The following is a 72,089-nucleotide window of genomic DNA, read 5'->3' on the forward strand; positions in this document are numbered from 1 at the left end:
TCCAATACATGCATAGTTACATCCTTGGCTTCCATTGTTGGGTCAACATATGGAGCCTTCATACCCAAAAATTTGTTGTAAGTAGGGGAATGCACTTCATGCCTAACATGCAAGTGATGTATTTGCATATGCAATTTTATCACCTTCAAAAACTGTATTTGATTCTGCTAGCTAGGAACAACCGATTTTTCTTTTTATTGTACCTAATCTGATGATAGTTCTATAGGAATTTGTAACCAACCTAGCTAATTAGCAACTAGACCAATTTAACTGGTTTATGGCTTGTTTCTTTCTAAAATTATCTGCTATGATTTTTTTTGTAAAATTTATTGCGAACTCTTTCTATTTTTCATGGTTTGCATTATTTTTTTGTAGGATCTTGAGGTAAGTCACTTAGCATGGGTTGAGTGTGTTTTATTATTTTATTATTTTGATTCTGGAATATGTATGCAACTGGATCATTTTTGGTAAAGCTAATTGTTTTTTTTATTGTACCTAATCTCATGATAATTCTACAAGAATTTTTAATCAACCCAACTAATGAGCAACTAGACTTATTTAACTAGGTTATGGCTTGTTTCTTTCTAAATATCTGCTATGATATGTTTTTATAAAAAAATTTGTGAACTCTACCCATTTTTCATGGTCTGCATTATTTTTGTATAGGATCTTGAGGTAAGTCACTTAGCCTAGGTTGAGTTAGTTTTATTGCTTTATTATTTGGATTCTAGAATATGTATGGAGCTAGATCATTGTTGGTAAAGTTGATTGTTCATTTTATTGTACCTAATCTGATGATAGTTCTATAGGAATTTTTAATCAACCTAGTTAAACAACAACTAGACCAATTTAACTGGGTTATGGCTTGTTTCTTTGTAAAAATATCTACTATGATATATTTTTATAAAATTTCTTGTGAACTCTGCCCATTTTTTGTGGTCTGCATTATTTTTGTGCAAGATCTTGAGATAAGTCACTTAGCATGAGTTGAGTGAGTTTTATTGTTTTATTATTTGGATTTTGGAATATGTATGCAGCTCGATCATTTTTTCTGTTGTGAGATAATATGTAATAAGCACCTTAATAGAGATCTCTCTAACTATATAAAAAGATACATTTTTTTTAGAAGAAAATATAAAGACATACATGTTTACAAGGGAAAAAAAAAAATTTATATACGTACCTCTTCTCACCCCTTGAAGAAAATCGTAGAGCAAAGGCATGTAGATCACAATGGCATGACATGACAAAGAAATTGTAGAGCAAGGGCATAACACGACAATGAAATCACAGAGCAAGGGCATGGAAATGAAATGTAGATATCACAAGGGCACAAAAACCAAATGCATTGATCACAAGGGCACACATCGTTCATAGATCTCTAGCCTTGTTCAGAGCTCTCCACCTCTTTTGCGAGTATCTTTCCACAATTAGAACAAATGGAAAATGATTTATATTGTGTTTTATTTTTTTTTGTTTATGCTCATGGGGGCATCATAATTGTGAGACAAACATCAGTATTGAGATGACGTCAAGGAGAATTGCAAAAAAAAAAAATCAAAATCACCACAAATTACTCTGCCATCGCAAATTGTCATCGTAATTTGACCCCAAATGTTGTAGTGAACCATATCTGATGAGACTATAATAAGTAAGGTGTTGAGGACTTTACATCATATCTATGCAATTAGAGTATCTGCAATTGAAGAATTAATATGTACCTGGTAATGATATGATTTTAGATAGTCTAATTGGTGGACTTACTACATTTGAATTATCAAATTTTGATAATTATTCCCCTGCTAGTGTCAAATTTGCATTCAAAGAACAAATGACCCTTGATGGATCTAAGAAAAATGAGAAGGGCAAGTATGTATAAAGTGACATGGATATGATGATGATCTTGATTGGCTTGAAGAATTATTGGCTAGAAGACTTCCTAGAGGAAAATGCAAATAGAAAAGTAAAATTCCTATAATCTATTTTACATGGCAAAAAGTTGGTCATATTGTTGCTAGATGTCCTGAAAGAGATGAGAAGGAGAAAATGAAAAAATTCAAGTAAAAAGGAAGGAGAAATAATAGAGACAATAGAGGCAACAAAGATTACAAAGAATACAAGGACAAAGGAAAGAAATCATGCTATATTTTTGAAGAAGATGGTTCTAATAGTAATACTGATGATTGTGATGAAGAAGTTGTTTGTATTAAAATGAAAGATGATTTTGATGAAGATGAGAAAATTGCATTGATCTCACATGTGACTAAGAATGATAAATGGATAATTAACAGTGGTTTCTCACATCATATTGTTGGAATTACAATAGGAAAGGTAAACTTCTGAGAGGGCCGAGGGGGGGTGGTGAATCAGTGCTTTAAACTTTGACCCATAAAACATTCACTACACATCCATCTCATATATTGAACAAATAAACTAAAATACCATATAAAGCATATACATCTAAAACATGTAAACAATAAGAATTCACACATATATATGACACCAGATATGATTACCCAAAAACTCTCCAATGAGAAGGTAAAAATGGGGTGGGGATGACATCCATAAATCTTCACTACTGTAGTAATAAAGTGTATCCAATGAAGGTTACAATGTTTGATCATGAAACATGATCTACCTCATGAAAGGTATGCCTTGTTAAAGGCTTACAAATATTGTTAGCCTATTAAAGGATTTCAACACCCTATTAGAAGTGTGCCTTGTTAAAGGACTTCAACTCAAAATTAAGTAAGTACCTTGTTAGAGGATTTCAATACAATCTATTAGGACTACTTTGTTAAGAGATTTAACTAATTCACCTATTAGAATATCTCAGCAATGATCCTGCAATTAGCACTCTTATGCTTGATGACAGATCACCTCTATCTTGATGTGTACTTGATCCTTCTTGATCAAATGTCTCTCTGTTGTTCACTATTTCCTTCCTTTAATCTCCTTTAACTGATTCTGTAATGCAATTCAAATCATAATACCTTGGTCACCATGAATGTCCTAGTTTGCACATGCAAAAACCTCCTTGATATTCATTCCTTCCCTTTCACGCTCATAGAAAATTGAGGGTTTTATCCTCCTTAAGAGGACCTAGGTGACTTAGGGTTAGGTATGAATCAATGGTTGTGATTCATCCATATTTCCACTTAAACCTTCCCTTTACCTAATTGGGTGCATGTAATTCATATGGATTCCAACTTAAGATTCATTCTTATCACCAAAATATCATAATTTAATCTGTAAGTCGACTAAAAAATAATTTACATAGTAGTTTGTGCCAATACAAACAACTATGAAAAAATTGTTTTACTCAGCATCTAAAGTCCCTAATGCTCGGCACATACTGACTTCAATATTGTCACTCAACATCTAAATGACTCGGCATGCACTACTTGCTCGACTCCTAAATCACTCTGCACATTTGTCTACTCGGCACTTGAGTGACTCAACATTCACTATTTGCTCGGCATGCTCTAACTTATATGTTGTGCTTAGCATATGTTACCTATTCAGCATGAACTAAGTAAATGAATTAAGTCTATAGACACTCACTATTCAAAACCAATCTGAGATTGTAACACATATCACTAGTGATACAAGTAAGTTTGAGAAGTCAGAACATTATAATGGAAGTAGTGTTAAGTTTGGTAATGATGCACCGTGTTATGTGAAGGGTAAAGGATCAATTAAATTGAATGAAAAGATAAAATTTAACAATGCATATTGGGTTGATGGTTTGAAATATCTATGATTTCCAGAACAAGAAGGCAAATATCTATGATACTACTAGTGAACTAGTTGGAAGTGGAGAGAAAAAAAGAGGTAACTTGTTCTACCTAGACCTATATAAAGATACTTATCTATTTGTACAATTTAAATATGTTTGATTTATGGCATAAGAGACTATATAATGTGAACTTTGATAATTTGGTAAGGATTAGTAAGATGAAAAGAGTGAGAGGGATAGCAAGATAAAGAAAACATGATTAAAGGATGTGCAAATAATGTCAAATGGGTAAAATGAAAAAGTCTATTTTCAAGAGCAAGACCTATTCTTTTGATCATATTTTGGAGTTGGTTCATATTGACTTATATGGTCCTATTGAAGTGCAAATCTATTATGATGACAAATATTTCATTCTATTTGTTAATGAGTTTTCTAGAATGGCGATTGTGATATTTCTTAAAGAGAAATCTAATACATTTCAAATGTTTAAGTGATACTTGTCTAGAATTGAAAAAGAAATAAGAAATAGTCTGAAATCTTTGAGACTAGATAGAGGTGGTGAGTTCATCTCAAATAAGTTCAACATATTCTGAAATGACAAAGGAATCAAGAGGCAAATGAGTGCACCAGGGACTCCACAACATAATGGTATAGCTAAAAGAAGGAATAGATCAATTATAGATTGTGCAAGGACATTGATGATGGAGAAGAATGTTTTGTAGAAGTACTAGAGAGAAGTTGTAAGTACTAAAGTCTACACTCTAAACCGAGGTCAAGGAAGGAACAAAAAAACCACCTTTTGAACTTTGGTATTGTTATGCACCAAATGTAAATTATTTCAAAAAATTGGAAGCAAGTGTTACATAATGAAAGATGCAAGAAAAGATGAACTTGATGCAAAAAGTGATGAAGGAATATTCCTAGTTTATTCCACTAAAAGAAAAGATTTTAAGTGTTTGAATTATAATACTAAAAAAACTTAGGAAAGTGAAAATGTTAGACTTGATGAATTTGTAGAGAAAAATGAAGAATGCAAGAAAGAACTTGGAGACTATAGAAATATTATTTATATCTATGAAGGTGAACCTAGCATCTTATCTGAACTAGAAAAGGTCGTTGTTGTGCATCAACAGATAGGTGCAGTTGAGATTTTGTAGAAGGGCTTTGTCTTGCATCAAGAGACTACTGAGCATCAGGTTATAGGAGTTAAGTCATAGATAGAGACTACTGACTAGTAGACAGTGGAAGCAAAGTTGCAGCAAGAGATAATTGAAGAAGTGGAACATGTTGAATCTTGTGATCATCAACAAGAATAAAAAAGACTTGAACCTATATTGGAAAAGTATGTGAGAAGACATCATGCACAAGATCAAATCATTGGAGATAAATATTCAGGAGTCATGAAAAGAAGAAAATTGAAGAATGGTACATGCTTATTATGTGGGTTTGAGTCTATGTTTGTCAAAGATGCTTTAGAGAATGAAGATTGGGTCAAGGTAGTGAATGAATGAATTGAATAAATTGAGAAGAACAAGACTTGGACATTCGTTTCCAGACAAAAGGATAAGAATGTGATTGAAACTAATTGGAAGTTCATAAACAAGTTGAATGAGAAAAGTGAAGTCACAAGGAACATGGTTGTTGGAAATATAAGAGGAGTAATTGAGAGGGGAGGGGTGAATTAGTTATCACTAAAATAATTCCAAATCCCTTAGATGTCAAAATAAACTTATTAACTCAAATCATTGCACAACTCGGTTAGAACTAGATATTCATTGTAACTTGATTAACAAAGCAATCTTGAGATATTAATATGTATTAACCATTAGTAACTTAGTTGCAAAAAGATAAATATGTAATAAAATAACATGAACACATTAGACACCAATATTTAACATGGAAACCCAATTTGGGAAAACCACCAATGCAACTAGTTACAACTTTTCACTCTTCTGAAGTAAGCCCTGTTAGGAGCCAACCTTGTTAAAGGTTACAAAACACACTATTAGATGTGACCCTGTTAAAGGAGTGAATCAACCTATTAGGAGTCACCTGGTTAGAGGTCTTAAGACACTTCAATCAAGAAATTCCACCTTGCTAGAGGATTTACAAAATGACTGTTAAGTCAACTCTGTTAAGAGATTTCTTCACTACTACAATTATTAGAGAGTAACAATGATTGACCTGATTAATCAAGCAACAAATTTGTAGATTCAAATCATTGTTTTGGTTTATCCTTTAGATCCATCCTAATCAAAATATTCTTTATAGCTCTTTGGATGTTCTACTCTTAATTAAATATCATTCTTTATTCATATCTTATCTTCTTCCACAACTTTCATATTTTAATCCACAACTTGACCTTTCATATATATGAAACCAAATGTCAAGTTGGCTCAAACACCTTTACAAATAAGCAATTAAAATCCTCTAAGTCAGATTACATAAACAAAATAATAAACAAAACTATTATGTTGTAGGTCGGCTAAAACTGAAATTGGGTCACTCGGCTACCACTGATTTCCTTGGTAAGTAACCTGACTCCTCTTACATTGAACCCCTTTGGTAACTGTCCTGATTCAGTTAATACTTGATCACTAAACTTGGCTTCTTTTGAACTTCTGCTTGGCTGATACTAGAGTCTTCTAAGCTTGGTTACTATTAATCTTAGATTGGTTTTGACGTATGAGTGATAATACACTTAATTCATTTTCTTAGTTCATGTTGAACAAGTGATGTATGCCGAGTGTAAGTTGACAAATATACAGTATGTGCCAAGTAACTAGTAAGTGTCAATTCACTCAATTGTTGAGCAGATAGTGGATGCCAAGTCATTCAAATGCTAAGTGATCAATGGATGCCGAGTCTTCAGAAGCTGAGTTACAACATTGAAGATATAGTGAATGTCAAGCATCAGAGCCTACAAGTGCTGAGTAAAACAATTTTGGACATAGTTGTTTGTAATAGAACAAACTTCTATGTAAGCCATTTTTTAGTCGACTAAGGATTTTTTTGTGATTCTAGATGATAAGGACAAATATATATTGAGAATCCCTATGCAATACATGAAACTAATCAATTGAAGGGATGTGTTAAGCAGAAAAATGGGTGAATCACAATTGTTGACCCTAAGTCACCTAAGTCTTCTTAAGAAAGACAAACCCTAAAAGAAAATAGAGTGGAAATGTGCAAAGAGAGAATTTTGCATGCACAAATAGAGAATTCATGGTGGCTAAGGAGTTGTGAATTGTTATACATTGCAGAATCAATTAGAGGAGAATAGAGGAAAGGAATTAGAGGACATAAGTAATACATCTGATCAGAGAGGATCAAGTACACATCAAGAAAGAGATGATCTATTATCTAGCAGAAGAGTGCTAACTGTAGGATTATTGTTGAGACACTCTAGTAGGCGAATCAATTAAATCTCTTAACAGAGTAGTCCTAACAAGTTGTTGTAAATCCTTTAACAAGGTGCTTACTTTATTGTAAGTTTTAAGTCCTTTAATCAAGCACACTTCTAACAGGGTGTTGAAATCCTTTAACAAGGTAAGATATAACAATCTTGTAAGCCTTTAACATGGCAAACCTTTCACAGGGTAGATCATAGTTTATGATCAAACATTGTAGCATTCGTTGGATATACTTTATTATTGCAGTAGTGAAGATTTGTGGGTGTCATCCCCACCCCAGTTTTACCTTCTCATTGGAGGGTTTTTGGGTAACCAAATATCTTGTGTCATATATGTGTTGAATGTTATTTTCTTTCATGCTATGGATGAATATGTTTAGCTAGTTATTTCAGTTTACATGCAAATTTTGACATGGGTATGTGGTGAATGATTTTATGGTTAAAGTTTTGAAGGACTGATTCACCCCCCCCCCCATCCTGCCCCTCCACCACCCCCCCCCCCCCCCCCCCCCACCCCCCTCAGAGTTCATTTTCCCTATTGTATTTCCAAAAATTGGTATCATAGCATTGGCTCTCTGGAAAGGAAAGCTTTACAACTTTGAGGAAAGATCTTGAAGATGGAAGTCTACAAGTTGGGAAAGGTTATTGATAACCAAAGGATTGAAATCCAACTTTCCCTACATCAGTTGAATGAAGCAAGAGATGAGTTGAAGTGCTCATTGAAGAGAAGGAAAGAGGTAGCTATTGAAGAGAATAACACACATTACCAAGATATTGACACTACCAAATTGTTTATAGATGAAAACTCAAGTGAATTTGTTGCAGCATTTGCAAATCTGATGGAAAAGAATGGTGCCCTAATTGAAGAGGTTAGAAATCTTAAGATAGAACAAGAAGTCCAATCAGTATTGCTATGTGAGGTGACTGAGAAGAAAAATAAAGTTGAAGAAGACAAAGTCATGATTGAAGATGACAAAAGGATACTAACCAATAGACTGGAAGAGAAGACATCAGAGGTGAATAGGATTGTTCACATGCAACTGGAAACATTGAATCAAATGATGATTTCCAATCATGAATTGAATGGAAAGGATATTGAGATCACAACACTAAAGTTGTAGAATGAGCAACTGAGAAATTATCTGAAAAGAGAAAAAGAATTTGCTGAAAGTTTCAATAGAACTAGTGAAGCCATCAAGTATTTCTAGAAATTGATGAGAACTCCTAGATCTAACAGTGATACTATTGGATTAGGTTATATCAGTATTGAAGAAGAAGAATCATCCAAAAGTGGTGAACAAAGAAGCAATAAAGGTAAAAACTACAAACCCACTTGTCAGAATTGTGGAAAGATAGGTCATACAACAAATGTTTACAAGAGCAACAATGCAAGTTAGAACCCTAAGAAGAAATTCATGGGTAATTATCACAAGTGCAACAATCAAGGATATCAGGCACATGAATGAAAGACCAAGACATCAAGCACACAAAGATTTGAAGGTTACTACTAAAACTATAAGAAGTATGGACATAAAGTATATGAGTGTAGATCAAAGCCTAATTGTTCATCAAAAAAGCAAGCCAAGGTAAACAATACTAAAAAATCCTTCAATTGGGATTACAATACAAGGTATAGTTGTTACTATTGTCAAGAGTATAGACAAGTTTCTAAAAATTGCATTAGAACACATTTCAAAAGTGATTACAGTAGATGGTTGAGTCAAACTACATGTTTTAGCTATTTGAAGACTAGTCACATAAGAAGAAATTGTCCAACAAGGCCAAAGGCACCTGGAAGTGAATTCAATAAAGGAAAAGGAAAGGTTGATGTTGAAGAAGTCAGAGTGCAGATGAACAAAATATGGAAGAAGAAGGAAGATTACAACATATCAAGTTCAGATGAGATCACTTCATTCAATGGATCAGGTGATCACACCATCCCCAATTAGGAAATCAAGAGGTATGTGTGGGACTAATATTCAAAGTTCAATTATACATCAGTTCTAAGGATTTAGTTATGAAAATATCATATATACATGAAGTAAGATGCAAAGTATTGGTTAGAACTTAAAAGAAATCTATAAGTTTTCATGTTACTATCCAGCATGAAAAGTTTCACTGTTGTTGCCAAGTGAAAGTTTAGTTGTTTCTAAGCTACCAAAGGTGATAGTATTGGCTGAGCTCGATGTGGTTTCTGAGAGTGCTAGGAATTACATGGAATTTGAGTGAGTCAAAATTGCTATTAGATCTAAGCTTATAGTTGTGAAAGCACTGAGCATTTATTGTGAAGTTTCAAGGGCTATATGGTCAATTTTTGACTCACTTGCAATTATTTGAAACTGAAGAGAGAACAAAGAGCATAAGAAAAAATGGATAAATTGATGCAAGCATTTGCATACTAAATTCAACTGCTACTTGACACTAGGCATCAGATTTTTCAAGGTATTTATCATGTGTCAAGCTACATGTTTGAATTTATGCAAACCCTAGTTAGGTATTATGGCATCTAGCTATTCTATTGTTGTGGTTAAGGAAGAAAAGGAATTTTTAAATGTTCAAGTGATAAGAAATGAGATCAAACAACCAATTTTTAGAGTTATTCCTGATATTGCTTATAAAGGAGACCCATCTGGTGCGTTATCTACGATACCACCACAAGTTTTAATGATACAAGATGTAAGTTGTTTCTACACTTGTAAGATAGGAAGCATTAGAGACATGGAAATAAAGGACTTATATGGAAAATTGTGTGAAGCAGAGTATTGAAAGAGGAATACAAGGTTGTAGAGAGAAAAGGGTTGACCCGTGCCATAGATTTTCCTAACGTATTCAAGGAAAAGTGGATTAAGATTGTGCTTAGTAGAATACATGACAAATATGTATGGTTGCAGGATGGCCCTATCAAAATAACAAAGAGGATCATTCAAAGAGTGACAGGGTATCCAGCCCTAGACAAACCAAAGACTATGAGGAGTGATGCAAAAGAGGCAATTGAGAAGAATACAGGGGCGCTATGGAAAAAGAGAGAGATGACCATAGACACAATTATTGATCCCCTAATTTCATTTGTAGTGAGATTTATTGCACATAAATTCTTTCAATCTAGCAGGTTAAACAGTGTACCATGAATGGCTATGGATTTGGGTTAGAAGATAGTAAAGAAAGACCATTCTTATGACCTTGTTGAGTTACAACTCCAGTAGTTATGAAAAAACTTGCGAGCCATAAGAAAGACAAAAAGTACACAATGAAAATTTGAATCAATACTTGTTTGTATATTTTTCTATGTGCAAAACACTTTTCCCACATTTGCAAAAGTAGCTTGGAAGACTAATAGGTCAGTTGCGGTGCAGATTCGTAAATTCATAGAGCAACTTGGAGACAATTTTGAGTCTCTGATGACTAGTTATTTTGAAGACTCTATGAAGTCAATGAAACAAAGAAAGAGAATTTCAATGTCACTAGTAGAGAAGCATTTCAATGATGTTTGTTTTCTAATTGATGTTGATTTCACATATGTGCAAGCTATTGTTCCAAGGGTGAGATGGCTCAGACCATTGCCTCATGAGATTAATGTGGATAAGGAATCTATGGCCATCATTGCTTAATGGAAGAGGAAGTAGATAAGAATGCTACTACATTTGGAAGTTATGATGTAGAAAAGTCAAAGATCACAATGGATGAAGACAACTTTTGTGATAAGGAAGAAGAACAAAATTGTGAAGAAGCTCAAGGAACAACTTGGTGAAGAGGCAAAAGGAGATGAAGAAGAAGAGGATAGTAAAGATGATGAAGAAGATACACTTGCCCAAGCACTATTGGCTCTTACACAAGGTCAAGGCGATGACCAAGGAGAAAAAGAAGCAAAATTTGATGAAGGTGTGTAATGAGCCTTTTTGAAATGATTCTTTATTTATGACTTTTTCTTTTAAATTTTATCTCTTCCTTAAACTTTATACAACTGATCGCATTGTCGTCCTTCCTTCCTTATGTCTCCCTAGATTGACTTAGCTCAACTGTCATCTTATTCCACAACAATCAAAGGGATTGGTTGTTCCGGTACTCTTCATAGTTGTATTGCTTCATATCATGGTAGTTTAGACCTTTGATGTTGAATTCGTACAATAATTTATGAATTTGATCATTGTCCTTAACTACACAAATATAATCTGAAATGTTTATATATTGCAAATGATGGCCTTTGTGCTCAGTGAATGCTTTGGCTTAATTGCAGTTTGGTGCTTGACCATTGTTTTATTTCTATTTAAGGCCTTTGAGATTGTATCTTTCCATCTTATTCGTAAAGGTCTCTGAAATTAAGTCTCTGAAATTAATATAATCAACCTTGGATTATTAATGACTTTAAATGAGTGTGCTTATACAAATAATGTGCCTTGCTTACTTGCATGGAGGTGATGTGTTCGATCAGATAAGATCAATATTGTCCCAGACATGTTAAAGAATAATTTAGTATATTAGAATCCTTTCATGCTGGTGTGGAGTAGTCTTCTACTGATACCAGTTGTGTATACCATATTTGCAGTTGGTATTATCATAACAATATGCTCTAGTGATGTTATTTCTAATACTAATTATATGCTTCCACCAAATTCGATGCCAAAGGCAATATGCTCTATCATAGAAAAATCCTTACAGGATCCAAATAAATAAGTTTTTTCCTCCAATATTTATTTCTTTGTATTTCATAACTTAGATTGTTTTCATGTCTCCCTCCTCTATCTTGCATATAACGCTACCTCCACTACTGTTTCTATCCTTTCCTTTCGCTAAATATGAGTACTCCTTAACGGTGAAGATAATATTTATATCATCCTAACCATTGTATCTATATCTATATATATATGTAGTCCTTTGAGAGCTCAACTTTTATGTATGTTTCTCGAAGTGCGGTTAATAGACACGACCCTTAGGAGTTAATTAGTTGACTAGTTATGTTATAATATACATGGTCTCATATATTGCTAGTATTTACTTTTATATTTATATATCAGTATTGAAATATAATAATATTGTATCAATTAATATATTTAAATTTAGTAACAAATTCATTATCATTAGTTACTAATAGTATCTATATTCAAATGTGATAGTAGTTAGATATATTATCATTTTATTGTTTATAGTGTAATTGTAACATTTATTTATTCTTATATCTTAATCTTATTATTATGAATAATAATAATTTATATTATTACTATGAATAATACAAATGATTAAGTAAAATAGATAGATCATAAGTATTTATCAATATTATTTCTTTCTGAATGATCGATAATAGAATTATTATTATTATATTTTATCCAATAATAATCATAGGATTCTCTTTAGGAGGGTTCATGACAAGGTGTCAAGGGAGAAGAAGCCAATGAAGCACCTAGAGCCACAAAAGAGAAGAAGAGAAAAGAAAAGAAGCTAGCAGAAAGCACACCTAAAAAGGTTCTGAAACCTTCACAACAAAAGCCTACATTTCCTGTCACTACTGCTAGCACAAGAGCTACTACTAAGAAGACTCAGAAAGTTCAGAAGCCTAAAGGCAAGAGATCTAGCACAACTACAAAATAAGATGAACCTAAGCAAAAACAAAGAAGGAAATATATTGCCCTAGCTGAATCAGATGAGGAGAGGACCAATTCATATGACAACAACCAATTCAAAGTGGTAGGTCACATCCCCTCTTCTGATTTGGACAACTTGTGTGAAAATATCAAGAATAATGTTGACTTAAGTGGATTTACACATGTTGAGTTTGATAAACTTGGGAAGATAGAAATGGATAAAGTAGAAGAATCTATATATGCCATGATGGAAATTTTTAAGATGACTCTAATTGAAATTGCCAACTCTTTACCCAAGAGCCTATAGTCTATATGACAAAGTTGAGAAAAATGGAAATATAGTCTCACAACTGAGAGAAATATTAGAGAGACTACACTTGCAAGAGTGACGCCAAACTTGGACAAGTTTGAAATGACAAAGGCTATTACCAAGTATAAGGGGAGATTTGCTCCAAAATATCAAGCCTTTAATATTTTATAGGAAAAAAATTGAAGCGGTTGTTCAACAGAGCACACAAATATGGAAAGTGATCTATGGACTGACAACACAAAAGACTATTAAGCAGACACCTGTGAAGGTAGGTGAAGACAAAGAAGAACAAGAGGCAGTTGAAGTAACAAATGATGAATTTGTAAGGGAAGTACATGGGGAAGACACTACAAAGGCAACAACTAAGGAAGAGCAACAACAAGACCAGAATGTACCAGAAATACATATGTCAAGTGCTAGTCCACAAGCAGATACAATAAAGATTAAAGATGTCTCTAACGGCTCCATTCAGAACATCAATACCCCAATAGAGGAGGATATGTAGATGATATTGGTTGATTCCACCACCAAGGAACAACTATGCAACCATCATGTTTTGGTGAGTGTGGATGAGATTGAGAAGGCAGAATTAGCATCTATAGGGGAGAAAACACGAGCATTATCTAGTATCCCCCCTCAATCTACAAAGGTGCAACATACAATGTCTATGGTAGTATACCAAAGGAAGGACACAATTTCCTCACATATAAGCACTATGGTGTAAAATTTCTTAGTACCAATAGTTACAATAATTGAGCAAGAAGGGACACTAGTCCAAATAGGCTAGGAATCCAATCCTACACCTACAACACAAGCATAAGGTCGAGCAGAAACTAAAAAAAAATAAAAGGAGAAGATTAGGGCTAAAGATTCAGTCTTGAGTATGAAACTAGAGGAAGTAATATAAATTTAGACACTGGTTACCTTATCAGACATTGCTACTCTTATTCCTAGTGAAGCACTTCATAGGTCGAGTACAGAAGCTACACCATTGGAAGCATCAAGACCTAGTCCTAGCACATCTAAGGTTGATGAGATGACATCCTATGGTGATATCAACTTAGATGAGGTGATTGAATTACCAAAGTTTTATCTTACATCAATCACAATAGAGAAAATGAGCATATTGTTGGATGCTCTAGCAAGGAAGAAACACCAAGAATTGCTTAGAAGGGAGCATAGGCAGAAACAAGCACTTCATGACATCAAGTACATATTTCTTGATGCATTCAACCTACCTGCACCTAATGAAGCCAAGCTAATCATTGAGCAGTTGGCAAATATTGTGGAGAAGATCAATGATGAAGACCTAGATACTAATGTCAAATTAATGGAATGGTCTAAGTAGAAATTTCAACTAAAGGTGAATAAACGGATATCTAGTGTCATTACACTACACCAGGTTGAGCTAGCAACTAGAATTAATGGTTTAAAGAAGATGTTGGAGAATATTTTCTCTCTTTACACCAAGTTGTGTGATGTTCCCCTATTCGCACAAGAAGTGCAGAGATACATTGACCATATGGAGGGAGATTTGAAGAAAACAAGTAACATTCTACAACAATCTCCTGGTCAAAGTCAATCTCATTTTAGAAATTTTTTGTCAACACAAGGTCAGTTAGTAGCTTCACAAACTCAAGATGAAAATATTAGGGCTACACTAATCAACATCCAGTTCATGTCAACTCCTCACATGGAGGTGTTACACAAGGAACTAGCCTATGCAGAGATGTTGCTGACGAAAGATCCCCATATTTTACTCATGAAGGTCTTGTCACCCTTGCTGTCGAGTTGGACATTCAAATTAAATCTCTAGAGGTAGTGTGTGACAACTAGGATGCAACACTGAAAATTATGATGGAGGTCCATAAATCATTCTTAGAAAAAGCACATAGTTTGCGTACCACCCATGACATAAGGGTCAAATGGGGGAGAATGAAGAAAAAAGGAGAATGCATAAGTTTTGGGGGAGACCAAACAAAGGGGGAGACTACAGAATATAATCAACACAACAGATCTATTCAGGATGAGTATTCAGTTTCAGATTCATAATACAACAATCCACTCAGGGGGAGTTATAGAATTTCGAGGTATGACTAATAAGTCACAAGTTTTACAAAACTTTGAAGTTTTGAAATTTTGTATGTAAGCCAAGCACTAAATAGAGATTATATGGGTTACGCTCAAGATCTAAGGTTATTCATGCATGACCAAGTGTTTTTTCCACTCATGTCAAAGGGGTAGATTGTTAATCTCATATTGGTTTTGATATATGAGTGACAATACACTTAAGTCATTTTCTTAGTTCATTTCGAACAAGTAATGTATGTCGAGCATAAGTTGTCAGATATATAGTATGTGTCGAGTAACTAATAAGTGCTAAGTCACTCAAGTGTCAAGCAAATAGTGGATACCGAGTCATTCAAATTCCAAGTGATCAATGGATGCCAAGTCATTCAAAGGTTGAGTTACAGCATTGAAGATATAGTGGATGTCAAGCATTAGAGACTTCAAGTGCTGAGTAAAACATTTTTGGACATAATTGTTTGTAATGGCACAAACTTCTATGTAAACCATTTTTTAGCTAACTTAATAATTTTTTTATGATTCTAGATGATAAGGACGAATATATATTAAGAATCCCTATGCAATACATGCAACTAATTAGTTGAAGGTATGTTTCATACCTACCCTAAGTCACCTAAGTCTTCTTAAGGAAGACAAAACCTAAAAGAAAATAGAGTGGAAATGTACGGACAGAGAAGTTTGCATGCACAACTAGAGCATTCGTGGTGGCTAAGGAGTTGTGAATTGTTATACATTGTACAATCAGTTAGAGGAGAATAGAGAAAAAAAATTAGAGGATAAAAGTGATACATCTAATCAGAGAGGATCAAATACACATCAAGAAAGAGGTGATCTATTATCTAGTAGAAGAGTGCTAACTATAGGATCATTATTGAGACATTCTAGCAAGTGAATCGATTAAATCTCTTAACAGATTAGTCCTAATAGGTGGTTGTAAATCCTTTAACAGGGTGCTTACTTCATTGTAAGTTTTAAGTCCTTTAATTAGGCTAACTTCTAACAAGGTGTTGAAATCCTTTAACAGGGAAAGATCTAACAATCTTGTAAGCCTTTAACAAGGTAGACCTTTCATAGGGTAGATCATAGTTTATGATCAAACATCGTAGCCTTCATCGGATACACTTTGTTACTGTAGTAGTGAAGATTTATGGGTATCATCCCAACCCTAGGTTTACCTTTTCATTGGAGGGTTTCTGGGTAACCAAATATCTTGTGTCATATATGTGTTGAATGTTATTTGCTTTCATGCTATGGATGAATATGTTTAGCTAGCTATTTCAATTTACATGCAAATTGTGAGATGGATGTGTTGTGAATTATTTAATGGTTAATTTTTTGAAGGATTGATTCACCCCCCACCCCTGCCCCCCTCCCTCAGAGTTTACTTTCCCCATTGTATTTCCAACAGGTTACTATTGGTAGTGCTCAATTAGAGTGTAACATTTGTTTAACATCAATGACAATATACAATTAAGTATTCATGAATCAACAATTGTTTGAGAATTTAAAATAATTGCTAAAAGTTTAGGCTGCAAGATGCACTACAATAGTAGACATAACTTAGTATTTTTAGGGGTAATTCAATTTGCATACAAGATGGAAATTGAGAAGGAACACTTTAATGTGTGTGAGACCTTGAGAAAACAATTGTTTAAGAATCTCAAATTCCTTTTTCATTTCATGAGAAAAAGATTTTCTCAATGAGTCTTTTCCTTCAAATATGATATCATTGACTAAAATTTCAGCTAGAAATATCTTATTCTCAAATTCACTTTCAAGATACAAATTGATATTGTCATTAGTTCTTGCAAAACCAATTTTCACTAAATAATTGTGTAACCTTTCATACCATGCTCTAGGGGCTTGCTTCAAACCATATAAAACTTTGTGTAACTTACATACAATATTTTATTTGTTTGGATCAACAAATCCTTCAAATTGTTCAATGTAGACTACTTCCTCCAAAATTCCATTCAAAAATTCCAATTTTACATCCATTTGGTACATTTTAAATCCTTTGTAAGTAGCATATGCAAGTAAAATTCTCACTCCTTCCAACTTTGCAATTGGGGCACAAGTTTTACCATAGTCAACCCCTTCCTCTTATGCATATCCCTTACAAACTAGTCTTACCATTGTTAAAAATAATTATTCAATTGTATATTGTCATTGATGTTACAAAAAATTTACACTCTAACTGAGCACTACAAGTAGTAACCAAGCTCAGAAGAATCTAGTATCAATCGAGCAGACATTCAGAAGAAGCCAAGTTCAATGATCAACTATTAACCGAGTTAGGTTGGTTACCAAGGAACTCAGTAGTAACCGAGTGCCCAATTTCAATTTTAGCCGACCTACATCATAATAGTTTTGTTTATTTATTTTTATGTAAAATGACTTAGTGGATGTTAATTGCGTATTTGTAAAGGTATTCAAGCCAACTTGACATTAGGTTTCATTTATATGAAAGGTCAAGTTGTGGATTAAAATATGGAAGTTGTATAAGATGTGAATAGAGAAGGATATCTAATTAAGAGTAGAACATCCAAAGAGCTACAAAGAATATTTTGATCAGGGAGGATCTAGAGGATAAACCAAAACAATGCTCTAAATCTACAAATTTGTTTCTTGATTAATCAAGTCAATCCTTGTTACTCTCTAACAATTTTAGCAGCAAAGAAATCTCTTAATAGAGTTGACTTAATAGTCATTTTGTAAATCCTCTAGCAAGGTGGCATTTCTAGATTGAAGTATCTTAATATCTCTAACCAGGCCACTCCTTATAGGGTGATTCAAATCCTTTAATAGGGTCACACCTAACAATGTGCTTTGTAACCTTTTATAGGGTTGGATCCTAATAGGGCTCACTTCAAAAGAGTCAAAAGTTGTAATTAGTTGCATTAGCGGTTTTCCCAAATTGGTTTTCTATGTTAAATCTTGGTGTCTCATGTGTTCATTTTATTTGCTTATTGCTTTATCTTTCTGCAACTAAGTTACAAATGGTTAATACACATTAATATCTCAAGATTGATCTGTTAATTGACTTACAATAAATATCTAGTTCTAACTGAGTTGTGGAAGGATTTGAGTTAATAAATTTGTTTTGATATCTAAGGGATTTGGAGTTTTTTTAATGGTAACCGATTCAACCCTCCCCTTCAGTTACTCCTCTTATATTTCCAATAATTGGTATCAAAGTTTTTGGTGCTTGCAGAAAAGGTTTCAAGGACTTAAGCTAAAGATCAAGATGTCTCACAAAAGAGAGATTCCTAAGTTGAACAGAGACAACTTCAAAGCATGGTAGGAACTCATGAAGCTGCATTTGGGAACCATTAGAGATAAGACCTAAGCTTCTTGGAGAACTAGTATGTATCACCTCCTGATCCTTTGACTCTGGAGTAGATGGTAGACAAAAAGAATCACAATAGAATGATGGTTGACATTGCTTTTGCTCTCAATTGTGTTGAATTTGATGAAGTCAAAGATTTTCCTACTGCTCATGAAATGTGGAACAAGCTACAAAAGATCTATGAAGTAGATGACAATGTGAGGAGAGTCAAAGAAAAAAGGATCAAATAAAAATGAAAGAAGATGAAAACATTTCCAAATACAGTGAAAGAATCAAAGCAAGGTGTTGGTTCAACTAGTTTTTCTACCTTAACTTTGGGAGGAGTCCTTATGGACCTCCTAGTAGTTCTCTAAGGTTGAGGAGTAACATCTTCCTCTAATATGTCAACATTAGGTGTATTTGGAACCTCTACATTTTTTGCAATGTTGTCTCTGACTAGTTCTGCACTTTAGCTACCCAATTGTAGCTTTAAGGAAACTTTGCTTCCCTTTTTCATCATTGTGCATTCCTCTTTATTGATTCCTTCTTTTTCTGCTATATTTTTAACAAATTTCTCTATTTTCCTTTTCCTAGAGCCTCCATATAGCTCTTCTCTAACTTGGTTCAACTTCTCCTTGTAGGTTCCCAAATCTTTTTGCTTCCTTTTTTTAAGTGATGTCAACTAAAATTTTGCATATTGTTCAAGAATTTATTAACTGACATTAGTCCTTGCGATATTAGATCTATATAGAAAGTCATAGATCAAATACCAAAATAATGGTACTAATCTCTGTAATATGTTATTTTTTATTTTTATATCTCACATCTAGTTTTACCATCCAATAGTAGTTCGCATCTAACCATCAAAACATCATCATAGCATCATCAATAAAGCTCACATAACATGTACATTCCAATACTATACTTTGCATGACCAAAATATCTCTAGACACTTAATATTGTCCTTTGGACTCTAATATTAATTGTAATTAATATTTTTTCTTATTATTACAGCCAATTTTATTTAAATATTATCTCTTAAATCTATTAAAATTGTTTTATTATATGGTCCCTCCATCTCCTTTATTTGAAAAAAAAAAATTATTTAATTAAATTCCCCCCACTTGGCTAATATTATTCTAAACCCTTTTGGATTAAATTTATTTTAATTCAAATTTTGTCATATTCACCAATCCTTGTCTACATCTTGATCTTCTTCTTAATCTTGATTAAAGTACATTTAATTTTGTCTAATCCTTAATCATGTACACAATCACCTTTCCCAAGGTGGACCTATTTGGATTAAATTTGATTTAAATTTTGTCTTATTCACTAATTATTGTGTCCACCTTAATCCTCTGTTTAATCTTGATTAAAATGCAATTAATTTTATCTTATCTCTAATCATGTGGACAATCACCGTTTCCAAGTTGGCCACCTCTCCATCTTTTTTCTCCACCAATCATTTTAAATTCTTCTCTTTTCTCCATGAAAGTGAAATCTTTGACTTTTGCTTGTTTTTTCATCTTAATCCTAGCCACACATTCTACTTTTCCTCTTAATCTTAGCTTCTTCTCTTTTGCCTCTTAATTCTAACCACTCATTATTTTTGCCTCTTAATCTTGGTCTTTCTCATTTTGCCTCTTAATTGCAACTAGTCCTTTTCTTTCCATTTCTATAAAAAGAGGCCTCTCATTCATTTGTAGGCTAATAAGCAATAACCAATCAATAGGTCAATGGCATTTGCATACTAGATCAATTTGAGCGCTTCACCACCCACGTATGGCATTTACATGGCTTAGCATTTTCAATTCATAGAATAGTTGTTGCACTTGCATTCGTAACTTACATTCCAATTCTTACATTGTAGCTTAGATTTGATTCCATATCTTAGCTTGCATCATCTTTCCTACTCATCAGCTTTCTTGTGCATTGTCTTTTCTATAGATCTTACACTTGCATTCATCATTGCGACATTTGAAGCAAGCTCCCCATGTTTGTTCTAAAAACCCTCACATTTTGCATCTTGTAGTCTTTACATTTCTTTGCATATCATTGTGTTGGGAGAGCATACTCACAATTATTTTGAAGAGCAAATCAAACAAGGTTATTGGGTGCCCTTGATTTAGCTCGTTGAGGTTGTAGTAGAGATTACTTATTCTATTGTATTTTAGAATGGCTAACAGCTAATGTGATTTTTTTATGTTTTAGTGTTTTCATTTGCAACAAACAAGTGCATATTTTTACTACATACACTATCCTCTTTATATATCATTTTAGTTATCTTTTTCATTCAGTCTTGATGATGAAATGTGTAACACTAATCCAAAATTAATTACCAAAACTTGCTAACTGAGAGTTAATATCTAGGATGTTGTCCCTACATCACCAAGTAATTGAACTAACGAGGAAATTCAATTCCTTAGGCCAAAATGCATGATCTATGTCTCTTATCCTATACTTTGTGATATAAGCTTTCCTTCACATTTATCAACAAAAACATATGCTAATTGACATATTAACTCCAACGAGCATACTGACATCATATATAAACTTCATTCTATCATTATCCAAATTTGTGGCCAATAATAACAATCTTGCTAAGTTTGTTGATTAGAAAATTACGTCTGTTGACAACTTTCTAGAATTGTACTTTGGCAATTTTCTTATCAAACCAAAACCAAAACTGAAATCAATTCCAGGCAACCTTACCAACTAATATTGTTTCCATAAGTGACCACGTTGATGCCCTCATAACTTATTACTTGCCAACATGTTTCCCCTTTGCAACAGTTTTCATTTGCCTATATTCAACCCCTTGTCAATATAAGAGGGAAAAGTGTTGGAATGAACACTTTGTACACAAAAATATTGAATATATTGTGAAGTTGTTATCATAACAATAGATGTCATTTATGGTTAATTATATTATTGGATATATATTTAATGTGGGTAACATATTCGAGAAATGATTTCATGTATCTTGATGGGCATTTGATTTAGTATAGAAGGCACATTGGACAAATATACTTTACATAATATGAACACATTTAAATATTAAATGCATAACAAGCAATTGATGCGAGATCTCTTAAAACAAGTCAACTTGAGAAATTGTAATAGAGAAAGAATTTGGATTATCTTGGGGTTGTAACTTGATCTACTTGGTTTCTCACCTCATAGATGTACTTGGTTGCATTGATTATTGGTGCATGTGTGTATTGATTAAGGGTGACTAAAAACCTATACGTTTCCCACTCTCATTTCTCTCTTACCTATTAATAGAATGCTTGAGTAGGAGGTTTGACATCATCTTTTGATGAATCATCTCATTCGCACTATCATGAGTGAAGCTTAGTAAACACTTATAAAGGATTATGTTTCTTATTTAGGAGATCTCAAGGAGCATCTAATAACCATCTAACAAACCTATAACTTGTGTTTGTCCTTAATTGGTCTCATAAGGAACCCAACAATAATTGCCAATACTGCATTGTTTCATCCTTGATCAGATGTTAACCTTGTATTAAAACTATGTTAGCTTTGGCGCTTTAGAGATTAGTTCTTCTAAAATGGATTTGCTAGAGAATATTGGCATCTCCTTCCAATGTGTTTCTTTTATTTTTTCATTATTGATGTTTCTTCATTGTTGCTACTATGTTAGTATGCTTATAGAATTTATATAAATCATATAATGTATCACCTCTCCAATAAGATTTATGCTAGAAAATATTTCATATTTTCTTCAAATTCCATAGACATGTTTTAAGGGTCACTTTGAACTTTTCTATACTTAAAAATCCATCTCTAATATACCACATAGAGCAAACTGATCATTCCTATTAGTTGTGATTATATATCCAAACACTTTAAATGAGACACTTTCCAAAACCCTAAAACCTTGACTAAGTTTTCTTCCCTAAGAATATTTGCCTTAGGTGACTGGGTATATCCTTATTTCTACTTTCTCTATGTCGCTTTGGCTAACTACATAAAAACATGAAAGAGGCAAATATTCTAATTGAATTTAAAAGAAAATTTTGAATTTGTTTGCAAACAAAAAGACAAACTCTAAATAAGCACATCAAATGAAAACATAAAGTTACATTAGCACATCAATTGAAAACAAAGGATACATTAGTGAAAGGCTAATACTTTTATTTTAATATTTAAGCAATCTAAATGAGTTATTTAATTAGCTTTTATTTTTTTTAAAGGTAGTGTCTTTTTTTTTTTAAACTTAAATTTTTTTTAAAAGCTATATATAGTGAAGGCTAATACTTTTATTTTAATATTTAAGCAATCTTTATGAATTATCTAATTAGTTTTAGTTTTTATTTTTTAAGAAGGTAAAGTCTCTTTTTTAAACCTTATAAATTTTTTAAATCTTTATACACATATATAATTTAAAATGAAATTAAAGTTTTAAATTTTAAATAATTTATTACAAAGTTATAATTTTTAAATTAAGTTTCTTATGAAACATTTAAAATATTAGAATATCATTTTTATTTTTTAAATTCTTATGCTAAAAATGACTAAATTACATATAACATAAATCTTTACAAATATGTTTATATGACTTTACATTAAAGAAAAAATAACAAATAAAAAAATCTCAAAAATGAGTATATTTATAAATCTCAAAAATGGGTATTTTTATAAATCGCAATCAATTTAGTAACAAAAACATATTTTAAATAATAAATATTATCTTGCGTAATAATTGTTTTAAGCAAAATATACATTTTAAATGATAAAAATTTTACTTAATTTGATAATTGCAAATTCTGTTCCCCTCTCCGGCTTCAAAAATATTTCTGTGTTTTCTTTCCTTAATTAATTTCGTTGATGTCAGCACTAATAGTCTAATTAATGAGTTGTCATCTTATCTGTTCATTTTATTTTTTCCTATTTCTGTGTAAAATAAATTAATTTTACCCCAAGAAAATCGATACCGACCAATAAGAATTCAAAAATTGATATAAAAAATAAACTAAGTTTTTACTTTAGAATATTAAATTCAAACATTGAAAAAACTGATAAGGGTAGTTTACTCCAACATTACTCCAAGAGTTCAATGAAAACATTACTTCCTGACGGGGATTAATATACTTACCCAAATACAGACCGCGTGTCTTCTTTAGGGAACTCTCAATTTATATAGAAGCGTGTGAACAGATTTTTCACAAGAAGAGCAGATACTTCGGCATAGATATCCTTGATTCTTGACATCGGGGTTTCTTCACCGTGCATGGTTACACATTTATAAATCAGACATAAAGACCAAAGACTAGCAACTAGCTTCTCTATCTAAAAATATGAGTAATGTGTAGAGAATTTTGTACAAAATATTGTTTCAAAGTGCATTAAATTTTTCTTCGAAAGTTTGCGAGCTGAATAAACATCTGGTTTCTATTTTGCATCCTCACACTCTCATTCTGCTGATGGGTCATAGAATAAGATCCGAAACATTGATATTAAAAAGTTACACACAATCCCATCCCAGAAGCAGAACTACACATCCTTAATCCCATTAAAGCTATTGCAGAACATATTCTTCTCTCTTATTAATGTTCTGGGTATCTGGATCAAACAGGAATTAATTAACAAACAAGTGAATTGTTTTGCTTAGCAAGTAAAATTGTTTGCATGTCACACAATGTGTACTAAATTTGTGCCTCAATATTTTTAACAGTTAGTCTGGTTACAAAACACTCAAAATTTTATATTCGTTAACTGATGAAATATTGAAATCTTTAATCCCACTATTGCTATTGCAAAACAGTCTTCCCCCTTGTTAAAATTCTGGAAATCTGGATCAAGCAGAAATTAAAATTAACAAGTGAATTATTTTGCAGAAAATTATAAAACCATTTAAGACAATATTTCATGCTTAGACCAAACCAGGCAATCTGTGTTACTCTGTGAGAACTTGAAGATGTGCATTAATTTAAAATACTCAAAAATGGGTGCGAGATGGTAGATTGGCAGGCAATTGATTGATAATTTAAATCCTAATCTACCATCTATGAATGTAATCAGTTGTATCAATACAAAATAGGAGGCTGATAAAATTTGAGGCATCATCTCTCCTGATCAAATTAAGGCCCCTGCCAACAAACGTCCTTGTAGTTCAAATAATATACTTCATTTGTTTCCTCAAAAGCACATATCCAAGCAAAAATGGAGCCCACTGGCCATCTCCATCAATTATATCTCCTGGGCTACTCCCAAATAGAGTGAAAATAGGACATGCCATGCAAAATGAGGGTGCCTGCCCTCTGGTTAAACTGCCTAGAGAATTTTATAAAGCAAATCCCATCATATTTGAAAACATTTAAATTTCCAGTTTCCCCACCATGTTATTTGAAACGAAAATACCAGCAGCATAGATTGGCCCGCACCGATTAATTAATATTAAGTATGAAGTCAGTAAAGAAACTGCTCCAGTTTCAAGCAGTGAACAAACTTCCTGTATATCACATTGACATCAATCCATCAATATTTCACCAGGCGGTGCATTCGTGAAACAACAGAACAGATTCTGAGTCCAAAACTTTGGATTATTTTCATCATTTAATTTGCTTCTACTTGGTAGCATATATGCATGTTATCAGCAATAAGCAACCACAAGAATTTTTTCAAATTACCATGAATATTTTCACGCCTGCCTTAAGTTAATCTGATTTGGGATCCGACTTGCCAACCACATGAGCTGAAACATTCTCTTGTGACAAGGAATCAACTGAACTTGCTTCTGCAGATGTCTTAGACTCATCAAACTCCAACAACTGAGAAATATAATCCAGTTAGTCTCATTATTGTGTCAAACATCCAACTGAAAAATCTAATGAGAAATCAAACTCCAAATACTGAGAGATATAATGCACACTTACAGGCTTAATTTCCCCATTCCAAATGCAATGTACTGCTAAAAATCCAATCACGCCAGGAACAATATATAGAAGGGCAGGCTGCATATTAAAAACGACAATTTTGAAGAATATATAAAAATGAGAGGGACGACAAAAAGCTAGATTCTGTCGCAATGTGCAGGGTAAGACCCTCCAACACAGAATTTCTGGTACATTTCTAAATGAATTCTCCCCAACTTACTTGTGCTGCTTGAAACCAGTTCATCACAATGATTGTGACAATAAGACCTACTGAATAACCAGAGAACGCACTCCTAAAATATCGCTCTCCCTTTCCTCTTGAGACATCATAACGCAGAGCCAAAGCCACAAAAATGCCTGCAAACAGATAAATAAAAGCTGATTTTTTTGCAAGAGAAACGTAAATCTTAAAATTAAGTTTCATAGTTAGTTAATGGCTAGAAACTGTGATTCGGGTCCTAGGAACCTATGTCATACCCAGACTGGTCTGACCAAGGTTCTGCTCCCAGTCCCCAATCCTGACTATTTGGCCAAAATATGTCCTGGACAAGAACAAACAAGGTTTTGCTCCCAGTCCCCATGCCTGACCATTCAGCTGGATATGCCTGGGCCAAAAGGCCAGGCCTGGGTGCAGCTGCGGGCAAACCCAGGAAAGACCTAGGTCAAAATCAGGTTTTAAAAGAAAATGGAGCTTTGTAATGAAAAATCAAACAAAACCCTAGCCAAGTTTAAAAGTGCACCTTTTTAAAGAATTTGGAGCTTAATTAAAAGTAGCAAAATCAGTGCGACACGGGGACTCGTTACCCCTCCCAAAACTCGAAGTACACATCCCCAAGACATCCCCGCACCAGGTACTTGAGTACCCAACCCCCACCTCTGCCATTCCGCAACCACGCCGCCGCTGGAAGGGGTACTTGAATTTTGATTCTTTAATGTTACTATTGGGTACGTAATATGTTACTATATTGAATGTTCAATGGTTCTAGTTCATTTTGCAATTTTGCTATGTTCAAGTATTTTAATTTGGTACTAGCATTTCAATTTCTAAATGTATACTATGCAACACCCATCCCTGCCCCGTCCTCCCCTTGCCACTGTCCCGAAAATGAGGCCAATTTTCCCCGCATCCCAGAAACTCATCCCGACATACCCCAGTACTAGTGTTACACTGGAAATCATGGAAATGACATCGGCCATGAATGTCTCTATCGGCAGCAGTGGGCAATCCCAGGAAAGACCTGGGTCAAAATCAGGTTTTAAAGAAAATTTGAGTTCTGTAATGAAAAATCATATCATTATAGGGAATTTCTTTGGTCCATTCTATAGTGGGAAATATAAACATATAGTAGTATGGCCGAACCCACCCATACGGAACTCAGAAAATAATAAAGAAAACTGCCAAACCCAAACCTGAACCACCAACAAAGACTCAAAATTTAACAGATTTATTCCAAATTTACAAGGATATTTTTATTTCTGCATACTTATTTGCCAATATAATTGTGTTTACCACCATCTTACCAGGCTACTTGTATTAGAATATTTTGAATCTTAGAGTTATATTACAGTTTTACTCAATCGTCCGTGTAAAAAATGGAGATTTCCAAATCTTTCATATTTGATTTAGAAATTAAAAGACAAGGCACCTTATGCACTGACTGACCTGGAATAACAATATCACCAAGCCCAAGCATAGAATATGGTCGAGCCAAATCTGCTGTGGGAAACAGAAGCTGTGGAAAAGCAAAAAGAATGCAAATTAAAACCATTAATTGAAAGAATATATCAAGCCAAAAAAATTTACAAAATAGTTTTATCAATAAAATATTGTTGTCAAATAATTATTTGGCTGGGTTATTTATACAAACCAACCTTGATTGGAGCATCAAAGGACTTAGCAACGCTAACCATCACAGGAGTGAAGAAGACCCAAAAAATATCATATACAAAAAGTCCTGCCTGTTAAATCAATGCTTAAACAAAGGTAAGTTTCAACCAAAGAGCAAAATATAATGATTTCAATCAATCATCTGCTCACCTAATTTGAAATCTATCCTACAGGGATTTCATCCACAATGCTAGACACCATACATGCCACAAATATTGAAGGCCAAAATAAATCTTTAAAACAATCTAAACTGTTAATATTTATTGTCATTATTTTCCACAACATTTAAGCTAAAATTTCTTGTAACATTTTTCCCTCTACTTCCTGGTCTACTACTACAATTTTTACTAAACTTCACTCAAATGAATAAATTATGAATGTAAATTTTGAGGAACACCGTAACACAATAAGAAACAATGATGAAACGTGGAGATAACAATGTTACCAAGAGGATTGCACCAGTTTTGAAAGATCCAAGAGACAACATCTCAATTCCCTGCAAAATACATTGCATGAAACACAAAAATATTAAAAACTAATTTTTCAAGAGCTTAACCAATTGACATTTTTCCTTCTTATTTGTTAGTGGAGACAGTAGACATCCTCATACAAACTATCGGGTGCAGATGACAAAATATAAAAAGTTCAAAACTTTACAACCAAAACCAGAAGGTAATCAAAGGTGATGCAGTGCATAACAAGCATAATTGTGGTGGATCAATTAATGTGTTTATAGGAAGCAATGTAGACTTTTGGTACACATCTCAAAACACCATAAAACTAAAGACATCTGAAAATTGCTGTCATATGAATGACTACATAATTACTAGAATTGGCAAGCAATTGGCAAATGCTATAAGAAACAATAAAATGTTTAAAATAAAGTTTGGAACTATAAATATATATAGGTTCACAAATTAGAAACCTACACAGTTCAAGGTATACCCAGGAAGCTTGAAGAGATACCTCTGATAGCCTAGTAACAACAAATAACATCTAGGAAAAATGTAATTACAAAATCAAGAGACTGTAAAACAAAACAAAAAAACTAGAAACAGAAAACTAGTAACCAAGAGTACTAAGAACACTGCAGATATTGCTGTATGAAAGCATAGGGAGCTGGACTGATTTTGTAGATGCTATATTTAAATTCACTGCAATGATAATTCAAACCAACCAATGTGCTGTTACTAATTCATGAAAAAGAAATCTGTTCTGTTGTCAAACAAACACGCCCTATTGGAAATCATAGTTTAGTTTTAGTCTTGAAGGGCTGATAAGGTTGAAAATTTGGGCAAAGTCAGTTTGAGTTTCAAGTCAAGGTCTTGTAGCAAACAACAGTTTTTTTTCTGATAGCAAGTTGTTCTCCACACAGGTAAATTTAGAAGATGCCTTTGAACTTGATCTGATTGTGATGTCAAGTATGCAAATTTCCAATGTCTTTTATGCAAATTGCAGATTGAATAATGAAGATTTTCGTTAGAATGATGAACAGAAAAGAAATACTTGAAATCAATGGGATATTGGGCAAGATGCAAGTAAATGGTCTAGCACTTAGTAAACAGTTTGGAGATAAAATTGTAATAGAGCATTTCCACTACATTCCTGGGGCTCAGGCCAAGAGGAGGCTAATTTATGCACCATTTGTATTTGTGGGGATCACATGCTGAAAGTAAAAATCACTAAAACAAGCAAGGTGAAGAAGTAAATGCATTTCAATCACTTAGACTTTTGGAACCAAATCAAATTGGTTGAGGCCATAATAACCGTTGTTTCCACCCAGCATTGGTGACTGAGCCCAAAGACCAGCTAAATTCTACCCAAAAGAGGAGTTCAAGCCCAAGTAAAAGCTGAATTCTGCCCTCGAATTTGTCTACAATCAGAGATGTTAAGCCCAGATCTAATTTATTCAAGGTGGAAATCTGGGTATTTCATGATGCATTTTCATTACTTGCAATTTTTGGGAAGTCGAATTTAAGATGACAGCTCAAGAGAGGGCTATGTTCTACCCAGATTCTAGGGCTTGGAGTCAAGGGGTGCTCACATTTCTGCTCATGCTTTGACATGAAGCCCAAGCCAGGCGCAAATTCCACCCAATCTTTGCAAGATGTTATACTTGGTGAAGTTTTGACATTGGTACTGTGAAATTTAGAGCAAAGGAGGAACAATATTTACAGTACGTCTTGCAATACTTTAGAAAAAATTGAAGTCTATCCTGAAGGAGCCTTGACCATAGAGTCTCCACTTATGCATTTATATATATGTTGCTCTAGAGATATTACATGCTTTCACCATTGTTAGTGGTAAAAAATATGTTTGAAGGTTGTTTCACAAATTCCTTGAGTGATGCATATTGTTGTAGACATGTGAGATGAGCATTTTCCTTATTTGCAAATCACCCAAACCGACAATCTCTTCTTAGATTATCATCAACCTCCACTTGCCTTATATCTCCGAGCAACTCCCTTTGTATCCTCCCTCATTGACCCCTATATCTCTTTGCATATATCCACCCTGGCACTTTTTATGTCCCATCAATGAGTTTGGGCTAACAGCCACCACTTCTCTGTCAGTGGTAGAACATCAGTGCAGGCATCAGCTCCTCTGAACAAGAGCACTTACACCATTTCATTAGAGTTCTCATATACAATAGCATATCGCAGATTTTTAACTCGTTAAGATATATTGATGCAAAGTGTCATTTCTGGATGATGATATAATTGTGGCCTGGTCCGTTGGATTGAAAAATTGAACCTAGCTTACCTGAATTAGAAAGAAAAACACAGATTTTTAAAATTCATATACAGCAACATTAAAAATAAGAGACATAAGTCAAAATAAATCAGTGTTGGTCATGTTTGAAACCCTCAAACTGAAGCCCAATTTGTCCAGCGATGACATGTATTAAGTAATAATGATACTAGGACCTGTGACAAACAGACTCCTAATCATTCAACATACAGTTGTAACACGAAACTGCCATTAAAATGAAATGCAGCTATAAGTATACAACTAGCTTCGACTATGAACATGTTGACTTAGTATGAGACTATATGATCAAGTATATTCAACAGCAATGTAAATAAAATTCCAAGTTGTGAATAGATATCCTATATGTCTGCAATGTGCATCTGAGTGCCCCGGTTTTCCTCATTCTTCATGTAACAGCAAATTGTTTGGATATTACAATTCCTTAAACCAATCTTTTCTTACCACCACAAAAATATGATGCAATCTTCGAAGGTAAGGAAGGATTTTCATATTGTAAACATTCATGAAAATACCCAATATCAGTGCAATCTAAAATGACATCCACAATCTTTCTTGTGCTTCAGTGGGTTCAGGCTAAACATACATTGTAAAAGTATCTTCTCACTTCTCCATTAAAATCAATGATCTTCAATTAAAACTTGAGAAGTAGAAACCATGTAAAATGTTGAAATGGCACACAAAGATCCACCATATCTTCAATAAAAGTTGTATAGTGGCTTCAATAAAGTCTTGGCAACAATTTTTTATCTCCTCTAGTTGCTACCCTTAATCTATCCTTATAATATGACTCATCCTTTACAAATGCGAAGACCAAGCCTTTTATAAACTTCTCAATTATAATTAAGCGCCCAAACTGATTTGAAATCAATGACCAAGATTATTCCAAACAAATTCTAATTAGGGTTGGTTGCAACCACTACTTAAAAGATTTTGAATACATATTGTTTTGAGGATGAACTGATTAGAAATTCATTGTGATAATACATTAAATGATTTCCACATGTCCACTTGTGGATGAACTTGATTCAATGAACTTGGATATGGCAACTTGGAATTATCTGATTGAATGAAGATGAGTTGGCACCACCTTTAGCTTGCATGATCCTCAAAGTGTTCCTTCTTTATTTGTCTTTGTTCCAATTCCACTTCTTCATCTTCATTAATTAGTCTCTGCATCTCTAGCAATATCTCCTTATACTCAACATTATTCGGCCCTTAATTGATTGCGATGGCTCATGTTCCCAAATTGCTTCATCTTAATGAAGTTTGTTGATCCTTCATTGTTTTGGAAATCTTCTCCTTGAATTGGAGTTGCTCTTGTCTTGATCTTATGACCTTATGATATTTGGGTCGTTGATGTGCCATCTGAGTGCCGCTGAGCACTCCATGACAAAATGCTGCTCCGTCTCAATTGCCTCCGTGTCACAAGAATAAACACATCCTGTTTTCCCATTCCTCTTTGGCACCTGCCGTCTACCTGTTTCACTGTTCACACCTTGATGAGAGGCAGTTCTAAGTTGAGCTCACATCAACTTGATTCAAGGTGAATTCCACATCAGTTTCTTCTTTTGTTTTTAGATCTGAAAGCAGTAGTCTGGGGGCACAACCCTTCGTATGGCCAACAGGCAGCGCCCCAAGCATGGTCCTTGTTGCAAAGTACATTTTGCCCCTTGAGTGGCATTTTGATTCTTCATTTTTGAAGCATTTTTCTGCAAAATTTAATGTGTTTGAACACCTTGGAAATGTACTTCAAAACTGTTTCAAGTCGACCAAAATGCTTGCAAATGATCTTGCATAAGCCTCAGAGGTTTTTTTTGCTGGATTTTGCATCTTAATTGTGTAAGAATCTGAAAACAGTCACACAAAAAATCCTGTGCATAAACTGATGAAATCACAACAATTGGTAAACCTGACAGCAATCGCAAATATCATGGGTGAACTCATGAGTTTTATTTTTCGTGAGTTATACCTGCAAGTTTTAGCTGCCAAATGCACAAAAAGGGGTTGCAAAGGAGTTTTGTGCAGACACATGAACCAAATAATTCAAAATCGCCTTCGCATAAATCGCAGCCACAAAAAGAGAAAGAAGACACAAAAAATATCGTGACTGCAGAAAAAAATGATGCTGCTTTGAAAAGAACAAAATCAACAGCAAAATTCGTGCTTAAAACACTAGATCAGACTGCAGCTCCTAATTTTTGGTTGGACAACACAAACTCTGAATTTTACGGTAAACCCTAGCTTGGGTTTCTAGCAGACCGCAAAAATAGCAAAAAAACAAATGAAACTTTATGTTTGACATCAAAATCCTTGCATGCTGCTGTAGCCAAGCATTTGGCTCAGGCTCCCGAAGTATTTCATAAGTTTCCTGATTGTTTTTTTGGCAAGAAACACTTGTAAAAACTTGCTGAGCAGAAAAACTTGCAAGATTTTCTCTACTCAGCAAATTTTCTCCAAATATTTCATCAATGAGTAGTACCATATCAAATTAATGTCTTAGTTGCAAAGCATTGCCATTCATAAAACTAGAGGCTGAGTGTAAACCGCAAACGATACATTTTACACTTTACAAAAGAGAGATGCTATTCGAAATTACAAACCTGTATACAAAATGCCAATCCCAAAATGTTGTTTGCCAACCAATGCTTCTTCAATACATACCACGTACAAAAAAATGTTCCAGGTATAGCAGCTACAACCTGTGATTTTGTGAATTCTACCTCAACAGCTGCAATGTTACAAGGACAGCGATAACATTAGCTACCTAGTTGAACTGCAAATACCATACAAAACAGTAAATATTTGCCAAACTGCGAGATTTAGTCCAAATTTATAAGTGCCTATCTGAATACGAAATCACTATAATTTATAAGGTGTAAGTAAATAGAATTAAGTATCTTCCTTCTTTCTAAAGTACTCGTTATAAGTAAGATCTTTTAACAGAACAAAAGAATTAATCTATTAGTTATAACCAAACTTCATAAAGTGATCCATTAGATTATGCTCCATATAGAATTTTGAGAATAATGTCATGGCTCAAGAATTGGGTTATAACAGTTTCAAGAAAACAAAAAACCAACATGTGGAAGCCAGAAATTTTTACAATGTTCGGCATTCCATTCCCACAAGTAGCTAATGAGCTTCAAAAAAAATTCCAGATGCCTCTGAAAACTTTCTGGTATTTTGCTCTCACTAAATTCTAAAGCAATCATTTTCCCAAAGGAACACAACTAGCCTACTTTGCTCTAGATTTTGTGTTTCTAGTTGACACACCCAAACTTCCAATCAGATATTGGACCCTAAGCATCCACTTTCCTTTGAGAGTCTGTGACATTGTTCACACCATTTCTAAATTCTTATGTAGGTTTGTCATAAAACATATGACTACTCTTATCATTGTAGAATCAAACAGATGAAATTAGACCCCACCAAAGAGAGTTTATAGTCAATACCAAACATGAATAGGCCTAAACTAAAAAATGAGATTATTTTGAAAGTGATAGTAAACTCTGTAAAGTCTGATCCCTGTTAATGGGGCAATCAAGAATCAAGAGTTGAGAATCAATTCTTTATGTAAAATTTCTCCAGAAATGGAGCTCAATTTCGATGGATCTTCTTGCTGGGTCTTCTTTTTGGATCAGTTAATCAGAGACATTTCAATTGCCATTGAACAAATAATGAATCCTCAATTGGGGGCTCTTGAAAGTTTGAACCTAGCTGTCCCTGTTGGGTGCGAGAAATTGATTATTGAAGCAAATTCTTTGCTGCTCAATAATTGTTATAAAAAGAAATTATTCAAATTGAAAATTAATTAATCTCCTTAACAAGCTTACAAAAGATGTGAGGGGCATGAGAAAAATCCCTTTTTGAACTACTATAGAGAATGTAATAAACGGAATATCTTAAAGCCAATGTTGATTGTGCTCCTTTTCAGAGATTGGAAATATAGCTTCTGTAGATCTTTCTCCCAATTCTAAATATAAATAATCTGTTTTTAAATATTTATTTAAGATATTGAAGGGTCCTCAATTTGAAGAGACAAGAAAACTCAAGAGTCAAGACAATGAAAGGTCAGGACATCGAAGGGTCTTAACTTTGCAATGGCAAGACAATCAAGGGTCAAGGCAATGTTTTATGTTCTTCAAGAAGGAATTAAAGCTGACATACATTGATATTCTTTGTTGAGTGATTGTATCAAGTGGTTATCACATTTACATCTGCAGAGTCAGTTTTGCTGTGCATTGTAAAATCAGACTCCTATTTTTCATCAATGAAGTGTTATCTCTGGTGGCTAGGTTTTTCCCCTCGAGTTGGAGGGTTTTCTCATCAATAGAGGTTTTGTATATTCATCTTGCTTGAGTTCTGGGCAAGAATTTACTGACAATGGGCTTGTAGCTGAATGTGACTACAATCTGTAGGTTCTTGTCAGTCGTTCATAAAAATTTAACGAAAAAGCTGTTTGTCATCTTGTTTTCAAATAATTAACGCTGTGCATGCCCGGTGAATAGGTTGATGAGTGCAGACCGTCAGTAGTTGATCTGAGGCTCGATGGCAAATAGAGAGTAAAAGAACAAAGAAATGCCTTGTCCACAATGGGAATAAACCTGTATTTGCATTGGGCAAAACATGTCCAGTATCCTGCTTGCTTTGAGTGTGCAAATGCTGTGCAGCAACTCTACCTTCATGTGGAATAGAGATTCAGAGGGAGTTGAGTGGCAGATTGAGAGTGTCAAGTCCTCTGCAGAAATAGTGTGGTTTCTAAAGCTCCTTGTTTGGTCATACAATGGAGTGAACCTAATTGCGCTAATCAATGTTGAGTGAACCTCTCTGTAATTCCACTTGAGCAAGCTGCTCTTGCTGAGGAGACTCGGCATCAGTTGCTCTTATTAAGTGCTAAAATGAATATTTCTGTGTGAGACAGAAATATGAGGTGAGAGCCCTTGTAATGTACATTTCTGTGTGAGAGAGAAATATAAGTCGAAAGCCTGTGTAGTAAATATTTCTCTGTAAAAGAGAAATATGGGTGAAAGCCCTTGAGAGATGTTTTTCCACACATGGGAGTAGCCATTGTGGACGTCATGTTGAGATATTCCAATGATGACATCATGTTGAGTGATTCCGTGATGACACCTGTGTATATGCTTCTTTCCACACATGGGAGTACCCATGGGGAACATCGTGTTGAAAAGATTTCAAGCTTCATATATTGCAGACCCAGAATCGAGTTTGTAAGATACACAACAGAGCAGAGGTGATTCGTGGGAGGTTTCGTCCCTTCATCTGACATACATAACAGTAAAATAATTATTCAGCATATCCAAAAAACCTAGCCGAGTCTTCTATCTATATGTACTTGGGGTGGTTCATTAACTTGTTGTGCAAGGCAGGTTAACAATTTGATTTGGCCCCTTCATAGAAGTTGGTAGAAGATACAAACAGAAATTAAACAAAACAAAAATTTAATTTCCTTCTAGGATAAAGTTGTCACTACAGGACAAAATTAGGCTTCTTTGAGAAGTTGGTGGTTCTACTAGAAACTTCAAGACCACAATCTGATTATTTTCTTCCTATACAAGATAAGACTGCTTGACTAGTGACAATCTTATCTTTTCTTGATTTTTTTAAAAAGAACATGAAACTTCACAATTACCAGCCAACACTGTTGTCCAGGCTAAGTACCCTCAACTTTATGGGTTCATTACAGCCCTCCCGTCTCCTAATTGCTTGACCTCAAGCAATTTCAGGTTAGGGTGTTTGAAGATTTTAATTCCTTCCCAAGTTGCATCTTCTGGCGGCAGTCCCTTCCACTTGATTAAGTATTCTGAAATAGCTTTGCTGCATAATTTTTCCTCCCATACATCCATATGACCATAACAGAGGGAGCTCCCAGACATCAATTTTCTTTCATAGTCTAGCAGAGGGAGCTCCATAAACAAGTTGATCTATTGTCTGAGAGCTTTCTTTAAGCAAGAAAACATGGAAAATATTGTGAATCCTACTATCAGTGGTAATTCCAACTCATAAGCATCTTGTCCCGCCTTTTAAATCATCCTGTAAGGACCATAAAAGCATGGCATTAGCTCTCTTTTCTGCTTCCCTTTATAGACAACTGTCTCAAAGGTTGCAACGTCAAAAGCACCAAATCAATACCTAGATCCCAAAATAATCCAGGACTTCGCTAGGTTTTCCCTTCTTTGTCTCCTTTAAACTTATGTTGCTTTATTCTGATAAAAACATCACCATGCCTCAAATTGTGAAACAATGCATCATGAGACCGATAAAGTACCATATAAAACATAGCAATGCCAGGATCCCAAATCTCACGCTGTCATATTCATCAAATATGAGCAGATAAAAATATATCAAATACCTATTAGCATACAACTCCCCCACTCTAGATGATCTCCCACTGATATGAAAAATGATCATCCCAAATGCATGATCAGTCATGCCAAACCACCGTATGTGACTACTATGAATCAGAACATTATCTGCCCTACTAAGAATATTGCTCCAAATGAAGCAAATAGTACCTCTAATGACAAGGGATGATGGGATGTCATCAATATGCCAACCTTCAAAAGGGAGACGATAATACAAACCTTCCCAATTCCACCAATTTGGTCCAACACCAATATGTGGGTTGCAACCCAATGGATTAAGGTGGAAATGCTTCTCCACATGTGTAAATCATTATGCCATGTACCAAGACTCAGCTGAAACTTTTCTACTCCAAGAAAATACCCCTCAACATAAATAATGCTGATCATACATATTTCATACCCTCAATATTGAACAGCTAGACTTAACAACACAAAGTCTAGAAACAACATAGGCTAATAATGGGAATGTCTGATTTTATCAAGACTCGGCTAAAACTTATCTACTCCAAGTAAATGCCACTCAACATAAATAATGCTGATCATACAAATCTCATACCCTCGGAATTGAACAGCTCCACTCAACAATACAACGTCTAGAAACAACATAGGACAACCTTCAAACCTAACAGTGCATGCTAACAGTTGACAGTTTGAATCTGAAAATTGGTCCTTAAGATGTTTTGTAGTAGAGTGGGAACTGGAGACCAATTTTGACAAAAGAATGTACAAACATGCCTCTTGACAAAGAACAAAAGAAGATGATCTTAACTGGAAGAAGGCATGCATGCACAAAGGAATGGTCAAATCAAATCTAACGAAGGTATGAAAGATTTATATTTTCAGCCTACGTATGCTCCAAAAGAAGATTTCAGTTATGTGATACAAGAAGTGATCCCAAATAAGTTTGATCTTATGGTAGTGGAAAGTGATATTCATAAGTCACAATTACCAACCATGCAATCAAAGACCAAATTGTCTTGTTGCTTTCAAAAAGAGTTTTTGACTCTTTGATGATTCTCTTGTATGTTCAAGTGAAGAAGTGATTAGAGTTGTGTCTAAAAGAAATATTACAGGAAGAACAAAAACAGAGGAATGTTTCGAATAACTTGAAAATAAAGTCAGTTGGGGTGAATGTAATGCATTGTATTTAACAACTGACTTTTATGAAAATTGTCAGGTGAAAGATATTCCCTTTTTAAGTAGTATGATTCTCAGGCTATTGACCAAGATCTATTCTTGCACCATGAAGAGAATGAATTTGAAACATGCATCTTTGAGCATGGTTAGAAGGATACTGAAAGAATGTTGCATGAAAAGGGAGAGGTAGGTGCTAAATCTGAAATTTCACATTGTTGTAAAGAAATGGAGAATGGTCATTCTCAAGTTACTAATTACCATTTGAAGGTTCCCACTGGTGTTTTGTGATGCCAGAAAAGGTTTTTCATGATTCTTCATTTCACAACGATAAAAAAGTTGACTCCAAGCTCTCTAAATTAATGGTTGAAGTGGACAAAAATCTTTTCAGTAAGTGGTAGTGTTTTGGTTTTGGTAAAGAATGAAACAATTTGAATCAAGATATGGGAGGGCCCTTTCCAAAAAGATTGGACTTGTTTATACAAAACAGATTGTGGAGGCGTGTTTTGTGTTTTTCAAAAAAGCACAAAGCCGTATGATGAAGAGTGGCTTTTGGGTTGTATACCAATGCCTGACAAATAATTATGCAAGTTATGCCTCTTGTGGACTTGCATGTAATTATTGAGTTTGCGGGTGTCTCAAAAGTACACAGCCCTATTTTGCAAAGGGTCATTTTTCTCCCAGCCCATCAGTGGCTTTGCATGAGTTCCTTGAGGCTTTTCCGAGGTAAGGGCTTTCAGCCCCATACGTGTTTGTAAATATTATTTTGGTGTGCCTACTCTTGGCTTGTTAACTTTTGTTGTGTGCCCTCTCGCCCCGCCATCCTCTACAAGCATCTCCATGCAATCCTTTTATGACTCTATGCCCAATGGACTGAACACTGGACTTGGCCAAGAGATTTGGATTATCTTCGTCTTCGCAATCCATGTCCCCCTTCAAAGCTTGTTGTTACCCTTACAATTTTACTCATCCCTAATGTAATTTTCAAACCCTTTCCCCAATTTAAAAATTCCTGAAAGTTCTCCCGCAATCAGAATTGTCAAATGATCATGCTTTGCTAAATCTTTCAAAGTATCGGTCCTACATCTGAAATTTCATTTTGGCCCAATCTTCTAACCTATTGCTTAGTCATTGGTTTCAAAAGTACCACATGCGACCTCTGGTTTGAAACTTGTGAAAATAAGTGATCAACTAATGGCGGGCCTATCAAGGTGATTCAGTCTAGGAAACCAAGAATAGAGTAAGAACTTATTCGTATTGGATCCTTGAAGAATTTGACATGATTATTGGCAAGGAAAATGAAATTGTATTGTTCCACTAGAAAGTGGCATACATGCATTTAACTCTCACACCACCCAGAGACTCATACTTGGGTTGTAATGATTAAGTTCATAAGAAGAAAAGTAATTAATCTGATACAATGCAAGGCACGAGAATCCCCAAAGGAGATGCCCTAGCCCCTAGCAAATAACCACACAGCGGAAACGCAATAACAATGCAAGATCTGATACCAAATCACGACTCTTTATTCATAAAATAGCTGTCAGGCTGTAAAGCCTTCCCAGTTATGGCCAACTACAAAGCAAGTAATAGTTCTGCAAGATCCAATCCAAACCCTAGCTAGTCCAGATCCACACTCTGATAGAAACCTCCAAGGAAGGTCCAACTGGTACTCGCAAGTCCACCAAGCAATCTCCTTGTTTTCCAAGCCGCAGCTACTAGCCCTTCTCAAACTTTATCCAAGATCCAAGTGTAAACTGCCTCACATTCGGCACTATGTCCACACACTCTAGAAAACTTGCTCATCAACTACTCTCTACACTCACTCCTCTAAATGAATGAATGAATAATGACTAAAGACTTCACCACAACCCCTACTTATACCCAAGTCAGCCACAAGTTGGCCTCCAACAGAAATTAAATGTCAAATGCCTTTAAAGGCTTACTATAATTATTAAATACATCAAAATTAACCACCCAAGACCCAAATAGGTCCAATCAACCCCACCAAAATTCATTAATCATGTAGGATAGCCAACTACCCGAAGATGCTCCTACATCAGATGCCCCAAGTGCGAAAAAAAAGTGTGCTCCACACTTTGATGCCAAAAGAAAGATCAGCAACCATCTTCATTTTCACCAAAAGGCTTCCACTCCAACAGGGACAAGAAAACCAACATGCAAATCATCCACATCTTCATCACTTTGTCAAACACCATAATCTCAATCATCAAATCAACATGCTCACTTCCAAGAACGTAATGCTTCATCAGAAAACCCTCATCCACAGCAGTAACTAGTGAATCCACACCAGTAACAACAAACTCCACGTCAGCAATAATATGTAACTCCTCAACAACATATGCCAAACTCACAACACTATCTCATTGCTCTCAATAAGATGCTCTGCAACATACAAGTCACCACCAATAGCAACCGGCTCATCCACAACCAAGTGCTCTGCAATTTCCATGTCAGACCCAACCGACTGATCATGAAAATCAGCCTTCATCCCAGCATCAAGGTTAGGAATATCCTCAGCAACAACCTCAAGTTGCTCTGCATGTTTTGTATCAGACTCCACAAACTGATCAACAAAACCAACCTCTTCCACCTCGACCTTGTTATGCCATCTTCTCTCTCGAACAACTCTTCTAACCGACCAGACAACTCTCTTTTGGATTAGTAGACTCCAACTCCAATAGCATATAACTTCCTTCTTTTGTTTCTCAACTCTTCTGAAAAAGCAACATCCACAATAGCATCCACCCAAGCTATTGTCTCATTAATCCTCCTCTCCACTATATCACAAAGATTCGCAATCATCCCAAGGTCCAATCCTGTCGAAGCCATCTTCCAAGATCTTCGCAAACCCTTTGCAATAAAGCACCAACAAATCAATCTTCCCGAACAAGATCAACCTTCCATCTTCGCAACCATAGATCCACTTGCATGTCCTCCCAAGGTCCTGGTGCAAACTACCTCAACTTCGGCGATCTATCTATACGCTCAGGAACAACCTTCGCTCTGATACCACTTGATGCAATACAAGGTAGGAGAATCTCCAAAGGTGATGTCCTAGCCCCCAGCAAATAACCACACAGCGGAAACACAATAACAATACAAGATCTGATAACCAAATCACAACTCTTTATTCATAAAATAACTGATTACATGCAATGTGTCGGGCTGTAAGGCCTTCCCGATTATGGCCAAATACAAAGCAAGTAATAGTTCTACAAGATCCCTCAAGATCCAATCCAAACCCTAGCTAGTCCAAATCCACACTCTAGTAGAAACCTCCAAGGAAGATCCAACTGGTACTCACAAGCCCACCAATCAATCTCCTTGTTTTGCAAGCCACGGCTACTAGCCCTTCTCAAACTTTATCCAAGATCCAAGTGTAAATTGCCTCGCATTCAACGCTCTATCCACACACTCTAGAAAACTCGCTCTTCAGCTACTCTCTACACTCACTCCTCCTCTGAATGAATGAATAATGACTAAAGACTTCATCGCAACCCCTACTTATAGCCAACTAAGCCACAAGTCGGCCCAGAAAGCTAAAAACTAAATAAACCTAGCATTAAATACTTAAGAGCCACAATCGGCCTCCAACAGAAATTAGATGTCAAATGCCTTTAGAGGCGTAAAATAATTATTAAATACATCAAAATTAACTACCCAAGACCTAATAGGTCCAATCAACCCCACCAAAATCCATTAATCATGTAGGATAGCCAACTACCCCAAGATGCTCCTGCATCATAATCTCTCAAAATAATTCTTTGTCATCTCCTTGTCCAAGACACCCTTTGCTTGCCACCCCTAGAATTCATTTCAGCCTTCAAAACGAAATTACCTACAAATATCAATTTTTAAAATGAAGACCCTTGGTATGGCAACCTGCTTTGATAGAGCAAGAACTCAAACAACTTGACATTATCTCTAGCCTTTTCACAGCTGCCTAGAAATTGAAGACAAATTTTCTCACTATAAAAGCAGCATTTTTGAGCTTGAAGGGGAAAGAGAAAAAGAAAAACTTCGCAAAATTATCCAGAATCATGGAGGAGACCATGTTTTTGACTAATTTCTCGGGGAAATGGAGGAATTGCTAAGCATGATTGGTTTGGGTTAATCTGAATTATGTAGATGTCTTTTAAGGTATTTTTGGTAACCATTCCAAAAATCAATGGGCTGAAAATATCAGTCTGAGATGAGATAAGTAAGATCCTAAAAAATTAATGTGGTTGATAGAAGAGGCCTATCAAAATGCCATAAGGGCAAAACCAAAATTGCCAAGAAAATAGTTGAATAACTCCAAAGCGAGAGGGAAACAAGTTGATAACAATGGACAGCAATGCAGAAAAAGCAACAATCCTCGAAATAGCCATTTGAGCCAAAATCTAAGCAGAGATGGACATATTTCAAGAAGAGGAGAGTATTAAGGCGGAGAAGGGAGAGGCAACAGTCGCTTGTTATACATGGGGAGAGACTAGGCAAACTATCATAAAGCCTTTAAATACTTGCAACTGCAATATGACTACACTGCAAGAAATGTGATGTAGAATCATACTGGTCAAGCAAGCAAGAATGAATTGGTGAAGAAATTCAAGCTACAAAAGATCAAGCATCCTGATGGATACACAGTCTCATGGTTGCAGAACCAGCATCAACTCTTAGTAAGTAAACAATGTTTGTTCAATTTTCAAATTAGTGATTATAAAGATGAAATCTTGTATGATTATAACTCTGGATGCTTGCCATATTTTGTTGGGAAGATTATGGTAGTTTGATCAAGAGTTTGTACATAATGGAAGAGAACACACTTATGTCATTAGAGAAGTTGACTTTTAGTCTGTTAAAAGAAAATGAAGAGGTAGACAGCAACCAACAAATTTTAGGCAAAATCCAGGCAAATGGATCAATATTAAGATGAATGAAGTCCTACAGGAGGGTAGACATGCTAAACATTCTTTCAAGGAGGTGGCAGCAGATGGACATATGCAAAGATCAGCCCAAGAGATTAAAGAAGATTTGAAGAACCCTAAAGGTCATGAAAGGAAGGAGAAGAAAATGCTGGGACCATGTAAAGCCTTGAAGAAGCTTTAGCATACGACTAGAGAAAACTTCTCAAATTAATAAATCAATATACCTTGCCAGTATTGAACAAGGCAGATTTGTGTTTTTTTCTACAAGGAACAATCAAATGCAGAAATCATTTAATTTAAGTAGAATGAGATAGAAATGGTAGTAGATTTCCAACAGAGTAACCAAACAAATGGTGAATATCTAATAGAGAGAGAAAGAAGAAAGCCAACCAAAAAAACATGGATCCAAAATGAGCCTGGAATTCAAATTTCATTAATCCTCAAGCTCGTGGAACATTGTCCACTTATCCAACATCTCTGATGCTCTTACCCAAGTCCACAGACAAACCTGACCACCCATAAAAGGTAGAATCAAATTCTGGTTGTCTTTTGATTGTTTTGTTGCTGGTCAAATTGATTATTATTGGTTCAGTAATTTTAACTTAGTATATCTCTTACCTATATGATGTTCTCCAAATTTGAAAAAAATGGGATCCACACGAGGCCTAGGGGGATGAAATTCACAATGTTCCCTCGGGACACTTTTCTCATTGCTGTAGTAAACTTCAAAATTCAAGATATGTCATTTATCTGCTAGAAGCCACATATTATTTGTCCTTGGTAACAGGATACCACTTTTCCTCCAATTTTGTTGCTGGATGTGGGTACCACAAGCACTAAAAGAAGATCCTGAGTTTTCCATGTCTGCTGATTGACTCCCTGACTGGGACTACATCTCTCTTTTGCTGGCCAGGTTCTTTACCTGGCAGAGACTTTCCATGTTCCCAGTTGTGTTATATTAAGGGGCTGATGACAGTTTAAATTGCTGGCAGCTTAACCATTTGAGTGGCCATTGTCTCAGCAATTTCTGACAGTCTACTTTCTCTACACCTAGATGTGGTCCTCAACAAAAGGTCAGTTACTATGACTAGTGGCAAGCAGTTTTCTATAAAGTCTAAGACCTATCACACTCTTATGACTCAATTATGATCGAGGTTACATAGTTGAAAACAAGTGTACAAGCCTCACTCTGAGTACAAGAACACATAACAAGGGCTCAAGAGAGAGTAAACCTGGTGAAAACATATGCTGGTCTTCATCATATTCTGAATCTTGCGAAGCCTTGACGCTAATATTCTGTATCTTTTGAAGCCTTGAGGCTTGGGCTGCTTGCACATACTAGGAAGGACAGTATTTGAACAATGAATTATTGGTTGTCTACCATATTTTACTTACTTATATGGCTTAGAGCTTTTGATCTATTCTCATCATCTCTATGGTCCTCCTCTCATAACATACGCTACTTCATTAAATATTCTTGTAAAGTCTTTCCAAGAACATCCATTGGCAGCAAAGCTCAATGTTATTTTGTAACTTATAATGTCACTAAAAATGAATTGTATTATAAATTAAAGAAATAAATAGATGGACATAATCTTGAGAGAGATATTAAAGGACTCCCCTCTATGCTAACTATCTTGCATTATAATGCAAGCAATATTTGACAAGGGCGTCATGAAATATTTATCATAATATTCAAGGTTGCATGGAAACAGGGGTACTTGGGTGAATTTATGTATAGATATTTATGATTTATATATTTTAGAGTACATGCATTTTATATTAATATATTATTGTACATTATTTTTTAAATTTTAAAATACATAATAGGTTTATTTAGTATATAAATTGTTCATAAACTTATGAATTTAATTCCTATTTTCACGTTGCAAATATATATTTATGATTTATCTATATTTTTAATCCACATACCCAGCCTCAAAAAATAGAATATCGTACAGGCATACCATACCCACATACCCATACCCATAATCTATTTTAAAATGGATGAGAATCATTGCATAGTAACTAAATTTGGAAACATGGAAGATTGTCCATATAATATTTCAAATATGGACAGTAGAAATATAAGAATAAGAAGACAAAAGATAATGCAAAAAGATTTAAAAAAAACGAATGCTGAAGAATCTGTTAATTTGTAAACGTTTCACAAATATTATATCATGACCTCATTGTCATTCTGTTGAATTGTTCCACTACTTAATTAGAACATGTAGAAAAACTCTAGAAATCTCAGCCATAGGAGAATCACATCATCTTTGTAAACGGACCTTTTAAGATGGTCTACATCATGTTTCAGATAAAATCGGTTGAATATATAAAGAGAAGTTGTCCAACAGATAAAGCGAAATAGCGATATATTAATGAAACAAGTGTTAAAAATTATAACTGTCAATTACAATCGTAAATGATTCACAAATACTGTCATATGATTGTCTAGGATTGAACTGCTACACTGATACACTGAAACAGAAAGAAAGTTCTTAGATTGTGAGAACCTCAGGAAAAATCCAGAAATTTAAAAAGCCACAATTGTTGACAAGCAATAATGAAATGATATAATGCAGGGATATTTATAACCAGGAGACATACATTTGAAATACGGAAGATGCCAATTTATAGCCGTTTCATTCCACTTCTTTGGAAGAAACCGATCAATGGCAGGTAACAAGGTGGCCCTGCTCAGCATTAATAAAATTTGAAAATTAACTTAAAATCAAAGTTCTGTAATCTTACAAATAAAGTATAAGGTAGCAAAACCATACGAGAATGCGATAATGCCGAGCACAAAAAAGTAACAAGTGAGTATAGCATTGACCAAGTCTTTTGATAGAAACTTGAACAATAAGAAAAGTGAAAAGAGCACAACACTTCCAATCAAAGGAAAACGCATGGCATGCTCCTTTGACATAGTCTCCTGTACAAAAAATATATCAAATATTAAGTCAAAATACCATCTAATGGCATGCTCCACTTTATTCTAATTGCTCAAAATTTATTAACCAAGAGAAAAGACTAGAAAACTTCATAGCATGAAAGCAAATGGTGTCAGTTAGATTCCAAATTTACAACACAAAAAAATTATTTATGATTTTACAGTATTTATTTCATGTCACATGAGATTTACTTGGCAATGTCTCAGCAAGTCATACAGTGAATCAAATTGCATGAAGCAAATATTCAAAAAAGATGGTAAAATTGTGTAAAAAATCAAAAAATCACTGATTAACATCAAATTGTCCATTCTATTATGGAAGTAATTGGTAAATACTTGCTTGTTATTAATGGAGACCGAAAGGTCAATTTATACAAAAGAATAGAAATATTCTATTCGAAAATATAAAGCTAAAAAAGTGAAAGCTAACTAAACCGAACTAAATATTTACAATAGATAACCACTAACTAATAATAGACGACTTATCTATTATTGTAATACCCTCCCTTAATGGTTAATCTATCTAAAACACCAAGCTGTGCTCTAAAATTGACAAACTTATTAGGACCAAGAGGCTTGGTGAGAATGTCTGTGGTAGAAAAAATACTTCAAATCTATAGTCCCATCTTCAACCAACTATCCTATGTAATGACAGTGAACATCCACATGCTTGGTTCATTCATGGAAGATTGGATTTCGTGCTAACTTGATAATGCCTTCGTTATCAACAAACAGAGTAGTCAGTCCTGCTGGTGACATCTACATATCTCCAAGCATCCGACAAAGCCAAACAACTTCACATCCTGCCTTAACAGTCCCTCTGTATTCAACCTCTGTAGAGGAGAGAGAAACTGCCTACGGCTTCTTTTACCGGTCCATGTGACTGCACCAAATCCCAAATTGAACACATATTCAGAGGTTTACTTTTTATCATCAACAAAGCCTACCCAATCTGAATCTGTGAACCCATTAAGTTTAGGATTAGAACTTTGAGAGTACAGAAGTCCATAATCTGAAGTGCCCTTCGCATAACGAAGCACACGCTTTGCTGCCATCCAATGATCAGCCTTAGAAGCTGTCATAAAGCGTGACATATAGCTGATTGTGAAGCTGATATCAGGCCTAGAAGCAGAGAGGTAGATGAGGTTGCCTACTAGTTGCCTGTATGTGGTATCATCAACGGAAGGAGTATCAGACTTTGTTGATAACTTGAGAGCTTTCTCCATAAGTGTAGATGCAGGTTTGCAATCTTGCATACAAAATTTATCTAACAAGGCCCTAGCATATTTGGACTCAGAGATGAATATACCAGAAGACTGTTGCCAAACTTCAACACCTAGGCAATAATGCATGAGCCCAAGGTCAATCATATCAAAAGACTGGCATAAATTCTGTTTGATTCACTGAATCAAAGATGTCGAACTGCCAAAGATGATCAGATTATTCACATAAATAACCAAAAGGATGATGTCACTGTCAATAGTCTCGATGTACAGATTTGAGTCTAAAGAACTCCTCTTGAAGCCTTAATCACTAAGGTACTTATCAATTTTTATGTACCATGCCCAAGGGGCTTGCTTCAAGCCATAGAGAGCTTTTACTAATCTAAGAACTTAATGGTCTTTACCAGCAACCTTGAAACTAGGAGGCTGCGTCATGTAGACCTCTTCATGGAGATCACTATTTAGGAAAGCACTCTTGATGTCCATCTGATGGACCTTCCAACCAAACTGTGTTGGCATCGCTAGGACTAATCTAATGGTGCTCATCTTTGCACTAGGAGCAAAGATCTCCTCATGATCAGTGCCCTGATGTTAAGAAAAGCCCTTCGCCACTAAATGAGCTTTGTACTTATCCAAAGTATCATCCGATTTGCATTTGATTTTGTAGACCCATTTGCAGCCAATGGGTTTCTTCCCTGGTGGAAGATCAGAAAGGACCCAGCGATTGTTCTTCAGCAAGCTCTAGTGTTCAGATGTCATGGCCCGTTTCCACTCTGGAATTCCTTTAGCCTCAAAATATGTTTGAGGTTCAAACACACTGTGAATGTTGGCCATGAGAGCAAAGTTAACAAGATTTGCAGTTTTCCTCTTTTTTTCGAGCAGTTCTCCCATCAATGAGCTCATCATCACAAAGATTAGCAAGTGTCTTAGCCCACCACTTAGGCCGGATAAGAGAATGACCAACATTAGTACGAGGAGATGCTTGATCAACAGGATCCTTATCAGAAGAATCTAGATCAAACTCAAGTGAAGCCTCTACAAAGCGAGGTTATCCTGCAGAAGAAGCCGGAGGTGTCTGTACATGTATCACTGGTATAATTGGAGCTACTGGAGCCCTCCCATCAAGTGGACCTAATGGAAGCCAAACTCCCAAATCATGAGCCTACATAGGCTGGTCTGTTGAATCGGGAACAAGAGAAACAAGCATGAAAGGTCCTCACTGCTCATCAAAGACTACATCATGACTGTAGATGAGACAAGATGTCTCAACATCGATCAAGCAATAGGCTTTGTAAAGACTGCTATATCCAGCAAGCATGAGTTTCTGACTCTTGGTGTCCAACTTGGTGCGTGAAGTATCAGGGATCCAAGCAAAAGCAAGGGAGCCAAAAACCTTTAGGTGACTGATTCTGGGCTTGCGACCTAACTAGGCCTCTTATGGAGTTTTACTTTTGATCGCCACTATGGATGATCGGTTCAATAGATAAACTGCAGTGTTACTTGCTTCGGAACATGCTTCTGCCCAAAACTGCTTCGGAACATTATGTGTTCGAGCATGGATCGAGTCATCTCAATGATTGTCCTGCTCCAACGTTCAACTACACAGTTCTGTGTGGCGTGTGGGGTGTGGTTAATTGGCGTTTGATGCCATGTGTATCCAAGAAGCTGGAGAAAACATTAGAACAAAATTCCACCCCATTGTCTGATCTAAGAGTAATAAAAGATTTCCTAGACTCTTTTTCAACTAAAGGTTTAAACTTCTAAAATACAGGAAATGCATCTGATTTCTCTTTAAGGAAATACACCCACATTTTTCTACTGAAATCGTCAACAAACAATAGAAAATAGCTGAACCCAAGAACAGAAGTGGCCATAGGGCCGCAGATATCGGCATGTACAAGCTGAAGTACCTGAGAAGCTCGCCATGAGTCGCCACTGGTAAAAGGTGTGCGATGTTGCTTCCTAGCCTAGCATGCATCACAAACTCCAAGCTGTTGAGACTGAATCTCTAGCAATCCAAGAACAAGCTCATCCCAAGCAAGCTGTGAGAGATAATGCACATTTAAGTGCCCATATTGTTGATGCCAAAGTGTGCTAACAGAAGACTGCTGAGCAACCATAGCTAAGTCCTGAGAATCACCATAATCAGTAACTCTGAAAAGACCATGATCCTCAAGACCCATTGCAATAGTAGACTTAGTCACCCAATCAATGATGGTGCACTGATGTGAACTGAGGGTGACTGCCAAGTGTAGAGAATGTCGCAGCAACTGACTAACTGAGAGTAGATTTAGTTCCATCCCTAGAACATAGTACACATCAAGGAATATGAGATTCCTCCCAACACACTGAATCTTAATATTGCCTTTACCGACAACTGTGTACTCTTCTCCGCCACCAAAAATAACAGAGTCTGAATAAGGCTGGTAGTCAGTAAACTAGTCTTTGCAGTGAGTAAAATGACAAGAGGCACCTGAATCAATGTACCAAGCACACGACTTCACATGGTAGGTCTTTTAGCCATGAAGGTGTAAAAGGTAGATTCCACCTGCTCAATGTGCTTTGCACTATTCACTTTGGGCTGCGAACCTAATTGCTTAGACTGTGCAGCTATGCGTTTTCAACATTCAACCCTCATGTGTCCAAACTTGTGGCAATAGTTGGCATTGAATGTTCTTCTTTTGGGAACCATTTGATGCTGGAGTAGAAGACTTCTGCTGAGATGGCTACTAAAAGTTGCCTTTATCCTTCTGCAAGGATTTTGCAGCAAAGGCTTGCTCATTGGAAGTGGAACTGGCGCTGCTACCAAACTGTTGTTTCCACCGATCTTGCTGAAGCAACAGGATCAGTGAACTTCAAATCAACACCAAAAGATGTGATGTTGAGAGTCGATAAAATGCTCATAAGATTTTGGTAAACTCCAAAGAGTGATAACCACAATATTCTCTTCCTCCATCTTGCGACTGATGGCAAGTAACTAATCACGAATTTCCTGAATCCGATTCAGGTGTGCCTAGAGCGAGGTGCACTCATCCATGACAATAGAAAACAAAGTATTTTTCAGAAAGAAGGCTCTGCTTTTGTCAAAAATCTCATGAAGACCTTTGAGATGTGTCCAGATCTCGGCAACTGTCTTGTCGGATGGAATCTGAGAAAGCTGATCATTAGCCACAAAAAATTTGAGAAGCATCACTGCCTCTCAATTATTCAGATCCCATGTATCTTGATCAAGACCTGAAGAAATCGGACGCTTCGTAACACGCATAACAAGTTGATCGATGTTCCGATATTCCAAAATTGCAATGATCCGCTGCTTCCAGGTGTCATAATTTCAACCAGTAAATTGGGAGTTATGTTGGAGCAGAATGTTTGTCAAAGATGCCATGGCACGTTTTTCAATGAAAATTGTGAAAATCTATGAAAGCACGTTCTTTGAGGCAAAAAAATGGAAGACCCAAAAAAATCTCAATGACCCAGAAGAGAGCTTGAAAAACCCAAAAGCAATATGTTGTCGTTTTCTCGATTTGCTGGCTTGAAAATTGAGGCACCCAAAAAAAATGGACGACAACCTAGTTGAGCTCTCGAAAAACCTACCAAGAATCTGAAATCAAAATATTTTTTCGAGCTCAAAAATTAGGGTTTCAAAAAAAAATAGTCAAAAAAAGGACGCTTGCAAGCAAAAAGATGCCCAATTTGTTCCAAAATAGGGGCATTTTTGTAGGGACAACACAAACTAAAATACCCAAGAAAAAATAACACCAAAGAAATCACTGATTTGCAGATTGCAATTTTCAAAAAAAAAAAATGCCCAAGAAAATAGGCCTTTTTTTCAAATGAATTCACAGATTTTTGTCTCTGAAAGCCTAGCCGTGACTAGGTATTATGAAGCACGTAAAAGACTTCAAAAAGAATTTTGGAAAAAAAAAAAATTGGAAACAGATAATTTCGAAAGAAATTATAAAAAAAACGAAAAAATTTGAAGTCTAGGCTCTGATACCGTATTATGGAAGTAATTGGTAAATACTTGCTTGTTATTAACAAAGACCGAAAGGTCAATTTATACAAAAGAATAAAGCAATGTTTCCTTAGGAAACTATAAAAAGAATAGAAATATTCTATTCTAATAGATAAAGCTAAAAAAGCGAAATCTAACTAGATATTTACAATAGATAACCATTAACTAATAATAGACGACTTAGCTATTATTGTAATACATTCAAGGTGTGAAACCTGCTTCATAGTGCTCAAACCAAAATGCAAGCATCAGTCTGTGCTTCTTACATGTACAACATAAAGATCTATGCAGTAGTACTGCAACAGAAGCAATAATGGCATTATCGCTTGCTAACTTTTTTATCTTTTCACAATATGTGATAAAATGCAGAGTTCCAAAGAATCAAAAATAAAATAAAGAATTAGGCGAGTCCCATTAGAACAAAGCAGAATGGATAGTCCTCAGTCATTTAATCTAAGCCAAAGTAGATCATTAAGTTCATGCACCACATACCAACGGTTTTCTAAAATTCCTCGATCAAGAAGAAAAATCGCTGTAGAAAAAGGAAAGGAATAGACACAAAGAAACCCTCGAAGATTTTTTTAAAGACAAAGAAAACTCTGCACTTACCATAGGCGGTGCAGCCTTGACTGAACGATGGCAACCAACATATACAGTAAGACATGCTGTCAAGACAACATTCAAATTTGGATTCACCTTTACAACCAAAGGTGCTAATGATAAACCTGCAAATCGCAGCATTAAAACTGATTTAGAAGATTGCCATTGAGAAATTTGTTAGATCAGATAAGCGGAGCAGATTCAGGGTGATATTTTTGTTTAATTTCACATAGGTTGTCAATGGTATCCAATCACAAGCAAGCAATAAACTAAACTACAAATATAAGGAACTGATAAAAATGAATATTACAAAAATATTTTTGCATATCAAACAACCTGCAGTCGTAATCTGGTTTAATGAGTACAAAACACTCCTAATTTTTTGTTGTTTACAAAAATTGCTTTCACATTTCACAACTTAACAGTTGATATTTATAAGGTGGTTTGCAACTGCCTACACAATGATATCCATAAGAAAATTAAAACTTTTGTTTTGTTGTTAGTTCTCCATTCATGTAAATCTGCTATATTTAGATCCATCATTAAAATTATTTTGATTTGTGGTTAGTAGGCAAGTTTGCATTGAGATGCCAAGGCAAATACAGCATGCAGTTGAGCAGCTATGACCACCACAGATAACATTGCAATCCTAGTCATCATGTCCTTTAACAAAATTATGTCTGCGAACAATAATAAAGCACATTTCATGAGTTCAATACAAAGTACGTAATTCTCTGCTTGAAACTATAAAATTTAGCAATGACAGAGGACTCCCTAGTTACCATTACTGTTGTATTTAAATTGTGACACTGTAATAGTTGGAAAACATATTATTGAAGTCAATGAAAATAAGTTAGTATGGCAATTGAAGAAAAGACTCAAGAGTACAAGAAAGTTAAACAGTGATCCTATGAAATGTAAAAGAACGACTAATAAAATGATACTTAAGGCAATGGATCAAAGAAATTGTGCTAAAACAGAAAAAGTCATATGGTTCTCACGATGCAGATCCAAGTTTAAATCCCCTTAGTGATATCTAAAGGTGGATTTGCAAGTTGTGACAGGTGGAAATTTCATCATCCACCTCACCAAGGTTTGCAGTCTTGTTCTTGATAAACTAACTAATCCTCTACAATTTTTTGATACTTTTCCTCAAAATTTCAAATAGTTTTCCAAATAAATGATCAAATTACACAAGTTGCACAAAAATCAGTGCGTGACAGAGATAGTAGATCTCATAGTGATTTTTGGCAAGAGTTATTTCACTTGGGTCTAGACTCTATGGAGATATAGCATGATTCATAAAGTTGGCACAATAATATATGTATATCTAAGCTTGCATAGCCATATTAAGCAAGTGTTGCTTCACTTCATAGTAATAGGATCTAGACTCTATGGACATTACAGCATAATTCATAGTGTTGATACAATAACGCTTGAGCATCCAAGTTTGCAATTGCTTGAGGGCAAGATTCTACAAAGGGTAGATTGTCATGTCCCCTTATTAGGATTAGATCCATAGAAAAGACGTCTAGCCTAAACCCTTTTCCCCTAAGCTGAAGGATACAGCAAGAAAAATAAAAATAATGATATTTTCACTAGATTCGATCACTTTATATTTAAAAGAGCAACATAAAATATTACTTTTAATCCTATGTAATATTTTTACAGTGTTTTCTACATTATTCAAAATGTAATTGAAAAAGCAGCTTTTAGATGTAATTTGAAAGTGCACAAAAGGAAAATGCAAACCAAATACTAATACAATAAAATCTATGTTGCTGGTTCGGATGCCAGTTCAAGATTTGACTTTGGAATTCGATCAAATTTATTTGGGTTTGAATTCATTTTGGGTTCATCGGTACAAAAACATGTTTTTTTAAATATGTGTGTGTGTGTGTGTGTATGTATATGTATATATATGTAACAGAAAATAAGTTCATACACCACTATGCCAATAGCAAAGTGACATAACAAAGTACACCACCATATATATTAATGTTTTAGTCCAAATGACAAGTGTTTACCTTATGGACCACTTTAGTGGTCTATTTTGGGGGTTAGAGGGTTGGATTGACTCAAATAGACCATAGAAACTTTTAAAAAGTTTAAAAAAAAATCCATTTTTTGGCCAAATTCAGCCTGGGTCCTCTGCAGATTTGCAAATTCTGCCATAAAAATAGCAAAATTCGTGCCTGGTTAATCTGACAGAATGTGTACAGACTTTCAAGGTCTGCAGCAGACTTTTGCAAGAATATGATAAGGACCAGACTTTTGCAATAACTAGAACAGACTTTGGGTTTGCCAGGGAAGACTTTGGTAAGAGGTTCCAAAGTGAGGTGCCTATAAAATTGAAGCTCACATCAAATCATCACTTGTCATTTTATACTTTTAAATACTTTCCAAACACTGAGCTTTGTGTTCATCTTTTCATCGAAGGACAAAAAAAATTAAACATTTCAAAGATCTTTAAGACAACAATTTTCTTAATTCCCAAAGTTGCATTTGAAGTTGAAGACCTTTTTGTCCGTAAGAGGTGATTCCACACAAAGGTCACATTTGTGCCCAAAGAAATAATGTCATTTTCACCTTGCCACTGTCACTACAGTGAATTATTGAGGATATTAACTTGCAAGCAATTGAACTGAATTATACTTTCAAAATATCATTGCTATTGCTAATTTTCAAGATTTCTCAACATATGTAGCTGGTGTTCATCATTAATATTTATTGCTTGAGCATTATTTGCTGCTGTCGTTACAATAGTCAGACTTCATTCAGAGTTTGTGGCTGTCACACTACAACCATACACCTCCACCACACCTCCTAGCGCAACCAAGCATTAATGCCAAATCGTACATGTCACTGTTTAGAATTCAGAAAATAATCAATGGTTTGGAACAGAGCAACCATTATAACCATCCAATAATAGCCTTCAAATATTTCAAAAGTTTAGATGCATTGGGATTTATTTCAGCTTATACCCAAAAGATTATCTGCAATTGTGGCCCATCGAGCATAGAAAGCCACAGGAAAAGAAACATAAGAATTTTGTTTTGAATCCACATACACAGAATTGTTCTCATTCTCTTTATCGAATAAAAGGGGTTTCCATTTTAGCAAAATCTACTTGGAGCACGTGTGTGGTCTTGTCCCTTTGCCCTGATGTCAAAATATGTCAAACTTTTTCACATTCCCTTATCCTACAAGTATATATTTACCACTCTTCTGGTTCGCAAGTACTAACATATTAGTCAAACAGCATTCGACTCTCGCAAACTTCTTTGACTGTATTTTTTTTTTATTATATTTTTCTTGGTTTGGTGGACCACTTTTTCTTGACCAGGAGGGATCAATCCAAGTCTTGAGATTCTCGGTCCACAAGTGCCAATGAGTATCTCCCTCCAATTCGCAGCTATACCAAAGCCCAGGATATGACAGGCTTATTTGACACTACCATGTAACATGGATTAGGTGTGTCGTTCTATTAGCTTCACTTTGTTACTCGGTAAATCTTCATAACACATGCATTACAGTTTTGTCATAACATGCAAAATAGATTGGAGTCTCACACAGTTCCCCAAGGAACAGATCCATACTATAGTCTTTTAGTCAAGGAATTATATTAAACCCATTGTTTAAAAACCCTAACTCATAACCCCCCAACTTCTGGGGAAAGCCAGTCTTCCCTTCCCCAAAAAAAAAAATGACAACGGTAATTCAGTAATAAGCTTTAATTAAAATAATAAATCTAAATTGGTGTAATCACACAATGGTCAACCAATGTGAGAAAAAGAAATAAATACTAACCCTTGCAAAAAAAAAATCCATGACAGTATTTCAAATTGGATCAAGAAGAGATCCAAGTTGCATCAACAAGCAGAAGATCCAAAGAAACAATAATATTCTTCAAAGATGATCAATCAATTATTACAATTCAAACAATCAATAATTCAACAGCCTCACAGATTCCCTGTTAAAAGCATACAAATGATAATGAAAAGTCACCCAACATAAGATTCGCTACCTTTTCAGCAATGTTCATGGCTCTGCGAGACCGAAATTATAGTATCTTATTCCCACTCTTCAACAAATTGCAAAGATGTAATAAAATTATAAAACTACATGGGCATAATCACAATCACCAAGATAAATAGAAATAAATATAAACTCTAGCTAAAGAACATCCACGACAGTATTTCAAATTCAATCAAGAAGAGACCCAAGTTGCATCAACTAGAAGAAGATGCCAAGAAACCGTAACAATCTTCAATGATGATCTATCAATAATTATGACCCAAACAACTAATAAATATAACAGTCTCGCAAATTTCCTGTCAAAAGCATGCAAATGAGATGTCACCCAACACAAAATAGACATATCCTATATCTGTAGCAGAGACATCCACACCTGCTAAAGCACAATTTGCTATCTTTTCGGCAATCTTCATGGTTCTGTGAGAATGAAATTTTAATCCCTTATTCCCACGTTTCAACAAATAGCAAAAACATGAAAATTTATCAATTTTGATATGGAAATCAATCCAATAAAATCAACATTTAGGAATTAGTCCATGGTTTGGATGAGAGCTACACCTGTAAACTTCCAATAGTAGTCTTCAAACAATTAAATTTTTTAAAGTTTAAATGCATTGGGGATTCTTTCAAATTATACCCAAACAAATTATTTGCAACTGTGATCCATCAAGAAAAGTAAGCCACGGGAAAAAGAAAAAGAAAATATTTTACACAGAATTATTATCATTCTCCTTATCCAGTCTGAGGAATTTTTGTTTTACCAACATTTGCTCGTAACGTGTTCCTGGTCTTGTGCTTTCAGACAGAATAAAAAAGGTGTCAATCCATTATCCTGAGCGCATGGAAACTTGTTCTTATTCCATTATCCTACAAATTTATATCAAGTCTCTGGTACTTTACAACATTAGCATATCAGTCAAAGATCATTTGACTTTTGCAGACTTCTCAAACGTCCTTTTTAGGTATTTTGCTTGGTTTGGTAAACCATTTTTACTTAGCTGGGAAGGATCAAAACCACCTCTCGAGATTCTCAGCCCACAAATACCAATGACGATCTTCCTCCAGTTTGCAGATATACCACAGCCCAGAATATGAGAGGGTTCTTTGGCACCACCATGTAACAAGGATAAAGTATGTCGTTCTATTTGTTTTTGTTTGTTGCATAGCCAATCTTCACAACAAATGCATTACATCTCTATCCATATTTTTGTCATAAAATGCAAAATAGACTAGAGTCTTACGAATTTCCACAAGGACACGATCCATACTACCGTGTGTTAGTCAATGAATTATATTGATCTTGTCGTTTGGAAACCCTAACTCATAATTCTCCAACTTCTGGGGAAAACCAGTCTTCACTCACCAAAAAGAACGCACAAAGAAAATTCAGGAATAAGCTAAATAATAAGACTAAATGCGCGTAACCACACAACCACCACGAGAAATAGAAATGAATATAAACCCTTGCAAAAAGAAACATCCACGACGGCATTTAAAATTGGATCGAGAAAAGATCGAAATTGCATCCATTAACAAAGGATTCAAATAAACAAAAAATGCATAAAGAATGATCCATCAATCTTTACGACCCAAAAAGCTTATAAAATTAAGCGTCTCGCGAATTTCCTGTTCATTGCATACAAATGAGAAGTCGCCCATCACAAAATGGGCATAGCCGAGATCTGCAGCGGAGATGTACAAACCTGCTAGTGCAAGATTCGCTAGTTTTTCGGTGATCTTCATGGCTCTGCGAAAATAAAATTGTAATTCTCCTGTTCCCCACTTCTCAGCAAATTGCCCAAGACGTTAATTTCTGTCGTGTTTGATATGGAAACATCCAACCGATAAGATCAACGTTTCGAAATTTATTTAGTAAAGACGAGGCTTCGCAGATTAGCCTCGGGAAGTCCCTTTTTTTCTGAATTGGTAAAATTTTGATTATTATTATTATTATTATTATACCAGGTCAATAGACGGAAAATTAATTTGATATTTCACTAGTAAAAGGACCTAGGCCTAACACATGAGGGTGTTTGATAGTATTAAGTAGGAGATATTTTCTATAGTAAGTCAAATTGTGATATTCCTATTACAATTCAACTGTGTAGTATTTAGATGGGTGACTTTTCGGGAAGTCTTGGCACTTCATCTATGTGAGCATCACATAGATCTAATGCTCACGTAGATCTAATGCATGTTAAGTGTTTTATTCATTCTTCTAAGAGATGGGTTATGTGAACCACTACTCATGAATCATAGGGTCAATGAGTTTGACTCAAAAAAACTACACAGTTGAATCCTAATAGCAATATCACAAGTATTGTGTGTGTGTGTGTGTTTGTGTGTGTGTGTAACTCTAAAGTTGTTATTGTTTTTCTCACTGTCTTTAATAAAATTTAATTTATCATTTGATTATGAAAAAGAATCAATCACATGATGGCACATTAGGTTTGTAAGTATAGATCTCCTTTTGAACCTCCACAACTCACACCTTGTTAAATCTAATGGTCTAGTGGAGACCTTGCCCCCTTTCTATTTTTTGTTTGTTTCTCTTGACAAGATCATTATTCGCTAAGTGCATTATATGGGTCAAATTGTGGGGTTTAGACTCCCATTAGTTTAGTGTCGAGGATTGTATGAAGATATTATCTTCTTATAATTTGATGAGTAGGTGATATTTTCCACAGCAAGTCAAATTGTGATATTGATATTAGGATTTAACTGTGTACTTTTTTAGTCAAACTCATTGACCCATGTTTCATGAGTAGTGATTTGCATGATTCCATCTCTTGAGAGAATAAATGGAACACTTGGCACTCATTGAATATAGGTGATGCTCACAAAGGTGAAGCATTGGGACTTCTAGGGAAGTCACCCATCCCAGTACTTCTCTAGCTTGAGCGCACTTAACTATGGAGTTTCCTCCATGGTTATACCCACTCTTCTTGCAACCCCATTGCAAGACCTTCACCAAGTGTTATGCCTTATGAACCATTCATTAGAAAGCCCCTTAAGCTCGTCAAGTGATAAGTAGGAGATATATATCAAGTCAAATTGTGAAATGACCCTAGCTATTAAGGTCACTTAAAAAACCAATGCTTAACTTGAGACAATTCGTCAAACACTTGTCTTATAGTTTGAACTGCACTTATGGAAAATATTATCCTATGAATTTTGTCAAAACCGGGCATGTACTGAATACTACTGCTAGAGGTACTTACCTGATTATAGGGAGTTGTTCACAGAACTAACAACTTGTTGTTTATTGATGCCCAAACGTGTTACACTAACTGAGACAAATTCACAAACAGTTGGCAAGGAAAATAGTGGGATAGCTGTAAACTTTAAAAAAAATTGCCATAATGCTGAATACTGAGACATTAATTATTTAAATCATTCTTCCCCCCTCATATGTTTGATTATTACAATGAATGATTATTCAAGTATATCCTTGGCCTAGTCTTAAAATTAATATGCACACATAAGAACCTGAGAATGTCAGCGCTGCCCAATTGCTAAGGAAATTCTAAAGTCGAATAGACCTGTACATGAATACTCCAGTCAATATTTAATTCCCAGCTGGAACAGGCCTGGGCTTAGCCATCATAATCCTGGCCATTAGTGCCGATGAATCTGAAGTGAATCTTCAAGATGTTCTTGACCCACCTACCAATACTGCTATAATAATTCGCAACCTTCAAACAATGCCTAATCTGACATGAACTAAATCCGCTTGATGTCAAGGAAGACGAAGCCCCAAATTGCATGGAATTTGGATCAGTTATGAAGGCTAGGTTGTTCCCGCACAATTCTGTTCCTCTTAAACTTCAGACTGCGTGCTAAGTCCCTGTGTCTTAATATGAACTGTATAATGGTCGGATTAAGACCTCTGATCTATTTCGACCTGCTCCTCTCAGCCCATCCACACTGTTGTACCCGTACAGTCCTATGCGATTTTAATATAATTTCCAGACTTCCAAAAATAGCGCCCAAACTAGTATGGACTGAACTGCCTAGGGATATTAGATAGTCCTTTAAAGCTTAAATTGAAACTCTCAATCAGTTCTGTGGAAAATAAACAAATTTATGACCATGAACCTTAGTACGGCTCTAACCTGTACGATCCAGTTCAGCAAATAATCTGCTCGGTATTGGGTGTCGAACTTGGTATAATTTGGACTGTCGAGGGTTAATGTATAACCCCTCTCAGACATAAATTCAGACTCCCTCGCAATAAGAAGTTATGAATAAAAATGTGCTTTTGGCTTCTTTCGAATTTCTCCAGTTCTGCGATGATTTGTGTAGACGGCAATTAATTCCACTCTAACTAATCTTCCAATGATCAATGATCCTCAAAATTGGCCTTAGGCCACAGATTTTGCCCTGATGAAATGACTGTGATGTCACCTCCAATCTACAATAATTCAGGTGATATTTCACACCCTCAAAATTGCGTACCAATTGAGAGTTTTCGTTCTCAATGGCCAGTTGTGTCAATTGCAGAAACCCTAGGCTCCACAATGCACATGTGATTGAATCACAATCTGATATCAAGAGTGAAATAAACAACTGCTTGATTCGAATGGAGCCCCGGGGTGCCTATTTATTCTTTTTCTCCACCTTCTCCAGAGACTTCTAGAACATTTTTTATTTTATCTCTTAAGTGACTTTATTAAATATTTTTATAATCCAAGTCACTTTATTAAATTAATTAAATATAAAGTTACCTTTTGATATTTATTTATTTGATAACTTTATAAATAATTAACTTAATATCACTTATTTATTTAATTAAAATAATTAATTAGTCATCCTTATAAAATATTCATTATTTTGGACAACCAGATTAATTAAATTAATTAAATCGAACTGTCACCAAAAATGGGGACATGACAGTCCGCCCTTCCTGAAATTGCTTGTCCCCAAGCAATGGCTGAACCATAAACCAATCAGTCTGCCTGGATCCCAAATGTAAATCTGAGTATCATCCCAATCCGCACCATACTCTCGTGGAGAAAACATTATTACCAACAGCTGAAAAACTGTACTCAATTCCCAAACAACTGACAATTCTGATGAAATCATCTGAAAACCAACTGTAGATGTCGGTAGAAGAAACCATTCTGCGGAACTCAAGCCAACTGAAACATCAACTCTATCAAAACTCAAGCCCCTGTCAAAATGACACCTGCACCCAACTGCACTGTAGATATGACAACAGCCATAGGTACCTGAATCACTGCCATCAAATCCAATCTCTGAAAAACTACTCCGGGTGTGTCGATGCTGCAGGCTGAGTAACTTGCTACTACCAATTTTATTTTCAAAAGATGGTGCCAATCTATCCCCTAATGGATGGTAAGAAACTGGAGCCAATCTACATCTGCATGAAATAAAATCTTCTATCTCTGTGTCAAAAGAAAAATGATGAGCATACCCTACCGTATAATGCCGGTAAGAACCTCCAAACTCTGTTGCTAGCTCATCATCACTGAACTGGTAATCAACATATGGCTCCAATCTCTGACTTCGAGTGATTGTAGGTCGGATAGGTCCCTGTGCACTCTGCTCAACAAACCCCTCCTCGAGATCCCTATGAGGTAGCATAGTAGAAAGGACCCCTATAATCTTCTCAACCAATCTGCAAATAACACTAGTATCTTGGATGAGAACACCTTCTGTCACTTTATGCGAGTCCAAATGAACACATGCACTATCCAGAAAATACTCCATGAACGGTTCAATGCAGTAAAAATTATACGAGGAAGCATCAATATACTTCCCTGCACACCACAACTGATCCTCCTGTGAAGGTGGCATACCCAACTGTACCACACTGTCATTTATCAGAGAAGAATCAATCTGGAGACTTGACTCTACTGGTATCCCAAACTCATTAGGACCAGCGACTTCCAAATCCTGGACATGTGTGTCAACCCTAACAACATGCTCCTCAGTAGCAACTGCAGGAGTGTACTCACCACCAACCACCTCAATAGACAAATGAACTGGGTCTGGGGCTGGTTTTGACCGCAAATGCTCCAACTCCACGGTCACCTCCTTCAACTGAAACTGCGACTTCTGTAGATCCCGCCGTGTGTCCTCTAAAGCCTCAGTAGTCACTATGAGCTCCTGGGAAAGCTCACTCACCTCCTCTTCACGATCCAAGAGTGCCTCATAGGCTGTACTCCCCCACTTAACCAGGTGATCACGGTCGGCTACCAATCGTAAGTAATCCTGCTTCAAAATCTGGATAGCTTCACTCAAGGCATGAATCTTTGCCAAAGAAAAATAACCACCACTGGACTCATCTATCATAGAAGTACCCCAACCAGTAACGGCCAACAACTGACGAGCAGTATCAAAATGCTCACAAGCGATAGCAATGTCTCGCTTACTAACTTTCAACTGGCTAGTCACATGATGGCACTGGCTAGACTGTCTTCTATAAACTCCCTCTGACGCATTGTCTAAAGGAGTATCTTCAAAGATACTGGTCTCTGGATTATTACCATCCATATTTTGCGAATCAACTCCAAAACTCATATCAACATCCAGAGTGTCAAAATCTGTAGTACTGCTGTCTAACGCCTCTGTACCCAAAGAAATTGTCAAGGAAGCTAAATCTTCAAAACTGTCCACTTCATCCTCCTAGGTGTCATCAAGGCCAAAACGATCCTGGGACTCATCTGTACACACTGTCAAATATGAAAAATCTTCAACACCTTCCAGCAAGAACGATCGTCTGCATATATGAACCAAACCCAACAACGGTGTATAAAGACTAATACCAACATTGGTCAAGCTGCTGGCACAAAGAAAGACAACACCGGGTATTCTGCTAATCCAGTCCATGATAGTATTTAAACAATCACTGCTACCATTAAGTGTTCTCCAGTCAATTGAATCCCAAACGCTGCTGAAACATTCTTGAGTCCATATCCGTAAACAAGGAACAGCTGGTAACTCAAGCAAACTACTTACCCGAGTAATGTGACCAATACCAACTAACTCCTCATATTTGTTTGACATTGTCCTTGTATCCTGGATGTGAATACAAGATGAACTCGTAACATTATCAGCAACCTCATATGATCCCTCTTCTGTCAAAAACTGAGTGCAAGATGAACTTAAGCTCAGCTCCATGTCGTGCTCATGCCCATGTTTCTTCCCGTCCTGTAATGCCAATGAAGTATTTACCCGAGAAACTTGAGTGTCTTCAAGCTTGCAAGAAACCTTGTCAATTTCCTCCTTCCTTCTCAAGGCATCTGAGTAGTCTCTGACAAGTCTAAGAAGATGGTCACGATCTGATAGAAGATGTAGATAACTCAACTTCATCGTTCCCATTCCCTCTCTAATCGCCTGTAGGTCAACACAAGAGAACTTTGCCTGGACTTTTTTTTGTCTATCCTATAACTGAATTATCTAGATGTGATCCTCTAACATGTCCCTCATCTTGTCATGATGAGATAAAGAAGCCACAATACTATCTTTGCTTACCTTTAGCTGACTAGTCAACTTATGTGAAGTACTACCAGCATCTACCTCATGTGATGAAGCATCTATCTGAGCCTGGTACTCTCTCTCAGCAAAATCATGAATACTCAATGTCTGCTCAACTCTACCAGCTATCTCACCATCAGCATCCTTATCATCATCTGAACTCACCTCACTGTAATCATTGCCTGTTGGAACCAAACTACCCCGAGTACCTGAGACATCACCCTTGGGAAACCTGTATACAACTGTCTCAACTCGAGTACCAAGTTGACAGTTACTAACCATCAGTGTAATATCGTTCACCACTTCTTCCTGTGATTGAACCGAACCCTCTAACCGGTTGCAAACTTGTTTCTCGAATTCTTCATTAAGGCTCTTAGTAATATCTCCCATTGAATCAATCAGTGCTTTGTGAGAGGATTTGCCAAATTGAAATCCAGTTGACTTAAACACCTTAGCTGGGTCGAACAGCCTATCATTTATACGGTGGTGCTTAACCAACAGTTCAGACATGTTATGCCTTATTTTCCTGAGCTCATATTGAATGTCTGAATAGTCCTCCTTTCCACAATTTCGACTCTGAATACTGTGTCTATCAATTGTCCAAGATTGTATCCTCGGAGACTTTGTGCTGTACCTGTCCATCTTGGTTGAAGTAGAGTGCTGATCACTCATGTAATTTGGTTCTCACCCACAGGATGGCAAGAAAACCGCTATGATACCACTGAAATGACCCTAGCTATTAAGGTCACTTAAAAAACCAATGCTTAACTTGAGACAATTCGTCAAACACTTGTCTTATAGTCTGAACTGCACTTATGGAAAATATTATACTATGAATTTTGTCAAAACTGGGCATGTACTGAATGCTACTGCTGGAGGTACTTACCTGATTATAGGGAGTTGTTCACAGAACTAACAACTTGTTGTTTATTGATGCCCAAACGTGTTACACTAACTGAGACAAATTCACAAACAGTTGGCAAGGAAAATAGTGGTATAGCTATAAACTTTAAAAAAAATTGCCATAATGTTGAATACTGAGACATTAATTATTTAAATCATTCTTCCCCCCTCATATGTTTGATTATTACAATGAATGATTATTCAAGTATATCCTTGGCCTAGTCTTAAAATTAATATGCACACATAAGAACCTGAGAATGTCAGCGCTGCCCAATTGCTAAGGAAATTCTAAAGTCGAATAGACCTGTACATGAATACTCCAGTCAATATTTAATTCCCAGCTGGAACAGGCCTGGGCTTAGCCATCATAATCCTGGCCATTAGTGCCGATGAATCTGAAGTGAATCTTCAAGGTGTTCTTGACCCACCTACCAATACTACTGTAATAATTCCCAACCTTCAAACAATGCCTAATCTGACATGAACTGAATCCGCTTGATGTCAAGGAAGACGAAGCCCCAAATTGCATGGAATTTGGATAAGTTATGAAGGCTAGGTTGTTCCCGCACAATTCTGTTCCTCTTAAACTTCAGACTTCTAAAACATTTTTGATTTTATCTCTTAAGTGACTTTATTAAATATTTTTATAATCCAAGTCACTTTATTAAATTAATTAAATATAAAGTTACCTTTTGATATTTATTTATTTGATAACTTTATAAATAATTAACTTAATATCACTTATTTATTTAATTAAAATAATTAATTAGTGATCCTTATAAAATATTCATTATTTTGGACAACCAGATTAATTAAATTAATTAAATCGAACTATCACCAAAAATGGGGACATGACAAATTGTGATATTACTTTCAAGATTTAACTGTGTAACTTTTTTAGCCAAACTCATTGACCCATGTTTCACAAGTAGTGATTCACACAAACCCATCTCTCATGATAATAAATGGAACACTTAACACTCATTAGATCTAGATGATGCTTACAGAGGTGAAGCATTAGAATTTCCTAGGAGGTCACTCATCCAAGTACTACTCTAGGTTGAGCATGCTTAACTATGAAGTTTCCTCCATGGTTAAACCCACTCTACTTACAACCTCATTCGTAAAACCTTCACCAAGTGTGTGCCTTATGAACCATTCATTAGAAAGACCCTTAAGCTCATCAAGTGATAAGTAGGAGAAATACAAGAAGTCAAATTGTGATATAGCTATCAAGATTTAACTATGTAGTTTTTGAGTCAAACTCATTGACTCATGTTTCATGAGTGTAATTCACATGAATCCATCTCTCATGAGAATATATAGAACACTTAGCACTCATTTGATCTAGGTGATGCTCACAGATTTTGAAGCACTGAGACTTCCTAGGAGGTCACTCATTCCAATACTACTCCAACTTAAGCGCGCTTAACTATGAAGTTTCCTCCATGATTAACTTTGCTTGCAACCCCATTTGCAAAACCTTCACCAAGTGTTGTGCCTTATAAAACATTCAATGCCCCTTAAGCTCATCAATTGATAAGCTTTCTTATTAAAAAAAAAAAATCTTTCTTTCTCTATTTTTTTCCTTTTGTTTCTCATTCTTAAGTTGAGATTTTTGGTCTCTTTAGAGCATTTGGGGGTCAAGAGTAGTTGTTTCGTCTACATACCCCCAATGCCCCAAAATCATGATCCTCAAAACTAATGATCTTCAATTGGATATTTGGGGATTATAGTCTCAAGGATGTCCGGAAGTCCTCTATCCCCTAATACCCCACACCCTTAAGTCTCAATCCTTGATGCCAAGGGTTAGGGTTGGGGTAACATCAACCCCTCCCCTATTAAAAGTTAATCAAGCTCTCATTTTGATGCATTAGCATCTTGGGTTCTTGGCAATCTCCCTGTGTTATTGGTAATCTTGCATTAACCAAAAGTATGTTTATGTATTCATGCAATTATGCTTTGATTAATTATCTTAATTATTACACAACTAGGGACATATTTGTGACATTGTGTGGGATCATTTCCTAGCTTCACACTTAAGTTGTATTGGATTCTTGTAGGGTTACAATTGTTCTTCATAATTTCATGACAAAAAACTGTTTCTCGATCTTGCAAATAAATTTCTCTATTAATGAAGCATAATGGCATATATGTTGATGTTCTTGGGTCTTGTGTAGACATGAATCTTGTCTCATGACTATTTTCATGACTTGTGGATTAAGATACATGTAATTTGGTTTTGGTCCTATATTTGTAATATATTTTTATATTCTTGGATAGTGTAATTTGTTCTAGGAAAACCTATGTGTTATGAAGGCTTTAAAAGTCATGTAATTGATTCCTTTTGGGAGATCATTGGTTGATGTAATAATAGGATAACCTCTTCAAGGACAGGTATAGAGTTTTCTATTTATAATCAAGAATATTTGCTTGGAATGTCCATTTATTTGTTACAATCATATTATATATGAGTTTTTTATTAGTTGAAAGTTGATTTGACATATCTCTCGATTGTTCTTGTTGCTTGTACTGTGTGACTCATGTTATGTAGTTTAACTGATCTCCTTAAAGTCCCTCCTATCGTGATTGTTCCAAGTGGTATCAGAGATAGTTTCATTCTTTATGGAATTTGAATCCCTATTTATAAGTTGCAAAGACCTAGTTGATTTATTTTGGGGTGATAGAGTGAAGATTTGACCCACAACTGCAGTGGACTTGTGCAAATATAGTTCATGGAAGGAGAGATGTAGAACCAACTATTAGAGAAATGTTGAGACATGTAGCAATTAGACTTGAATCCATGGAGACAACCCAAGGAAGAGGTATATGCATTGAAGATGTGATTAATGATGAAGAAAAAGAGGTTGTTGTTAAAAGAGATATAATACTTAAGCATGGAGGTGAAAGAATTTTAGGAGCTTTAACTAGAGTGAATGCACTACCCCATTTCAACCACCTGGTTGTGATGGGAAGTTAGATTGAAATGAATTGCTTGATTAGATCGTTGAGATGGAAAAGTACTTCAAATATGAAAACACCAATGCAAATTAGAAGGTAAAGTATGTGAGTAAAAAGTTGAACAGTAATGCATGTTTCTAGTAGGAGCATTTATAGATGGATAGATTGAGAAGGGGAAAGAATAAAATTAAGTTATGAGGTATGATGATGAGAAAAATAAAATCTAAATTCTTATCATGTGAATTCCAAGTAAGTTTGTTGAGGAAGCTACAAAGCCTACAATAGAAAGAAGCCATTGTGAAGGAGTATATTGAAGAATTTTATAGATAGGACATCAAACTTGGTCATGCAAAAGATAAAGTTGAGGGTGTTGTAAGGTATCTAAATGGATTAATGATGTCAATTTAAGATGAGATTGTCTTATTCAAAATGAAAAGCATAGAAGAAGCTTGTTATTATGCCCTGAAGGCGTAAGGAAAGTTTTAAAAAAGACAAGAACAAATATAGAGAGGAATAAGCGAAAGAATTTAAAGAGATGGGCCATTTGTTGGATAAGGGAGATATTATTCATATTAGAACAAAGGAAACACAAAATACAAGTGGTATGTTCATAGCAAAGGATTAAAAGAAGTCACCTTAGAGGTGGATGATGAAGCATCATGTTAGCACTTAGATCAACAAATTGTAAATCTTATGAGCTTACCCACTAAATGATTGGATTTTCCAACTGACTTGGCCAACTAGAAAGGGTGATTAGTTATGATTCTCCTCACTTGCACTTTAGGCTCTACAGAACCAAGGTGGGTGGACCTATGTCTTTTCCTAATCTCTTGGTTCAAGGCTTTTTATAGCAAATATTGTAATGTGAGTTAGAATTTTAGATTGCTTCTTCAAGTTGGAAAATTACTCCTTGAATTAGACCTGATTTGTGGACTAAATTCTTGAAATACTTGGTTACTTGTGTATATAGGTTTGATTTGAAGTGAATTGAATAGGTGTTATGCAAGTTCCTTTATTAAAATTGTTAATGGAATGTGCTTGTCTTAATTAACCTCAACGAATAATAGACCAATGCCTTTATGTATTCCTTATAATGATTACAATTATATATAAAAAGATCCTATATATAAATTTGTAAGACAATTTTAGAATTGATTTGTCCTAATATCATCAACTAAATAGTTTCTATATGGTTTTATAATATGAACTAATGTTGTAGTTAGTCTTATGATTCTAACTATGTTTAGAAAGGTCAATAAGACATAATAAATCTGAAAACTAGTATTTACCCTAATGTTTGGAGTACAACTCAAGCATATTATATTCATTTAAGACTGCACATTTAGCATTTACTTTAAGCAAATAGATATCACAAAGAATTTATCAATTCACATATTCAATTGCACACCTTTGAATATAAAAGGAAACTAATATTGTATTGATAGAAAGGATGATCTTGCCCAATCAGGTACAATTTTGTGACAAGTAAACCTAATTGTGCACATCCTTTACAAAAAAATTAAAAATATAACATTGCAAAATAGAATTGGCATGTTATGTTGCATATATTATGATGCCAAACATGATCCTCTATCCATAGATGTGGATTCAATTTATTGATGAAAGGGCATACCCTTTCATCAAAAGGCACAACCATTACATAAATGACTATTTAAAAAATAAATTTATTACAAAAGTTAATGACAATAAGAAACTTTACAAAAGACATGAGAATATAGGGATTGATCCCAAAGAAAATGTCACATTTATGTATGTGATCCAAGCACTTCTTAGACACATAGGTATCAACATCATGGATAGTATCCTTGATAATATTTTCTAGTGTGATCAGATGCTCCATATGTGAAATGGCCCCTTCTAACTCGATCTTGCTAGCATGAGAAACACCTAAGGCATTGGAAATGATTCTCTTGCACTTGTTCGTCCATATATCTTTATCCTTTAAACCTTTTATGATTAGCAAGCTTTGGGAAACCTTTTTCTAGTACTATCTGGAATTCATTATACTCAGATTTCAATGCCTTTGTGAATTTAACATGTTTAGCAAGAACCTTTTTCAATTCATCTCTCTCCCAGGCATCTACATTATTTAAACTTTTGTCATGCAACAATATTTACAACCTATTTTTTTATCCTATTATGAGTGATCATATTTTCCAAAAATCTTAATGTATGCTTCCCAAAAAGTGTCCAAATTGTCATACATTTTCTCAAATATGTTGTGTAGCATGAAGGAAGTAGTATCAACCCTCACACTTTGCTATTGCTTGATCAAATTTTGGTTTTCCTTTTATAATTCCTCACAACTTTTCCTCCACTTGGTGTTATCTGGTGATAGCATCATTAGCACAAGTTTTCCACCTTTCCTGGAGCTTTCCTCATATAGGGATTTGTATTGATCCCTCTCTCTCATGATCTTTATTTTTTATGCTCTATTGAATTCAGAAATATGTGTTCAATCTCTCCCACATTAAGTTTCATCACTTGCAAGAAAAAGTCTTATCAACATCTATAATCTTAGGCCTTTTGTTTGGTGGATACGATGCCCATAGCAACAAAGTTTCTTCATTATGATCAAATCTAGAACCAATAAAACTATCATTAACTCCCTCAATATTTGATTTGAAATTCTTATTTTTAAAATGTAGGAAATTATCAAAGATAAGGGATGCATGAAGATCTCATCCTGGAAACAAAATTACACACACCTCAGTGAACAATTGTCTCCCTCTCTCTGCAGCCATATTCTCAATTTATACATCAATGTGTGATTTCAATCTTCTCAACAAATTTGCCTCATTTTATGGATTAATATTAGGGATGGACTTCCTAAGATTCCTCTCTTTAACAATGAATAAAAAATATTTTAATCCTTTAGATCTAACAACACATCATCCGACACAAAAGAATTGTATTAATCCAATCTAGATCAACATAAATATCCAATTTTGCAATGATTGTGTCATCTTTATCCACTCCTTCTTCAACATTGCATTATGTAACTTTGAGATGGTCTTCTTCTCTCTAAGGTTACTTTCCCTTAACTCTTATAAACTCAATTGCATCACTTTTTGCATTTTCTTATCGAAATATTTATTATACTTATGAATAGCTTCTTGAGCCTCATCTTCCTCAAGATTTCTAAATATATCTTTTTTTCTACAACATCATGTAAATAATCAACTAAGCTCATTTTTTTCTTGAAACAATGAATGTACCCTTGAGGATCATAGTTCTTCCTTGCAAAATGTTATAATGTAAACTCATCCAACAATTTTTTTCTAAATGACCTCATATGCTCTCGTAGATACAATGGTGAAATCCCCAAAATTAAGGGTACTTGGAAAAATAGTTTGTTAATACAACATTTCAAACTGCTAAGCAATTGTAATAATCATTTTCATGACAATAACCAAATAAGAAATCCTATGTGGAACAAATTTAGGTGACTTGTATGAAATCCATAGACTATAAAGTAGGCGAAGTCCAAATGAACATACTAGTCACCCAAACTTTGATTTACAGTCTTTCTCTCATCATATTCCTTGGGCCTTAGAAACCTTTTGATTTCCACGTTGATAGACTTATCATATGGGAAATTGTACATTTGGTAAATAGGTTTCACAAAATATTCTCTAAATTTGACATAATTTTACCCCTTGAATCCTAAATAGAGGTTCACAAATGTATTGGTTATTCATTTCCATCCCTATCCTTTATATCCAATCTTTAATTGTTCTGGCCACATTATTTTGATATACACTTGGAACAATAATATATGCACCAATAGTGAATAATACATAAACCTAGGGTATTTCTTATATCTCAGAGGTAAGAAACCTTCATGCAAAATTTTGGCAATGTTTTATGCATACTCAAACGGTCCAAGTTAAAATATTTGGACATCATTACTCATTAAATCAAACACTTTTCTATCTCCCACCTTCCCATTAGATAAGTAAGTATGGTATAAACAAATTTATGTTAAAAGGATGCCCATCTTGCTCTATAAGAGGATTTGGATGGTGATCTGTCTTATCTTTGTGTATGGGCAACTTCCAACCTCTTTATGTATTATCCATTCTATGATATTATTGCTCAAATTATTGAAACAATAAGGGATTATTACATGATTGGTCTAACTTATAGACTTCCTCAATTGTACCAGTAGAGAATCTAATAAAAGGGTTTACTTGGGCATCTTGAGTGCATCTCTTCTCTGAATTATTATTTCTAAGCAAAATCTCCAACAATTTAATATTTATGAAAATATTGGGTACAATTGGCTTACCCAAATTCATGACCCAAGATGACACAATGGCCTTGAAGCTTGCATTTGATCTATCATATATTGATAGAGTCTTATATTTGGAGTACTTTGTCATGTCTTATCTTTTTACCCTTTGATTATGTACTTGTTGTCCACCTTTCTCTATTGGAAGTACTTGTGTATTCATATCTGTACTTTTTATTTTCTTTACTCCTTTGTAAATTAGCCTTTCACTTTGTCATTTCCTTTCATCTGTGACCCTACTTTAGTAAATTCTCGTGTCAAGCACTTCAATTTATGAATCTAAAATACCCGCACAATGATTAATTACAACAAGTATCCTTTAATTATGTCCAATTTGAATCCTTACATCTTCCATAACTCTATATTTATTAGCAATTCCTTTTGTTTCCCTTTTTAGGTTGAAATGATAAGATAACAGTTAATCAGGTTAAGTTTTGTTGATATATATGTATGCCCTTGGCACTATTAGTATAGTCATTTTCCTTCTTATTTGAGATTCCTTTTATTATGTTCATTGACATAAGTAACCTTGATTGGATGATTGAGGGTTGCTAGTGTATTCGATAAAATTAGTGTGCTAAGAATTAAAAGAATAAACTAAGCATTCATAGAATAATAACAAAGTAAACAAATAGATTGACCAAAAATGAAACCAAATAATAAAACATGCAAACCTTTTATCTTTGTAGCTTCCATAATGTGTGGATATGGTCATGATTATGATGTGTGTTCAATTGTATGCTCGATGCTTCAACAATGGATGATCATGGATGGATGCATGGAAATTTGAATATCACCAAGTAACACTTTGAATGTAATTAGTTATCAATAATAATTCTTCTCATAAGTTGGATGATTTGTGAGGAGCAAACAGTTCAATTTATAGGCAACTGGATGAGGAGGAGACGAGAATTCCTGATGGATAGTTAACTGAGTGAAGTGTAGGATAGGTTTAAGTTGAGTGTTATACATGGAGGATATATACTTTTGTGTTTAGAAGTGGATGAGGGAGATTTGGCATGAGAGTGGACTTGGGCTTGAGTCAAAGGGAATAAATCATGCCTTAATTTATGCAAGTGATCTAGAGAGAGAATTTAGACATGGAAGAGGGGGTG

The 72,089-nt window shown here is 35.1% G+C and overlaps 1 protein-coding gene across 3 annotated transcripts; it reads right to left on the bottom strand.

Annotated features, from left to right (window-relative positions):
* Positions 1 to 24,373: 24,373 nt before the first annotated feature.
* On the bottom strand, positions 24,374 to 57,135 carry LOC149542746 (signal peptide peptidase). 3 transcript variants are annotated; one of them, XM_089797635.1, is made up of 12 exons: positions 56,996 to 57,135; positions 51,264 to 51,379; positions 45,247 to 45,398; positions 45,074 to 45,159; positions 32,613 to 32,740; positions 27,686 to 27,736; positions 27,225 to 27,311; positions 27,016 to 27,085; positions 25,573 to 25,709; positions 25,353 to 25,430; positions 25,107 to 25,247; positions 24,374 to 24,928 (listed from the first exon to the last, which is right to left on the bottom strand). In XM_089797635.1, the coding sequence occupies exons 1-11, from the start codon at positions 57,033 to 57,035 to the stop codon at positions 25,134 to 25,136; spliced, it is 1,059 nt and encodes a 352-aa protein (XP_089653761.1). In that variant the 5' UTR covers positions 57,036 to 57,135; the 3' UTR covers positions 24,374 to 24,928; positions 25,107 to 25,133. The 3 variants fall into 3 exon arrangements, with proteins under 3 accessions (XP_089653761.1, XP_089653763.1, XP_089653762.1); XM_089797637.1 differs by having other exon boundaries at positions 24,793 to 24,928; positions 25,128 to 25,247; XM_089797636.1 differs by having other exon boundaries at positions 24,793 to 24,928; positions 25,124 to 25,247.
* Positions 57,136 to 72,089: the final 14,954 nt, after the last annotated feature.

Source organism: Cupressus sempervirens, chromosome 8, assembly GCF_028749045.1.
Source record: "Cupressus sempervirens isolate cs-2001-9-10 chromosome 8, ASM2874904v1, whole genome shotgun sequence".
NCBI lineage: Eukaryota > Viridiplantae > Streptophyta > Pinopsida > Cupressales > Cupressaceae > Cupressus > Cupressus sempervirens.

Excerpts from the sequence above, each read along its gene's own strand:
- LOC149542746 (XM_089797635.1), bottom strand. The coding sequence starts at position 57,035 with ATGAAGATCACCGAAAAACTAGCGAATCTTGCACTAGCAG. Across the intron at positions 51,380-56,995 it reads AGCGAATCTTGCACTAGCAG|GTTTATCATTAGCACCTTTG; the intron begins GTTTGTACATCT and ends TGCGATTTGCAG. Across the intron at positions 27,737-32,612 it reads GATTGGCATTTTGTATACAG|GGAATTGAGATGTTGTCTCT; the intron begins GTTTGTAATTTC and ends TGTATTTTGCAG.